Source organism: Neovison vison, chromosome 7 (assembly GCF_020171115.1).
Source record: "Neovison vison isolate M4711 chromosome 7, ASM_NN_V1, whole genome shotgun sequence".
In the NCBI taxonomy this organism is placed as follows: domain Eukaryota; kingdom Metazoa; phylum Chordata; class Mammalia; order Carnivora; family Mustelidae; genus Neogale; species Neogale vison.
In genome coordinates this window covers 18,863,512-18,932,500 of record NC_058097.1, presented here as the reverse complement: position 1 = coordinate 18,932,500, position 68,989 = coordinate 18,863,512, and the positions used below count along the sequence as shown (strand labels likewise).

General features: G+C 52.9%; 2 protein-coding genes and 1 pseudogene across 7 annotated transcripts in view; 1 reads left to right on the top strand and 2 right to left on the bottom strand.

The window, feature by feature from the left end:
* BEAN1 (brain expressed associated with NEDD4 1) overlaps positions 1-21,190 on the top strand; it is a 24,605-nt gene extending 3,415 nt beyond the window's left edge. For both annotated transcript variants that reach the window (XM_044260405.1, XM_044260404.1), the window contains 3 exons: positions 11,868-12,128; positions 18,904-19,054; positions 20,047-21,190. In XM_044260405.1, the coding sequence (XP_044116340.1) occupies positions 11,868-12,128; positions 18,904-19,054; positions 20,047-20,386 (752 nt within the window). In that variant the 3' untranslated portion in view covers positions 20,387-21,190. The remainder of the gene's footprint in view (positions 1-11,867; positions 12,129-18,903; positions 19,055-20,046) is intronic.
* Positions 4,763-11,745, bottom strand: LOC122914616 (annotated as a pseudogene).
* A 16,735-nt stretch (positions 21,191-37,925) lies between the features above and the next one.
* Positions 37,926-68,349, bottom strand: TK2 (thymidine kinase 2). Of its 5 annotated transcripts, none has more exons than XR_006385457.1 (11): positions 68,220-68,349; positions 67,342-67,379; positions 64,434-64,508; positions 60,603-60,656; positions 58,089-58,178; positions 56,074-56,147; positions 46,827-46,915; positions 46,157-46,236; positions 43,865-43,945; positions 39,160-42,719; positions 37,926-38,606 (listed from the first exon to the last, which is right to left on the bottom strand). XR_006385457.1 is itself a non-coding variant. In XM_044256011.1 (11 exons), exons 1-10 carry the CDS (start codon positions 68,332-68,334, stop codon positions 42,621-42,623), a joined length of 795 nt encoding a protein of 264 aa, XP_044111946.1. In that variant the 3' UTR covers positions 37,926-38,606; positions 42,580-42,620. The 5 variants fall into 5 exon arrangements, 3 of the variants coding, with proteins under 3 accessions (XP_044111946.1, XP_044111947.1, XP_044111948.1); XR_006385456.1 differs by having other exon boundaries at positions 39,600-42,719; positions 68,220-68,334; XM_044256011.1 differs by having other exon boundaries at positions 42,580-42,719; positions 68,220-68,334.
* Between the last annotated feature and the right edge of the window lie 640 nt (positions 68,350-68,989).

Here is a 68,989-nt window from a genome sequence, read left to right as displayed (position 1 = left end):
GAAGCAGGACTGTCCACTGGCTTCTTGAGAATCACGCAGGCTTTAACCAGAGCAGGCGGGGCCAACTCCTCCCAGGCACAGCCCATGCTAGCCCACACAACAGCAGCCCCCCCCTCACCCACTCCCACCTTTCAGGCACTGCAGCTCATCCCTGCCCCCCAGCGACAGCCCCTCCCCCAAGTTCTACAGGTGAGAAGACTGAAGGCAGAGGACGGAGGCAAGAATAGGCAAGGGGGAGACCAGAGGACTTTAGCCACTGCAAGTGGGAAGTCAGGTCGTCTGCCTGCAAGTGCCAGGCCGGTGAGCCATTTTCCAGCCTTAAGCCACTGAGGGAGGTGGAGGAGGACCAGCCTGGCTCCTCAGGAAAGCCGGAGGCGTGGGAGCCTTCTCCATCTGGCCCCAGCTGGGCAGAGTAGCCCAGGATTCCCCCAGAACCCAGGCTCCAAGAACAGATGCTTCATAACCTCTTCTTAGCCACTGGCAGATGGCCGTTCCATGGAACTCCCTGGGACACGGGGGTGCCCGCCTTCCGCTGGCTGCTGGGGACAGATCTGGGGGAGGAGGGACTTTGGGGGACCCAAGAGAGACGGAGGCTCTATCAGAGCAAGGAGGAGGCAGGGAAGGTAGCATGCACTGATGCAGGAGAAGTCAGCTGGGGTTCGTCTCTGCTGAGCTCTCAGGCTGCCCACAGCCTGCCAGGAAATACAGCCTGGCAGAGCCCATGGAGGGGCTTGGGTCTCCCTGAGAATCAGTGTTATGCAGTAGACAATGCCTGGGTTTGTATACAACCCAGTGCCGACACTTACCAGCTGTGCTATCTGAAGCAAGCTACATAACATCTAGAAGTTCCAATTCGCTCCTCTGGAAAATGGCAATGTCATACCAGATGTGATGTTCAGATTTAACATGCTCCATGAGGAGAGTCTCAGCTGGTGCCAGGCACTGAGATGATCCTCAAGAAGCTTGAAAGTCCCATCCTTTTGACCCCTCCTCACTACACACAGGGTAGTGTTACCTACACCTTTAGTGACAGAGCAGGGGAATGGTGACACGTGGAAACTCCAGAGGGAAATTTGGGGTTTGGACCAGATACTACTGTTTTCTGCTCAGCTCATTGTAACAGTGATCTCTGCAGAGACTTAACTATCAACAGAAGGAAGAACTTAAGGGCAAGGCACGCAAATGATGGGACACACTCAACATTTGCCTCTCCTGTGCCCAGAGCAGACACGGTTAATCAGCAGCAGCGCTCTCCTACTAGGCCCCCATGCAATCCCAGGCTCTCCAAAACTCAAGCATATACCACCCGATGATCACTGGCCTGTTCAGTGAAGCCCTCATTCATTCCTAGCTGTGGTCTCACTTCTTTGGAATAGAAGTAGGGACTTCAGCTAGACATTACTCTCTGAGTCTCAGTTTTCTCATCTGTAAAATGGGAATTAATAAAAGGCTATACCTCAGAGGGCTGCTGTAAGGATCCAAGGCGGTATCACAGGTCAAGGGCTTATATGGCCATCTCTTCCCATGGTTTCCTTGCAGCAGCTCTGCAAGAGAAGGGTGAGTGTGCCCATTCCACACATGAAAAAGCTGAGCATCAAGGACATAGAGAAACTAGTCTAGGTGACAGGTCGGGCTATACCCCAGGTGAGTCTTTCCAGGGCTCAATCTTAGGTAAGGTGCAGATGGCCAGCAGGACAAGGACAGAATCAAGTCCACCCCTTGGAGGGAGGGTCCACTCTGCAGCATTTCATGCCCCACGAAGGTCCTAGCTGCCCGTCCTCAGAGTTCTCTGGTCTACCAGAGTCTGACTAGGGTAGGTGATCAGCATCGGATCGCTGATCTTACTTGTAAATACACGTGTTCTATTAGAGTCCCTGGCAAAAAGGTGCCCACCGCAGCCCGAACACCTAACGTGGTAATACTCTAGGTATTCTCTCCTTTTTGAAAGTTTGAGTTACACCACTTCGCTTTTACAAAAGACCTACATTAGTACCTCTTTTCGCGAACCAAAAGAAATCAGAAGACAGTTCTGCTTTCACGAAAACTGAAGACGGTCCGGCATTTTGTTCCAAAGCAAGCCAGTGTAACAGAGGCAGCTGCACACCCCAGGCAGCAAGAGCGGTTCCACCGAGCGCCTTCCCCAAAACCACACCCGGCAGCATCCCCACCTCCAGCCACCAGAGCTTGGAACTGCGTCTGGGAGCATCTCCTTATCCCAGTTAATTCTGCACATCCGTTAGCAAGATGTAGCCCGAGGTATCAGAAAAGCCTAAGTGAGGTTATTTTTTGGGCCTCGAAACGCTAGAACTTTTTTTCAAATGAATTACTGATTACCGCTTCTTCACTTTACACCATTTTGGCTTATGCAAGGTTTCGTGGGAACGCTCTACTTTCAGATAGTGGGGGAAACCTATCATGGCAGCAGTACCCGCCCCCCCCCACTTTCACAGAGCGCTCCCAGCCTGCAGGGCTCTTGCATTCCACTGCCCACCCCCCACACCCAGCAGTGAGCGTCCCAGGTGATGTCATCCAGCCTCTCGGCATCAAGGAACACGGATACGCTGAGAGCCCCCAAATTTCCCTCCCCAGCTCAGACTCTCCCTGAGCTCCAGACTCCTATATCCAACCGTCTGCCCCCCTCAGATGTATTGGCCCCTCAGATGTCCACTCAGGGTCTCTAGAGCATCTCAGATGTAACATGTCAAGACCTGAAATCTTGACTCACAGTCCTGCATCAAAGCTGCCCATCATCTTCCCCATCTCTCTAAATGACAGCTCAGTCCTTCCTTGGGCTCAGGCCCCGAACTTTGTCAGTTGTCACTGCTCTCCAGTTCATCCACTGGCAACTCCATTTAATGGATTCATCTTCAAATCGGGCTCTATCTTGCCCCCCCTGGACCAAGACACCATCCTCATCTCTTGGACCACTGTCCAACCTCTTCTGCCACAACCAGGAAAGCTCTAGAAACTGAGCCTTGGGATGGTGGAGGGGACAGTGGTTTCTGTATCTAGACATCTTGCCGATTGTCAGAGTTGTCACCTATGGCATCCCAAAGCCAAGTACACTGGGAGGAGAGGGTGGATTTTCCTGCGAACAGGAATGTGCAAGGACATAGCAATTTCTCTGCTAAGGGCTACCCTAGACTAGCGACCCCTAAACTCAGCTCTGCCTGCAACTGAAACTGTGCCTAGGGTGACTGGGAAAAACTGGTTGTCCTCTGTGACGTCACTGCAGACGTGTGCAGGCCTGCTTGCTTTCCAGAGAGGAGAGAGAGGCTCCAAGAGAGACAAGTCACATAGCCAGGGACCTGCCAGAGGAGGAGACAGGATTCAAAGGCAGGGCTCCTGGATCTAAGTTCAGGGCACTGGCCACACGGACCCCTCTGGGAGCACAGGTAGATTTCAACTCCCAGAGCCCTCTCTATTTTCTTCTCTCCATGTCTTCTATCAGCTCCCTAAGCCTCAGCTCTAGGGGCTGCTCCCTCAGCCCACCAGACCACACTTGGACTCCATGTGATCATGTAGGTGATTGTTAGGCCTTGCTAGAGACCGTCATTCCAGAGCTCTCCTCTGCCCATACCCCAGGCTCTTTAGCCCCTGGATAACACTTGTCTCCCCCAGAAATGGGGGTAAGGGTGAGGATTAGGGGTGATGCAATAAAAACGAGAATATAATTTTAAAATCCAAAAAGCCAGGGCGGACCCCTCTTAAGTTGGACGGCAGCCTTATCAGAGAGTTTCCATCTATTTTTGAAATTTTAGGTTTTTGGTTCAATGAAATGAAATAGTTTAAACTTTTTCAAAAATGTCCCCTTTTTTTTTTTTTCCGAGATAAGTTACCGCCAACATTTTAAAATATTGACAGTGGTTCCAACAGTTTCAGGACTGTGGTTATAGCACACGTGGCTGTGGTCTGTGCACTCTGTGTCCCCACCACTCCCTAAGCGGTGGGAACCGCAGCCCTGGGCACACACCCCCACCCTAACCCCATGCCACCCTCGGGAGGGAGCAAGATGATCAATGACAGCCATGCGATCCAGCACACGGACGCATCTACGGAGCATAAAATCCAATTATCTAAAACAACATGACTATCAAATTCACAGACACTTTGTAATTTATAACAGGATCTGTATATTCAGAAACCTGTGGAGTATTCTTGGAATGCTTTTAAAATATAAATTATATTGAGTATTAAGTAAAAACACTGAACCGAGCAGTGTCCCCTCGATCGGGGCAGAAGTTCAGGGTAGGGTTTAATGAACGTTTACCCACCATTTCAATCTCCATTCCTGCTCGGTCTGAGCTCATCCAGCATTTCTCTCTCAGTAGGATTTATTTTGAAGTGCACAAGAACGAGAGGCTCAGCTCCACGCCATTGTCTTGTTACAAGAGGCAGGGGGATGGCAGGGTGACGGACACACGTAAGAGGAGAAAAGTGCACACAGTGTTCTCCCTTTGTTCGGCACTAGCTTTGACAGAGAACAGAAAACAAAAACATGCCATAAACACAGAACGAGGGTCTGTCCGTAGGTTTGATTCAGCACCCAAGGACCATGGTTGGGCTGTAGAAACCATTGCAGGATGGAAGTTTTCAATATTGCACGAATATTGAAACATAGGTAATCAGAGGCACCAAAGGCACCGGTCATGTGAGTCATCATCAAAAGACAGGCCGGGTAAATATCGCACATTTCCTGTCAGCTGCTGCTAAGACTTGCATTTTTCTAAACGAAAAGAAATCCTGCGGGGCTTTTTACTTATCACTTGTTTGAAGAAAGGCTGTTTGAGGTTCCAGCATTGAACACGAGCCTAGGTTGCAAAATTAGTTTTCCCGTAGCATCATGAGATGTATTATACTCTATTAATACTGTTTGACATTGAACTGTCTATCATAACCGATGGTGCCGCTAGTCTGTGGGGTATCCCGCAAAAAAAACAAACCCATTAGAGGTAAATAACTAATTGTGAAAAAGAGGATGTGCCACAGAGATGTGAAGAAGGACCCTTTAGTGTCTTGGGATCTTTTAACTACTTCCAGGCACCTGTACAGACAGGAACCTCCATGGGCAGCATTCTCCAATGTCCTGGGGCAGGTTGCAAGTGATGAATATATTAAGAAAGTCTTTCAAAACTTTCTGCTTGCTCTAGCCCTGGCCTCGACCCTGTTCACATCTGAGTCCTGTGTTGTTCCTTGGCCCCCTGCCCACCTCAAAGCCCAAATTCCTACCAAAGATCTTTATTTTAATATAGTCAAACTTACCAATTTTTTCATGGAATTTTTCTATCTGCTTAAGAAACCCACGGTCATGAAGACATTCTCCAGTGCTTTCTTCTGGAAGCTTTACTGATTTGTCTTTCACATGTAGATCAATGTCTAGGGTATATCTTTAAGATTTTAAGGTTTCGTTGTCCTATATTGAGCACACACAGTGTGACAAGCATCCTGCTAGGCACTGTGCTTTAATTAGTTCATAGCCGAGACTGCTGTTTCCATTTTACAGATGAAGTAAGTGATAGAGGTTCAGAGGGGTAAAGAGATCAGAGGGCAAGAAACAGACTTTGAACCCAGGACCATCTGTGTCTTACACAGCCTAGGACAAGCCACACTTATGTAGGAGTGCTAGCCTTTCCCCCAAGGAAGGCAGGTGAGGACTGACCCTTCTCAGAATATTGGTGAATAAAGGGACTGGTAATGTGCCTATTTGGCTCCAAAGACCACTAAGGGCTGCAAAGCAACCTTGGGAGTTCAGAGGATAAAAGGCTGTTTCCAAACATCCCATAACATTTTTAGAAATCCATGTTCCATGAACCACATGCTAAGAAGCAATTCCAGAGCTCCATGGTTCAGTGTGATGCTAACAACCACTTAATATCACCAAGACCATGGCCAAGAGTGCCTGGCTTTGCCCCATCTAGTTTTTCGCATCCTATCTACGGAAATGACATATTAATAGATTTCCTGGTCTTAAACCATTCTTGCATTTCCATAAGAAGCCCTGTCTACTTCTGGGACATTATTTTTAATACACTGTTGCCCTGGTTGTTTTCCAGATGGCCTCATAAATTCTAGGAGCTGAGAGAACCTCTGTAGAGCAGGGGACAAAATCCCATCACCTCTAACATTTTCCAGAATCAGAACCCATGAAAGCAAAAAGGCCAAAGCAAAACTCAAGGAAGAGAATACTGTAGCCCAAGTACATAGCTCAAGCCTGGACCAGTTGTGGTGGAATAGCTGAGGATAATTTGCAGCTTTCATAAATTTAACATGTTATGTATCAATTATTCATGAACTTCCTGGAAAGTCCATGTTGTAGTAAATGGTCATTTTCCAAGCCATGATTTTGAGTCTCATAATGCAAGCTGGGATGTGGGAGCTAATCCCCCCAGCTGATGGGTGGGCCAAGCCAGCCCCCCAGCATCTTCTTCCCAACAGAGTTACATGACTTCCTACCCATTGAGCATTGACCATGACTCAGCCAGTGTTATGAAAACCTATGTTCTTTGTGGAAAACAGCATAAGAGCCAACTTTAGGTGTTGACAAAAGAGGAGAGAAAATGAGGAAGTCGGGACCAGTGATGATTCTAGCAAGAAAACGAGAGTTTGGTGTGGGTTCAAGTGGAAAGCCTAATTCTGTCATAGCTTTCCTTCTGGGATGTCGCCCAGTTCACCATTTTCTCCATAGAAATAGTCCATAGAAATAGGGAAAAGTGGTTTTGTGACACTGTTACAGTGAATTTCCCCAACTAATGAATAAATCATCCACCCAACCAGAGATAAAACTTTAGTGAATGATAACAAGACAGTAAGCTCGTTCGATATGTAGAAGCGATCGTCCATGTGAGTTCATTTTGGTGAGTTTATTTAAGTGGCATCTTAATAGTGGAATAAACCACTTTCATCTTGTATTTATAGAGTTATGAAAGGCCTGTGGGTAGTCACTTAGATTTTCCAGTTATATTTTAATGTAGTAGTTGAGAAGCTTCTAGTAGGCAGTGGAGCACTCCCCTGTTAAGCCTGATGTGTGAAACAGATGGAAACAGAGCTACTCTGTGTGAAGGGAGAGCAGGGAGCTCCATCATGTCCCAAGCTTCTCTTCTTGGCCCTGGGGCACCTATGTAGGACCTCTTGCTTCCCACAGTTTGAGGTTCATTGTGATCTGATGTGTACCGTGTTCCCAGCGTCTAGCACATGTCCAGACATGGAAAATGCACTTAGTATTGGTGAGTGGATGGATGGGCGGATGGATGGATAGATGGATGATCAAGAGAATGCTGTGTAGATGCCCAGGTAAATAAATACGCGGAGGGTGGAGGGTTGGTTGGCTGAGTAAATTTATAGAGGATTGAGGGTAGATGACTTCACATTCCAGTCCTCCTCTCCACTATAATCTACCCTGTTTATGATGCCACAAATGGCCAAGTAAAACGTTTCAAGACCTTGACATGACATTAGCTGTCTTCTTGTAGAGACGCATCCCCATTGTAAGAAGAATCTTGAACACCAAGTCGCCTTTTCCTCACTTCCATGATCCCAATGTCTAGCTGCCATCTAGGTGACCTCCTACAGCCTCACCCCAGAAGCACCTCCTCCTTTCTGGAGCTCTGCTGGGACCTCACCTCTCTGTGTTCCTTCCTCTCTCCTCTGTTTGTCCTCCAAGAGCCAGCCCCACCAGGTGGATGTCCCTGAACCCCGCCCAGCACTCTTATATCTCTCCATACAGACACCTGGCAGCAAGAGGACAGGTTTCAGCAAATGGGCTGAGAGGCTACCCTAAAAAGCAAAGGAGGAGACCCAGAAATGCCCATGCAAGTGAGCCCACCCTGCCATGTCCCCTGCCCCAGCCCCTCTGCATATTCCTGCCAGGAGGCTGGGACCTGCCAACATCCAGCAGAGAGAAGATGGCGTCTGAATCTTCTTTCCCATATTCCCTCCAGTGACCTCACTGGCCTCCTCCCGGCGGCCTCAGCAGTGTAGGAAGAACCGCACAGCTGAGGCCAGACTTGCCAGGGAAGTGGATCCATGACAAATGTCCTCAGACTTTCCTGTGACAGGAGCCATCAGTCAGATTTGAGTTGATGGCCTTCCTTTTCCTTTTAGCCATCCTCTCTGAGGGAGTGGGCCGGACAACAGGCTTAAAGATATTGGCTCAACACCTCCAGTCTTGGTGCCCTTCCCTTGTCCGCGCTCCTCAGGGAGCTTCAGGCTGCAACGACCGCTTCCCTGTACACAGACAGAGGGACTGTAGAGCTGCCTGCACACTACACTCAACAAGGACTTGGTAGTGATCTTCTGCCTCGGTTTCCCCACCTTGCCTGTTCCCCAGACTGGAGACAGCCCTGACCCAATCCTCCTGACACAGGACTGAATCTTCTCGCCTCCCCTCACACCCACTGTGCTCACCCAGCTGCCACCCCCTCCCGACCCCTCTCAGACCCATTCACCCACCCTGGAGGGATGAACATTCGAGAATAGGTATCTCTTTGGACAGAGTGCCAGCAGGTCCAGAGAGGGCAGAGTGTGCCGAAGGTCACGCAGCAAATGAGCAATAGAACCAGACAGAGTCCAGCTCCCCTGCCTCTACCCCCACCACATCCCACTCTCTTCCCCTGCTTGGTGCCACTATTTGATGAGTTGTCAGACACCCGGGGTTCAAATTCCAGATCTACCACAAAACCAGGGCAAATCTTCAGCTCACCAAGACCCAGCATCCTTATCTATAAATGAGGGTAACAAAGGTATCTGCATAGAAGAGAAGCCGGTCCCAGACCCTGCCCCACATGTAGGCCTGGGTCACATAGAGCCCTCTGACTCAGTTGTGGCTCCCAGTTGGACCAGTAATGTGGAGGCAGAGATTTCTGCCCGGCACAGCAGTGGCCTATGGCCCGGGGTACTGCCCCAGCCTCAAAGGGGCCCGTGGGACCCTACCTGCTGAGTAGGGAAGCATCAGGCCTCTCCTTGAGGCCTGCTCAGAGCACATCAAATCAGAGAGGCAAAGGAACTCTGCAGTGGCCTTCTGCCTACCAAGGGTGTCCACCGGAGCCTGGCTCTGTACTCGGCTCTGCACAGCATAGGGCCATGGGCCTCAGCCCCATGCTCACGTGGACCCTGGCAGCAGCCTCCTCCCTGGCCCCCAGTCCCCACTTTGCCCCCCCCCACAGTCTGCACTCAGAGGGCTCTCCTAAGACACTGTGACAACACTCCTTCACCCAAGTCTCCTCTCTACCCTAGAGATAGAGGACGGTCTCTTGATTTGACATTCAAAACCCTTCATGGTCTGGCCACTGCCAGCCCCTCCAGCCTCAGCCTCCACCTCTCTCATGACTCCTCAGAAGCACAAGGTTCTCCTGTGGTGGGATTTGCCAGACTGATTCACCATCGATCTGGAGCCCACCCCAGACCTGGACTCCTCCGTTAAGACCTAATCCGCTCCCCTAGACAGTAACGCCCCTTCCATCCCCACAATCTGCCAGGGCTTGTGAACGAGCGCGGATCCCGCATTTGGGCTGGATGGTTGGGTGAGTGATGAGCAGAAGGACGTGCCAGCGGGTGAGTGAGAATGACGGAGTAGCTCACAGAGCCCGTCCCCATGCCCCCAAGAACACAAGCAACCCATCCCTGACCTCCCTCCTTGAGACTCAAATGGCCCCCGAGTTCCCTTTGTGGGCTGGCCTCGCCCAAGACGCTGGAAAAACCCAGTGACAAGACCGAGGGGACACAGATCCTGCCCTCCAGGGGCTGTCAGCCCCATGTGGAACCAGAGGGAGTATGAGTGCAGGCTCGGGAACAGCACAGAACAAGCTGGATCTAAGTTCTGGTTCCACCCCTTTTACTACCTCTGTGCCTCAGCTTCCCCATCTGTAAAATGGGTGAGAAAGATATCTGCCTCTCAGGTTGCTGTGATGATTAAATGAGATTATGGTGCTTATAAAGGGTGTAGAGCCTGACCATTGCTGGTAAGTGCCGGGTGAGAGCTACCTTAGTATTCCCATTGTTCCTCTGTGGAGAAATTGCCCCAGGGCCCCTCCCCATAGTCCCAACCACATCTCTGGAACAGATGCAGATATGGAAGATACACAGAAGAGGGGTCCCCTCCCCCAGCCCCTTAGCCCTGAATACCTACTTGTCCCAATCAGTCTCTTCCTGACACACACGGGCTCCCTTCTCTGGAATCCTGGTGTCTTATCAGCAACGTTCAGCTGTCAGTACGCCTTCACCCTGCATAAGCTGTAGATCACGGCCTGCTCTGACCGCAATAAAGGGATCCAGAAGCAGCCAAACATCATTTTAGAGACAGGAACTTTTTAGTTTATCAAGATCCAAGAAAACATGAGCTCCCAGAGCCCAGTGCCTGGTAGTCACAGGCTCTAGCCCTTGGCTCAGAGTGTAGGCCTGAGGTTGCCCCCCAACCCAGCTCCCTCTCTGTGGGCCACGTGACCTTGGGCAAGTTGTTTCATCTGTCTAGGGCTCAGTTTCTCCACCTGTAAATTGGGGATCCTATCCCAGGCCATCATGAGAATTAAGTGTGTGAGGAGTACCAAGCACAGTGTGGGACCCACAGTAGATGTTCCAGAAAGGGGAGCTACTCAGGCTGGTCTGTGGAGGGAGGGCAGCCTCTCAGGGAAGAGCTGGAACTTTGAGGCACAACTTCCTCTTGACCACGGGCACCTTTGTAGAAGCAGCTTGGGAAGAAAGTCCAGGAGAGAGGCAAAACCTGCCTTATCCTCTGTGCTTGCCACAGCTGGTGTAGGGGGATGGGGAGGCAGAGGGGTGGGAAGGACGGCTGTCACCCTGTTATTTCTCTGCAGTCATACATATCTTGTTGATATAATGGGCCCTGCGTTTAGAAATTGGAAGAGTTTCCCTCATAATTTAAAGTAGCACCTACCTCTGCCGGTCCCGGTGACTGGGAGATTAATTCCTCAACCAGCCAGGCAGGTGGGCGCCGGCACCAACTGGCTCTGTCTGTGGGCACGGGTGAGGCCATCATTGCCCCCAACTGGGGATGAGACTGGCACTGCTGGGGGACAAGGCTCTCCCTTCAGTGCTTCAGCCTTTGCTCCCTATATATCGTAGGGCTATGTTCTTCGGTGCATATAGGTTTATAATTGTTACGACTTCCTGACAGACTGCCCTTTCATCATTATAAAATGCCCCTTTTATCGCTAATGACAGTTTTTGTTTTGAAGTCTGTCTTTTTTAATATTAGCATAGCCACTCTGGGAAGCCTTCTCTGCTCTGATCCAACCCCTTGACGTGTCTGGGTCAGTTACCATTTGATTTCCCTGGAACCCCCTGGGGAGGTTTCACCCCAAAGCAGGAGGTCAGTGTTAGAGGCCAGCAGAGTTAGTCCTCATACTTTGACCAACATCCCCATCCATCACCCACCCCTTTCCAAGGTAAAGTTGACCTTCCAACCTCAAATCTTGGTGGAGTAGAGTCCCTATCTAGCCCTGAGTCTTGACTTCAGGCCTCAGTTCTGCCACTGATTTGCTCTGTGACCTTGGACAAGTCTATTGCCTTCTCCTACCTGTGAGTTAGTTGACAAGTCTATTGCCTTCTCCTACCTGTGAGTTAGTTGACAAGTCTATTGCCTTCTCCTACCTGTGAGTTAGTTGAGCTCTCCGGCCAGAGCTGGAGAAAAGAGGAGGGGAGGTCAAGCCGCAGCCTCAGAGGCTCCTTCAGGGAGTAGAGCAAAGCACTGTTCCCTTCCTCCCTCTCACAGGCGGCTGGGACACCGTCCATGGGGCTGAAGCCTGACTGTCCTCCATTTACTAGGGACACATCATTCACGGGCAGCCGGGTTGGAAGAGGAAACACGGCAGGATCTGTGCCCCAACTCAGTGTCCTCTCCTTGTTCCCAATAGCTCGGTACAACCGAACCAGCTATTTCTACCCCACGTACTCAGAGAGCTCGGAGCACAGCCACCTGCTGGTGTCTCCTGTATTGGTGGCAAGTGCAGTCATAGGGGTGGTCATCATCCTCTCCTGCATCACTATCATCGTGGGCAGTATCCGCAGGGACCGGCAGGCCCGGCTCCAGCGTCACCGCCACCGCCACCGCCGCCACCATCACCACCACCACCGCCACCGCCGCCGTTACCACCGAGAGTACGAGCAAGGATACGGTGAGTTGCCGTCCACCCCGGGGGCCTGGCCTCCTGTCTGATTGTGACGGCCACCCAGGAGACACAGGGGAGGGGGGCAGCCCTGCCAGGGGTGGGACGGGGTGGTCAGGAAGAGATCAGAGGCTCTCAGGGGCCTGAGAGGTCCAGGAGTCTGCCAAGGTGACCCTGAAGGTCAAAGGAAGGGTGCGGTGCTACTCCCCAGCCTTGGCCGGTGTGGGCCCCGCTGTACTGACAGCTGGTCCAGCTAGGACCTGCGTGGAAGGACGGAGGGAGGGAGGGATGGGGGGGTGGGTGGAGGGACAGATGGGGAGGGGGATGAGGAGATGGAGAGGTGAGGGAATGGGGGTGGGGCGAGCGAGTGGACAGACCAGTGGCTGAAGGGAAAGATGGGTGAGTGGGTGGGGTGGGAGATGGATGGCGACATGGGTGGACAGAAGGACACATGAAGAGAGGATGAATGGCTAGAGTGGGTGGATACAGGCCTGGACTGGGTGGGCTGTGTGAGCGCATGGATAGATGGGGGGTGGGTGGATGGATGGAAAGATGGACAGATAGGAAGGTGGTGGGATGGACAGATGGGGGGTCAGTTGGGCACATGAATAAGTGGATGGGTGAATGATGGCACGAGTGATGAGTGAGTGACTCTACCCCCGGGGGAGCCTGCAAAGTGCAGAGAGAACGGATTGGAGATTTTCCCAATGAGGGGAATCTCCCTTACACAGAGGTGGTGGTTAATTCCTGGGGCAACCCGTCCCCAAAGTGTCCATCCGGCCAGAAGGCCTGAACAGTTTACAGAAGGCAGCCACCTGACTTTCTCTGACACTTGGAAGGGGACCGTTATCTAACAGCAGCAAGAAGGAGCTCAATTCATTCAATTCCCAGAATGGTTGTCAAAAGCAGGAAAAAGCCTGCCCTGAGGCCTGACCGAGCCTCTGCCTGGACTCTGGGAGCCATATGGGCCCAGAGGCCACCATCACACCACAGGTGAAGCCACCTGGAGGCTCCAGAGCCATGGCAGGGCCTGGGAATCTTTCCTCCTCCTCTGGGACAGGCAGAGCTTGGGAGAAAGAAAGAAAATAAAAATCTAAAAATTGGTTGGGTGGGTTCTCATCCACATGGACCAGAGGCCTGAAATCCACAGCCCCCTCCCAACATGCCCTGATCACCCAGCAGCTTTGTGCCACTTCCTCCCCCTTCCACACAGAGTTAACTGGGTGAGGAAGGGGCCACCTTTCAGCAACTACAACTCGCCTCCCGCACCCGGCCGCCGGGGGCTGAAGCAGGGAGGACCTGATCGGCAGGACACTCACTGATTGCCCCGCACTTTTCACGCACGATCTCATTTCACCCTTACTGTGGTCCTGGAGGTCAGACTACTTTTTATTGCCTTCCCAATTTACAGATAAGGAAGTTGAGATTGAGGGGCGCCTGGGTGACTCAGTGGGTTAAAGCCTCTGCCTTCGGCTCAGGTCACGATCCCAGGGTCCTGGGATGGAGCCCTGCATCGGGCTCTCTGCTCAGCAGGGAGCCTGCTTCTTCCTCTCTTTCTCTGCCTGCCTCCCTGCCTACTTGTGATCTCTGTCAAATAAATAAATAAATCTTTTTTTTTTTTTTTTTAAAGGAAGTTGAGGTTGGGGCATTCAGGTGGCTATAACAAACATACCAGAAACGGTGGCTTATAAACAAAAGCAATTTTTTTCTCCATTCTGGGGGCTCGGGACTCCCAAGATCAAGGCCCCTGCAGATCTGGTGTCTGGTGAGGGCCCACGTCCTTCTCGCTGTGTCCCCATACAGTAGAAGGGATGAGCTAGCTCTCTGGGGTTTCTTTTGTGAGGGCGCTGGTCCCTATTGTGAGGGCTTCACCCTCGTGACCTAATCATCTCCCAAAGTCCCCAACTCATACTAGCAGCACCTTGGGGTTCAGATTTCAATATAAGAATTAGGGGCTGGAGGGTTTAGCAAACATTCAGACCATAGTCAGGTGCTGAAGTAACCTACCTAGGGTCAGCCAGCCAGGTGGACCCCAGATTTTAGCCCAGGTAGCCCGGCCTGAGCTCCTGCAGGCTCCCCACCACGTGCCACGGGTCGCACCACTGAGGGAGGCTGAAGATGTGGGGGAAACAGCACAGAGGCACTCCATGGGCCCAGGGCCCCATCTGGCAAATGCACCCAAGACCTAGGGGCCCTGCGGACCTGGATGTTGCTCCGCTGGCAATGCTCGTAGGAGAAGTAGAAGAGCAGGAAGCTGCCCCACTCAACAAGACACAGAAGGACATCACCTGGCAGGGGACATGTGGCCACGACGGAGGAAGGGGACAACAGGTCAACAGGTCAGTGGTTTGCCCTCACTGCCCAACAGGGGAAGCTAAAGAGAAGAGTCAGCATGAATCAAGCAGGTACTGGAAGCTCAGCCAACCCAGTCCCCTCTAGGGTCCCCAGAAGCTGAGGACTCCCCAAGAAAACAAGCCAGGAGCACTGCCCAGCACTGGCCTGGCTTATTCCTATGCCTATAGTACCAGCCAGTCCCTGGAGGAGTGTGAGGCTCTTGCCCAGGCATGCCCACTCCCAATAAGGAGCTAGGGTGAGGGTTAGGGGAACCTCCACACCTTTGCATATGCTCTTCCTAGGTCCACAAGTGCCATTCCCCATACTCCCCGCCCCACAACTGGCAAAAGCCTACTTGTCCTTCAGGCCCACCTCAAATGCCACCACATCCTGCCCAGGTAGGGTGGAATCACCCTTCCCTGTACTTGCTTGGCATTTGCCCACACTTCTGCCAATGCCCCTGTCATGAGATGGTGGGGTTGCACCAGGGAAAACAGGACCTGGGGTAGTTCTTGACCAGTGGGGTCCATAGCCCAGCACAGGATCTCACCCAGAGAAGATGTTCCACCAGGGAAGGAACCACCCCATTTCCTCCTCACTGCAAGAGCTGTGTTTGACCATTTCCTTTTATTTAGTGTTTTATTTTTTTAAAATCGTCTCTACACTTGACATGGGCCCCGAACTCACAACCCTATGATCAAGAGCCAGCCAGGTGCCCCTCGCCCATTTTAAAGACCAGGATACCAAAGCACCTTGTTGAACAGCCTGGAAGTTCCCAGGCCTGAGGAGCCTGGTACTTAGAGCATGGGAGAGGGGCCCAGAGTAAATCCCAAGCTGAGGTTTGAGGTCGACCTTAAGGAGAGAGATGGGCCTGGAGGCCCAGGGCCGGTGCCCCTTGAGCAAGGCCCTGGCCCTGATCTCTGTGAGTTAGTGGTGTGACAGCAGGTCACAGCCAGGCCACACTCGGCATCAGGTCTTTGCTGCCCAGTGCTGACGGGTGCAGCCCTGCCTCCCTGTCCCCATGGGTACCCATGTGTAGGGTTCCCGCCTCCTTGCCCCGCTTAGGTTCTCAGCTCTTGCTTTGGCACCTCCATGAGGCCTCAGCGGGGAGAGGCACTGACGTCCCCCATAGCTTCCCGCAGCTTCTTGGAGGGTGCACAGGGGTGCCAGGAGCCTCGGAAGGAGGCTGGCGAGAAAGGAAGCATCTCGTGCCTCACTGTGGGGAGGGCAAAGCAGCAGAGCAAGCACCCGCCCGGCAGCCCTGGGGACGCTTCTGTCCTCCAGACACCCCCTTCCCCTGGCTGCCCTGACTCGGGCTCTCCTGCTCTCTCTCCTAGCGCTCTGCCTGCGCCTCCTCAGACTTCTCTGTGGATTCCTAGTCTCTGAGGAGAGGAATAGCAAGGTCTCGCTGAGCCAAACCCTTGGCCCCAGGTCCTCTCTCTACACGCACTCCCGGCTCCATCTCAGCCACCTGCCTGTTTCAGGCACTACCGGTCACCCTCGGCCAGGTCTCCCCCAGGCGTCTCTCCTCAAGGTCTCACAGGCCCCTCAGAACCAGGGATCCAAAATGGCCTTCATCTTCCTCGTCTTACTGTTCAACCCGGGGAAAGTGGTCTAACCACTGTGTAGCTGAGGCGAGTCACCTACATGATGGGTACACGGGGACCCACGCCTACAGGGTACTGTGAGGACTAAGTCGCACAGAACCTGGCTTCCGGGTCTGTGCTCAATACATGTTAACTCTTTTCATTCTTTCTCTCCCGAGAAAACCTGAGCCAGGGCCACACTGGTGACACTGGCCACTGCCCCTTGCCAGCCACCTGACCGGCAGCTGCTAAGGCATTCTCTGCAAGGCAGCCTAACTGACTGACCTGGGAACACTGCCATCCTCTGCTCAACACCCCTCAGTGGCTCCCCATTGCCCTCAGGACACAATTGGCCCTCCTCTGCCTGCGCACAGAGTCCTTCTGCCGTCCAGCCGGGCCCAGAGAGAGGAGCCAATAAATGTTTGAAAATGAATGAATGAATGAATGAATGAACCAGTGAGTGAATGAAAGAAATTCTATTTCTGTAAGATGGAAAGATCTTCAGTTTTAGGAGGCAGATCGGGTCTCTCACTTGCCGGGGCTTTAGAGTGAGCGCCCCCACCTCTCAGTTTCCCCATCTGAGAGCAGGAGGCGGCCACAGCGCCTCTCACAGGTGTGGGGTGAACACATCAGGTGCTCGTGGGTGCAAATTCCTGTTCTCTACTCCTGGGCTCGTGGAGGGGCGTTTACCTCAGATTGGGGTTAAATCATGAGCTGAAGGGTTTCTTGACTTTGGCGAACAAAGGGGTAGGGAGATCTCACTCCCCATGAGGTGGCTAGGGGGACTTCCAGAGGCCTAGACCACTGGGGTCTGTGCTGACGTGGAAGGAGAGAGAGAAGATGAGAAAAGAGTTTGGGGAGTTGAAATGAGGGGCCGGGGGAGTCTTTCCAGCTGTTCCTCAGGAACTCTGTATGCGCTGAGTTGGGTCAACTCAGGATCGGGGTCTGAGCTAGGTGAGCGCCTCAGAGCAGCCTCAGCTTCCCTAAGCTGTTCGGCCTCTGGGAAGCCCCAGGAAAGCTGCCCGAGCAGAGAGGGGCACGGCAGTGTGCTCGGCTCCATTAGCTGTCAGGCGTGCCCATCACAGCTCTCCCACCATGGTCTAGGACACAGCCTTAGCTTTCCCGAGGTTGAGACAAGCCATAACCTCCTGCGTGGTTTGGTGGGCCCCTCCTCACCCCAGAGCCCAGAGGCCCACATCCCAACTCTGTCCTCACCCTATTTTATGTTTCTTCTTTCCTGAGTTTCTTCCTCAAGTTCTTCCAGAAATTCTCACCCTTCAGCTGGTGCCCTAAAGGGAAACAAATCTCATTTCAGCTCCTTTTTATAGCATGCGTTATTGGGGACCTTTTTCCTAGTAGAAAAGTAATAGGTGTTCACCGTGGGAAAACCTTTAAAATACAGAAAATATAAAGAAGAAAATAAGGGTCATGATCCTGTCATCAAGACAGAGCCACTGTTAACGTGTCTGGAATATTTTCTTCCGAGAGCTTTCTCAAGGTCCATAGATAACCCCGGGATCATACCTGCAGATAGAGTTTCACGTCCAGATTTTTCTACTCACTGTTGTATCAGGAGTGGGCAAAAAGAGATGAGGGGAGTGGAAAGAACAGTCTTTAGGGTCATAGCGACTGTGCATGAATTCCAGCTCTGTGGCCCTGAGCCTCAGCTTGTAGAATGGAGAATGGGGACGGATATCCTCAGTGTATAAGATGGGGATAGATGGTGCTGCTGACCTCAAAGCGGGGTCACTAACCCCACCCCAGACAGATAAGCCCCACCCCCTGATGTCGCCTCCTGATCTCTGAAGGGAGGAGCCTGCTGAGACCCCCGTGTGGGTTGGGAGACCTCATGCCTCAGCCATCTTTGCAGCTCCACTGTCCCCTAGCCTCTACTAGAACTGCCAGAAACAGGGAGGTGGAGAGCTTTATAGAGTGAGGAGCCAGGCTATCGAGCTGCCCTCTGGTCCTACCAGTAATTTGTTGTGTGACCTCTGGCAGGTCGCTGAGCCTCTCTGAACCACACTTGTTGAATGCATGTGCTCTATCAGCACCTCCTAAGCAGTGTTACTAGATCCAAGAAAAGAAGAGTCTGTGATCAAATGCTGCCCAAGTACTGTCAAATGCAATTCTCAGCTGCAGGACTTTTCAGAGCCTTTAATGTACTACTATATGGTAAACATACAAACAAAACAGAAGAGAAGACAGTATATGGAGTGGCCAGAATTCATTACAGAAGTGTCTATTCTCCTGGGATAAATAAGGGAATAATGTATGGTTGGGCGCAGGGAGAAGGGAGGCCTGACCCCAGAGACCTCTGTGGCCCTCATTCCCTGACTCCCCAATTTTCATGTCCCAGTCCTTCTCCGCAGTTTCAGAGCTTCCTTTTCACACCACACTCTTATTTCTAACCTCCTTCCTTAGCTCAACTGTTCTTTCCTTCTGCCCAGTCTGTCCCTCTTCTCTTGGCTAATTCCTAGATAAGACCCAGCTTCAGGAGCCCCTCCTCCAGGAAGGCCTCCCTGACTTCCAGGCTGAGTCAGCTCATCCCTGTTCCCATAGAGCCAGTGCTGCATCTATCAGATCTCATGACTCAGTACCAGGCTGTTTCCAGGACAGGCTGCTCACCACCCTGGGAGTCCCACCAGGGCAGAACCCACTCTACTTCCTCTCAGAGACCCCATGCCCAGCCCAGCAGTGGTGCTTACATTCTGGGGCTATAGCTCTGAGTGAATGACAGGCCGCTGGGGTTGGTGAGGGACCAGATGGTGAGCTGGAGAGCACAGGGTCTCAGTGACCTCAGCTACACATGTAGGGCCTTCCCTGCTCCCGGTCTAAAGCCCAGGCTGAATGTCTGTCCCCTGCAGTGTCTGATGGGCACACGTACAGTCGCTCGAGCCACCGGATACGCTACAGCTGTAGCCCTGTCGAAGACTGGTCCCCTCCCTTGGACCTGAGTTCTGATGGGGACGTGGATGCCACAGTGCTTCGAGATATATACCCGGATTCCCCACCAGGGTAAGGAGACTGTCTGGGGGAGGAGGGCAGGAGCCAGAAGGGCACTGGGTATGAATCTCTACCACCCCCTCCCCCGTCCAGGGGAAATAGCAACATCTCCCCCAAACGGTGTAAATGCAGAAAATGTCTGGATGTGGCCATCTCCTGACCAAGCAGGTCCCAATGACACAGGGCATGATTCAACAGATATCACTGGAGAAGGAGAAGCTCAGCTCCTTCTGACTCATGTCAGGGGATGGGGTGGAGGGTCCAGGCCCCAGCTCCTTAGTATGCACCCCCAAAACCCAAAACCCCATGCACTGGGTCAGGCCTCACTGTGTCCGAACTGCACTCATGACCATCAGGTAGCCCAGTCCCACTGGGGAATTCTTCTCTGGGGGACCTGTGGGTTCTCCCTGGCACCCTCAGGCAGATGACCCACAGGTTAGTAGTTGGAAAAAGAAGAGAGATCAGGGCCTCCATTGCTTTCTTACCAGGAGACCCCTCTGGCCCCACAAACAGCCACAGCCCCATCACCCTGTACCCCTTTCCCCCTGGGGGGCTGTAAGTGCTCTTTTGCCCTACACCTCTGGGTTTCTGAGGAGCCCCAGGGTCTCCTTCTAAGCCTGGAAGGGCCGCTTCCATGACTTGAGGCCCAGGAGAGTCAGACAGGCTGAGGTGGCTGCCCCGGAGCATGCACTCTCAGTGCCGGCTGGGAAGCCGCTCCATCGGCCGTGGCCACTGTTCTGAGCTATCCAAGACCCGGAGTTCAGTGACTTGCCCAAGCACGTCCACACGGAGCCCGGGCTGAGTCGGGACTAGAATCCAGTCTCAGTGGTTCAGCGGTGCCTTTCCTGGGGGGGGGGGGGGGTTGGAGGGTTTCATTACAGCCAGCATGACCAACCTCCAGGGCAACCGTCCCTGTCGCCAGGCTCCCAGCCCTCGGGAAAGCCCCCACACTGGTCCCTGAAGCCAGGTTCCACTGAGCCCTGAGGGAGCCTCTTCTCTTGCAGTTATGAGGAGTGTGTGGGACCAGGAGCCACTCAGCTGTACATCCCCACGGACGCACCACCTCCCTACTCGCTGACCGACTCCTACCCCGTGCTGGATGGCATCCTGTATGGGGGCATCATCCGCAGCCCGGGCCGATACGAGCAGGCGCAGAGGATCCTGGGCCAGGTTGGCCTCCACACCATCTCCATGGATACCCTGCCCCCTTACGAGGCCGTGTGCGGGCTTGGCCCCCCATCAGGTCTGCTGCCGCTGCCGGGCCCAGAACCGGGGCCCAGGAGCTCCCCAGGCTCACCCACCCCGACCCGGGCCCCGGCCTCTCGTCCAGAAAGGATTCTGTGAGTGACCCAGCCAGCCAGGTCCTGCGGTCCCTCGGGCTGAGCCACAAGGGCGTGCACACACACAGACACACACACACAGGCTTACAAGGGCATGCGTACACGCACACACACACAGATACACACACAGCACTCCCACGTGCACACATAACATACACAGTTTGTACACCTACACACACACACAGATGCACACACAGCACTCCCATGTGCACATACAGATAGTTTGTACAAGTACACACACACACACACAGAGAGCTGTGCACACACTTCTACGTGCACACACAGATAAACGGTTTGTACATACACATACACGCTGACACACATGCACACACACATCCAGATACGCACCACACATGTACAGACATGTGAATACACACAGCCCCCCTCCCACATCCACACAAACCCATCAGCTAAGGTTTCATTAAAAATGAAGCTCTCTTGACCTCCCGTCTCCTCCCCAGCCTGTTGATTATGCCTTTGCAGGCAATGCTGGGAGAAGACAGTTGGAGAGGGACAGGGCCTTGCTCCCCCCTCTCCCTGGCCTGTTTGCCTCTGCCCTCGCCTGGCAGGCTGTGCCCAAACTCTGATTCTGCCTCCAGAAACTGCCCGACCCTCCCAGGTCGGCCGCCTGCCCCCACCCCCACTCCAGGGCAACACGCCCTCCTGGGCAGTGGGACAGGCCTCAGTGAGGTTCAGCCACACACTGGACCCCTCCCTCAATTCCAGGGCAGCCACACTATCACCACCCTGACACTTACGGGGTGAGGGACACGGGCCTGGGGGCCCAGGCACAACCTGGAAGCCCTCACCGCCCTCCCCCCGCCCCCTCCCGAACCCAGTGCCCCCGGCCTCATGGCGCTGGCGGCGTTATTTTGGAGGGCCCCCACCCCAAGCGACTGGTGATGAGCAGGGTCCTTGGCCAGCGTGCGACAGTGGTGGTGGTGGGTTACAGCTGTCCCCGTGTCAGTCCAACCATGGCCCAGGGCTGAGGGTCTTCAAAGAAGAGAAGGGTGGCCTGGGCACAGCTCTGAGACAGAGACGTGGCCCCTCGCTAAGTGCGTGCCCAGCTGACCACCATGGCCCGAGTGTGAGCTGTCTACCCTTTCCCCGGGCAGCAGCTCCTAGTTGGGAATCGTGAGCTGATGCATTCTGCCCCTGCCCTCCAGGGCACTTGCAGAGATGAAATACTGGGGAAGCGGGCCCCCGAAATACTAGCATGCCACCATGAGAGATCAGATCTGGGCCTCACCGCCAGAGGCACCCGGAAGGGATATATGGGTGTGCCTGCTTACAGAGTGGCCCACAACTCCCAGCAATCTCCATCCGAGAAGATGGATGAAGACCCAGCCTGCCAGAGGGAGGCAGCCGAACAGCTTTGCAGAGTGTCCCGCCAGCATTGCCAGCGGCAGGAAGTGGAAGACTTGAGTCCACCCTGCCTCCCCCCTGCCCCCACCCACCCCCGCCCCCCATTTCCATTCTTCTAATGAAGGGCTAAGACATTTCAGTAATCCCTTTCTTGAGAAGTAGGGTGACAAGGATGGCAATCGTGAATTTTGCTTTCTGTAGAAATAGGGTTTCTTCGGTGCAGAACCGAAAGGAATCCGTGCAGAGGTTCTGCGGCATCCTGAAGCACCCGACTCCGCCAGGAAAGGGACCTTGTTTACAAGCAGTTCTGTCCGCCTCTGTGGTGTACTGTTTTCTAGGCAAAAAATATCTGTCTGTTGTACTGTATAGCCTTTAAATGCACTCCAGGGATGGGACTCTTTTAAGAAATGCATCCTGCTTCTGCAACCCTAGAGAGTACTGTGGGGAAAAAAGATAAAAAATCCCTAAGTACTCACCAATGTTTGAGGGATGGAGCTAAACAGCTTTTCTCGTTCCTGGTTTAAGCGCTAAATAAGCAACAATGTATCTTTTCTGTGTTCAAAATAAATATATCGTATCAATAAAAATATTGCAAAAATAATATTCTCGAGGAGTGCGTGTGGTAAGGGGCTCGGGCCATCGTTCACATGTAAGGAAAGTTAAGTAAATAACAGCAAATCGGAAGTACCTTCCTTCTCTCAAGAGGAGAAGCCCTGAAATCTTGTCACTTCCCTGTTGACACGGCTGTTGGGGTAGTCAGGGACTTCCACGCTGACTCGCTTCTTTTCTTAACCTTCCTGAAACACAGCTTCATCTCTCTGAGCCGTGGTCAGTGTGTCACCAACACGGGCCATCAAGTTTTGGACTTGACTTCAGGATCCCCGGACACTGAGCTGTCTCCTAGCCCAGCAGTTAATTCTCAGCACCCTGATGGTTTCCACTACCAGGAAGGGGGTAGGAGGATTGGTAATTAGACGGAGATGAGTTGCTTTCTTCCCCTTGCAGAAATTCTTTCCTGTGCTCTCCGTAAGACCTCAGCTTTGTTCATTAACCCCTTCTCTGGCAGAGGCTGGTTGCCTTCCTCTGCCACCCTTCCCACTCGAACTCGAGTGGCATCCACTAGCAGAGTCCTAGACCTGGGAGTACCCTGAAAGAGGGACTCAGTCCCGAAGAAAGGTACAGCATCAGTTCCAGGTCCCAGCCATCCTGCACCCACTCCAAGCCCACACTGCCACCTGCTGGCCGCCTGCTGCCACTGTTCAAAGCCAACAGGTCTGCCTTGGGAAAATAGCACGCACTTCCCTTCTCTCACTTGCAAACCTACCGCGCACCGACATTAGCCGTTGTAGACAGAACCTCTTTGGGTTCTGAACTGGTCTTCCACCCTGGTGATATTTCGTGAGGCTTAGCCAGTCAAGCATTCTACTCTCAGGAATCCCGCCTGCCCCCCAGCCTCTGTCTCTGGGCACAGCCTGATGCCTAAGCACCCCTCCCTGTATGCAAACTAATCACGCCTCTGACCTCAACACCAGTGTGTGTGGCTCAGGGGCCACACACACTGTACTCTGGGGCCCTCTTGTCCAGAATGAATGTGGCAGCCCTCACGGCGATGGTATCCAGCCACTCCAGCCCGAACTACACCAACACCCAGTTCCAACGACACACAGGTTCCCCTCCCAGGAGACTGCGGGGCTTGGCGTTTCCTGCCACCCCCACCCATGACACAGCCTGTGTCTACACATAGCGCCACATGCAAGGTCCAAGCACACTCCTATAAGGAGACTGGCCTCTCCCTGCCACGGCCTGAGGGGTGGGGCCGAGGAGCACACCCCAGGCAGTGGGGCTCATCAGGGGCCCAGTGAGAGGGGGAGGTGACAATTCTCAGGATGGTAGGAACAGGACGGGGCAGGACCAGATCCTGGGACAGGAGGAGGGCACCAGCGGTTGATGAGGGAGGTGACCCAGGAGCACCCAGATGGAGAGGGCAGCGAAACAAGGAAGGAAAGGAAGCAGTTCAGGGCGTTGTGGTCACACAGTCCCCCTCCAAGGAGGCAGTGGAGAGCACACCTCAAAGTTAGCCACCAGACAGGAAAGGCAACAGCACTCACAGTAGCTCACAGACTCTCAAGGGCCATCGTTTCTCCTTGTCCCTGGTGCAGCCAAGAGGGCTTCTGTGGCCAAAGAAAATCTTCTGATGGGGGAATGCCACGGCTGGCAGGTAAAGTTATCCCCAGGGTCAGCAGGCTCTGCCACCGGGCCGGTATGCACAGGCACGGCGCACCCCAAGGTCTCGGACAGGACACCACCAACGTTGGCCATGCATGAGCAGCCCGAATCACCCGAGAGAGGAAGGAGGGTTGATACAAAGTCTGGCCACCCACAGCCGCCCCTCAAACACCACCTGGCTCGACATAACGAAGCCTGCCCCCTCACACGCACACAGAGGGGGGCTCTCACACCAAGTTCCTCACAACACTCTCAGACAAACGCTTATGTGTGCTTCACTCCGCTCACACCGCCCGTGGCTACACACACGCCAGCGCCCCACACTAGGCGTCCACACGCTCAGGGGTCCCCCATGCACACTCCAAGGCCACCCACTTCTACTCAGGTGCCACCGCTGGTGTCCCCCTGATGACTGACCAGGTCACGGGCGTGAGCGGTAGAACGACAAGCAGCTGCGGCGTCTGAGAGAGCGAATCTTTGGTCGTCGGCTCTGCTCTGCTTGACCTCACACTGAACCTCCCCAGTCAGGTGAACTCTCTCAATCAGAGCTAATTACCTGGTCAGGCCTGGTATGTCGGGGCTGGGGGCTGGACATGCCCTTGCCCCCCAGGGTCGCAGTCCCCCTGTGCCTGCTGCTAGGCATCTCTCCCGGGAATCCCAAGGCTCCAGGTCCCCAGCCCCTGTTGTCACAGCCCCAGCCTTACCACACTAACTCCTCCCCCGCCTGACGCCTGAGGTCCCGGGGCTGGCCAGCATTCTGCTCCACAGCTGGGAGCTGCCTGCTCCATGACCCACCACAAAACCACACCACCTGGATTACAGGGAGAGGAGAGGCAACTTTTGAAAGGGGACCCCTCTATCCTCTGGCAGGTTCTGAGACCCATTACCTATCTCCATGACTCGACTGCAAGAGACAGAAACCCAGCTTGAACCCTCTTAAGGATATTTATTGACTCACGTAACTGAATTGTCCAAGTGATAATTCTGACTTTAGGCTTGGCTGCATCCAGGAGGTCCAAGAATATGGGCAGGTGTGTTGCCTCTCTTGGCTCTGTTGTCCACCATGTCACCCTCATTCTCCCATAGGAGCAATGGCTGTGGATGTCCCAGTGAGCCTATCTCACTGCTGGGCTCTGACATCTCGTCCTCTTGCCTGCCCTTCCCTTCCCTTCCTGGCCTGTCCCTATGTATTTGAGCCATCCCTGCCGACTCGGATGATGCTTCTCTGAGTGGTGAATTACAATGGAAACAAAGTCCTCTGTGTGTGTAACGGCCTGGAGGAGGGTAAGTGCAGACTTGCAGACTTGGGAGCCTCTGACCAGGCAGCACCCACCCCTGTAGTCCCTGTGGGTCCTGAGTGTCCCTGAGCTCCTAGACTTTGCAGGGGACTTGGGAGCCTTTGGGCAGCAGGGATAGCTGTGAGGGAAGGCTAGGTGCTGGGACCCAGACGCTTGGCTGTCCCTACTTCTGTCATCAGTTCACTGTGACTTTGAGCCAGGTCCTTTCCTTCTCTAGACCTCGGGACCCCCAACCTCCCCGACCCCACCACGGCTCCCCATATCTCCTGTGCCCCCCTCACTCCCCGTCTCCTGCATTGTCACCAAAGTTAGTCAGCCCGGCAGGCAGAGAAAGGTTCTCACTAAGCCAGTCACTCACCAGAGGGCCCAGACAACAACACCAAATCCGACAGCTGACGGGGCCGCAGAGGTCTGGTGGGGGAGGAAGCTGGTCCTGGAGAAGCTGAGCTGACCCAGGCACCAGAGGACAGAGTGGAAATTCCAGGCCCCCGGCCCGGCCTTCCCCACCACGCTCTTGGCCCACCTTAGAGACACAATTCACAGGCACGATGGGCTTCCCCAGAGCTGGGGAACAAGATGTCCAGAATGAGTGAAGTGGTTATATCAATATATAAGTAACTAAAAGCAACAGAAGAATTACACGGGATGGGGGGGTGGCAGTGGAGATTAAATTGTGTGTACCAAATTGTAAAACTTTGGCTATTAATGGGGGAAAAAGGGGGTGCCGGGGTGGCTCAGTCCATTAAGCATCTGCCTTCCACTCAGGTCATGATCTCAGGTCCTGAATCAAGCCCAAATTAGGTTCTTTGCTCAGCAGGGAGCCTGCTTCTCTCCTTCCCTCTGCCTGCCGCTCCCCCGCTTGTGTGCTCTCTCTTTCCGTGTGTGTCTCTCTCTCTGTCAAATAAATACATAAAGTATTTTTTTTTTAATAGGAAAAAAAATACAAGCCACTCCAGCCCGCTCCTTAGGGAGCAAATCCGCCTGGGACCAAGGAGAGAAACAGAGACGAAGAGACGATGCGAATGAAGGCCCTTCTGTGTTAGACACACACACACACACACACACACACACACAACACCACCACCACCACCACCTTTCCTTGGCCTGGCGATGGCCTTTTCCATAGAGCTCAGTGGCCTGGAACTCGACCTATCCCCCTCGCCCAAATCCACCATTCCCCCTTCTCTGCCCTTATAAATCTTTGGCATCAAGGGAAAAGCATGGCTTTGGGTCTCATACCTCTGGCATGGTGAGCTGCGTAACGGCCTCCGAAGATGTGCAGGCCCAAATTCCCACAAGCCGAGACTGTGTTAGCTTCCGTGGCGAAGGCACTCAGAGGAGGCAACGAACCTGGGTTATCCAGATAGACCCAATAGGACCCAGGGGTCATCCCCAGGGGAAGGCCTCGGGGTCAGCGTAAGAGAAGACACGCCACATTGAAGGGGCGGAAGAGGAGAATGAGAGACTGACACCTGCTACCCTCCAGGACTGGCTCGGGAGGAGAGGTGCTGCTCCCTGGCAACCCACTATCAAGGAGTCCTCCAATGAGAAAGTGACTTCCCAAGCACGGGGATAGAATTCCCCTTGGGCCACGGGGCTCAAGAGAGGTTGCAAGAGGCAGGGGAGCTAGAGGCAGGGATCCGAGAGCCCCCAGATGTGGCGAGGCCAGGTCTGAGGCAGCTATAAGGCCAAGCACCAGGCAGATGCCCTTCCTGGTGACTGGACGGCCCGGAGGCCAGCCTGGTGTCACAGAAAGCTGATGAGAAAGAATCCTGGGCTGAGTTACTACAGGTCACACCACCCTCTCCTTGGGGCTCTCCAAACTGTGAGCCACCCCAGAGCTGGGGCTTTGTCTTGTTGGCTTCTGAGGCCCCCAAGACAGCATGGACAGGGACACAGGCTGGCTTCCCAGGGACAGTTCTTCCCCAAACATCACGGGAGGACATGAAAGGGGACCCAGCGTCTGAGAAGTCAGGATGGAGTACACGTGCTGCCTCCTCCCAGAAACACACCCCGACACCTGCTCCAGGAGAAGTCCTAGAGCCAAGGAGCGAGGGGACCCTTCAGTAGCCCAGCAGAATTTATTTGGCCACAGGAAACTCTTACTCACATAAGACTGATTATGAACCCCCAGTAAGGGCTCCCTGTGGAGCACCCTTTGAGAAATGCTGACCCACAAGGAAGGAGTGAGTCACTGAGTGGCTGAATAAGTGAATCATGACTTAATTAAGTATTGGGTGATTGAATGGAAGGAAGGAAGGAAGGGAGAAAGGAAGGAAGAAAGGGAGGAAGCCCAACTCTGAAAACTGTCCCTCACCCATATCTCCCCAAATTTACCTTGCCCCATCATGTGGGAAGGGGCTCAGGCAGTGGGGTGAATCCAGATCCTAACTGTGCTGCCCTAATTTATACCTGGGTCTATATTAAAAGAGAAAATCTCCTCTATTGTCATTTTTTTAAAAAAGATTTATTTATTTATTTGACAGACAGAGATCACAAGAAGGCAGAGAGAGAGAGAGAGAAAGCAGGCTCCCAGCTCAGCAGAAAGCCCGATGCGGGGCTCGATCCCAGGACCCTGAGATCATGACCTGAGCCAAAGACAGAGGCTTAACCCACTGAGCCACCCAGGTGCCCCATCTCTGTTGTCATTTTAATCTACTTCCTCCTGAGGGAACACTGGGATCTGGTGAGATTATAGCATGATCCCCACCCCTCCGGCGCCATAGGGCAGAATTCGAACCTCGAGTCTGAGTATAAACCAGTGAGTTATAAAATAAAAATGAAAACGATGGCAGAAGGCTGGGAGGGAGAGAGATGGTCAAGGGTCAAGAGTACACGGATAACTGTTGGTCTCTGTTACCCCAAAAGCAGTCTTTGGGCAGCGACGGCAGGAAGCACAGGAGGAGTAGGGGAGTAGGGAACGAAGACAAGGGAGGGACGTGAACCCACAAAGCGTGCCTTCGTGAGCAGGTTACTGCTGTGGGCCACTGCTGGGGAGCAAGGGTGAACACACCTCGGAACTGTCCCACCGAATGCAAGAAGCTAGGGCGTCTGTGCGCCCACCCTGCTTGGCTGGCCGAGGGCTGGGCCTGGGTGTTAACACCCTGGCCCTTGCCGTTTGTTCCCCACACCAGCAGAGCACACTCCTGTAGCCAGAGAACATTCTCAAGCAGGAGCGTAAGGACCTTGGCCAGGCACATCCGAAGTGGGCTGAAGGCTACAGGCTGGCACGGATGTGAGCGCTGCTGTATCTGCCTTCCCATTTGGGGACGGGCGAGGACAGAGCCTGAGCTTGGCACTGCTCCAGGGTGGCGGTGGGGGGGCGGGTGGGAGGGGGGAGATGGCCCAGCCCAGCCACTCTCAGGTCGGAGCCCCCCAGAGTGACAAGCAGTGGTGGGCCGGGCCGTGTGCAGCTTTCTCTTTTGCTAGCACACTTCCTCCTCCGCTTCCTGTCTGAGCGGTGGGGCGGGCCAAAGGCGGACCAGCCTGGGCCTGGCCTGGGGAGGCCCACGGCTTTTCTCGGCACCCAGGCCCTTGGAGCCACCATGAGCCAGCCTCGACCCCCGGGCCTAGAGGAGGCTGCCCAGGAGTCCCTCCTGGGTGACCTCGTCAGCTACTACCAAGAGGAGGCAGAGGCAGGCCGGCTGCGGGTCTGCAGGGACGCAGCCCTCACCAACAGGGCCCAGCGGCTCTTGGCCACGGGAGCCCCCTCTCGGTTCTATCTGCCTGAGCTTCGGGTCCCTGGTCCGGGGACCACTCACTCCCAGGGGGCGCCCAGCCCTGCCCAGCATGTCTGCCATGACCTGGTACAGGCACTAGAGTTTCTGGAGCTCATATCTGTCAACCTACTTCTGTTTCCCTGGATGAAGGAAATCAGGTCCTTGAAGGTAGGCACCACCATGCCTCTGAGCAAAGGGGTCTCGGGTAGGGGCCAGAGCTCTGCATCTGAGGGGGGACAGCATATCCATCCTGTCCACTGACTCTGGTCCCATTTTACAGGTGGAGAAACTGAGAGCAGAAGAGGCTAATGCAACTTATCTGTAGTCACCAGCTAATAAGTAGCCCAGATAGGCCTCAAACTCAAGCAGCACAAGCCTCCAGCTGCTAGACCATAGGCCTCTCCAAAGAGGAGGAACCGAGGAAAATCAACAAGGGGAGGAATCTGGCTCTGGAAACTGTAATCTCTTCAAGCTCCAGGCCAGGACTGCTGGGATGGGAGCCAGGATATCGGAGCCTCACCCCAGTTCAGTTACTTTCTTGCTATGTTTAACTTGAGCCCAGGTCCTGTTCAGTCTCTAGGCCTCAGTGTGCCCTTCTGTAAAATGGGACAGAGGGTAACATGATCATGGACCAGATTTCCATTCTGGCCAAATGCTCCAGACCCCTGCTTCTCAGGAGCCTCCAGTGTCCCCGGGCATCAGCCCTCAGTCCTGCCTGGCCACTCACGGCCACTCACAGCCACTCTGCTGCATTGTGTCCCATCTCTAATGAATACCCCTGTTGGTTCCAGACATACACTGGGAACTTCGCCTACCGGGTGCAGCCTGTGCTTTCCAAACACACGCTGCACACCCTTCTGGGCAGGCTGGGCTACGCGGCCACCTCCGAGGCAGAGTTTTCGCTAGTCCGGGCCACCGGCAAGGAGGACGCCAAGCAGATGGTGTTTGAGATCTTCCTGGCGCGAGCTGCATGTGAGGCCATTCTGGAAACCTCGAGCAGGCAGGTCCTGGGACTGGGAAGAGAGGAATCAGCCAGGCCCTACTCCAGGCGCAGCTCTGGGAGAAGGCTAGTGGAGGCCCACAACTGCCCCGAAGGGACCCGGCTAGGCCTGGGGCCCCCCAAAGGGCTGGGGTCTGAGAGGGCTCTGGCTGAGGGCTCTGACCATAGGAGCACTGTGCCGGAGGCCCTGAGTCTGTCTGAGGTCTCGACGTTGCCCCGCAACCCCCTTGCTGGCCCCCTGCTCCCCTTAGACTCCCAACGGGGCGCCAGCACATGCTCAGACAGTGAGGAGTTCTTGACCTGCTACAGTGACCTTGTTCTGCACCAGACGCCCTTGTTCCCCAAGGACGTTCTCCCGAGCAACCTGAAGGGCCCAAGCCTGGGCCCAGGCCTGGCTCCCAGTCCACCTTTAGATGAGGCAGTCACCTCCTTAACTAGCGACAATGAGTGGTCCCTGATCCCTGATGCAGCTCCTGAGAACACGGTGGTCACCGTACCCAGCCAGCTCTGCCTGACACCAGGTCCCCAACTGTCCGGGAAGTCCTTGGACCCAAAGCCAGAAGTAGAGCCAGAGCTGGCCACCCCTGGCATGGACACTGTTCCTCCAAACACTTCCTCCGAGATGGATGAGCTCTGTGAACGCCTCTCCCAACTCCTTGGACCCCCAACTCTAGTGCGCCATCCGAGGGGCTTCCCGGGTCCTGGACTTGAAGAGAGTGAACTAGAGCTTCTCGGGGGGCCAGAGCCAGCCAGCAAGGGTGGCAGCCCAGACAACAGGGTCACTCGGCCCTGGAGGGCGACTCAGACGCCCTCTCATGTACGAGAGCCCCCCAACACTCACTACCTCCTTCCTGTGGGAGCTGGGAGTTCCCATCCAAGACCACCACTCAGGCAACAGCTGAAAATGTCACCCCTGGATGGTACCGGGACAGACACCCTGACTGAGGACACGGCTCTTCCACCAGGGAAGTGACTACTCAAGCAGCGGAGCTGGGACCCACAGCTTCACAGGCACAGGGAGAAGTCTGCTCCTCTGTCCCTCAGGTCCCCGCCCTGCCACCTACTGACTGTGGAACTCTGGGCCACTCACTCTCTTGGAGTCTTGTTTCCTCATGGGTAAAGCGAGTGTGGGGAGACCCACTCACAGAAAGCTGGGAAGAGCGAGAGAGATGAGGGGTGCACAGCGCCCCTCTGGCCTTCCTCTGGGCACTTCCTGTCCCTCCACATCCTTTGGGCACCTCCGAGGGGCAGTTTCCTTAAGCATCCTTAAGGCACCTTCACAGGGCAGATGAAAAGACAGCTGTGTAGATAAACAGACTCAGAGTATACTCTGAACCCGCTTAGACTCCTCTGTCAGCCTCCCCTGTCTCGCTGCTAATTTCTGGTTAACAGAGAACAAACCTGGGGCCCCTGGGTGGCTTAATCAGTTAAGCACCTACCTTCGGCTCAGCTCATGGTCTCAGGGTCCTGGGATCGAGGCCCACACTGGGATTTGGCTCAGTGGGAAGACTGCCTCTCCCTATCACGCTTTCACTCTCTCTCTTCCCCTCCCCTCTCTCCACTGCTCATTCTCTCTCTCCCTCCCTCAATAAAATCTTAGGAAAAAAAAAAAAAAGAGAACAAAACCACACTTTGGAACTCAGGATCATATGCTGGCTCCCCATCCAGCGGTGGGGTTTCCCCTCATCTAGGCTGAGTCCCCCTCCACCAGTCACCTCTTGCTCCCACATGTGCACGCACACGCACACACACACACACACACACACTTGCACACAATGGGTACATCCAGAGGTGCTGCTCTCCCCACAAGACTCCCCATGCAAGCAAATGACCCCATCTATCCACGAGCTAAAGCCAAAGGCCCCTGTCTAAACCAAGTTCCAGGATTCTCTTGCTCAATTTTCTCCAGGGGCTCCCAAGGCCACAAGCCCCAGGGGCTCACTATCCTGTGGACCTCATCTCGAGCCCTTTCCCCACCCCCCACCCACTTCAGACAAGACACACTGGTGTCTTCTAGGCTCCCCAACAAGCTAAGGCAACTCCTACCTCCCAGCCTCTGTGCAAACTGTTCGTTTCCCCACTCTGCACCCCATCCCCATCTTTCTTGTTATTCACAAGTCACCTTCTTGGAGAGACCCCGGCCACCCATCTATCACATCAGCTTGGTTTATTTCCTACACAAAAACATTTCATTGATTCATTTTTCCATTTCCCACACTAGAACATAAGCTCTCTGAGAAACTTCCCCTTGACTCATTCACCATGGTTTCCAAGGATCCATCAAATGAAACCAACGAGTAGAAAACTTAGAAAATACAGATGAGGGGCACCTGGGTGGCTCAATAGGTCAAATGTACAACTTTTGATTTCGGCTGAGGTCATGATCTCAGGGTTGTGGGATCGAGCCCCAAGTCAGGCTCCATGCTCAGCTCAGAGTCTGCTTGTCCCTCTCCCTCTGTTCCTCCCCCACTTGCACTCCCCTCTCTAATAAATTGATAAAATCTTCAAAAAAAAAAAAAGGAAAATATAGATGAATATGAAAACAAAAGCAGAAGTTACCATAATATCCACCATTGGGAGGTACTCAACGTTACGGTGTTAGCCTAATTCCTTTTGGTAGGAAGCCCAGAGCAGGGCTCAAACTCACAATTCTAAGATCAAGACCCAAGCTCATATCAAGAGTCAGACACCCAACCAACTGAGCCATCCAGGCACCCCTTGGTCTTTTCTTGTAAATGTGGGATTGTATATTTGTAGTATTGTGTTCCACTTTTATTTCCCAGGAAGAGAATTATTTTAACTAATTTTAAATTTAGAGAAAAGTTATGAAACAACACAACAAATTCCCTTATACTCCTCCCCCTGCTTCCCCTGAAACTGACATATTACATAACCACAGCATGACTGTCAAGAACAGGAAACTAATACTGATACGGCATTAACAAAACCACGTACCTTTTAAAATTTCATCCGTTTTCCCATTACTACACTTTTTCTCCATTCCAGGATCCTATTCAGGATCCGACATTGCATTTGTTACTTTTCTTTCCTCTCCTCCAGTCTGTAACACTGTCTCAGTCTCTTCTTTGTCTTTCATGATGTTGATGCTTTGGATCAAAACTTAATACTGACCAGTTTTACTTCATTGAATGTCCCACAATTTGGGTTTGTCTAGTATGGTGGGTTTTTTTTTTTTTTAATGGCTGAATTATGTATTTCTGGCAAAATATCATGAAAAAACTGGGGTACCTGGGTGACTCAGTGGGTTAAGCCTCTGCCTTTGGCTGGGTTCGTGGTCTCAGGGTCCTGGGATCGAGCCCCACGTCAGGCTCTCTGCTCAGCGGGGAGCCTGCTTCCCCTCTCTCTCTGCCTGACTCTCTGCCTGCTTGTGATCTCTGTCAAATAAATAAACAAAATCTTTTTTAAAAATCATGAAAAAACTGTGCTGTGTCCTTGGTGCATCTTATCGAAGGGTTCATGACATTAATACATCTTATTACTGATGATATTTACCTGCTGCATCCCTGGAATAAATCCCTTGTCCTAGGAGTCCTGGTTCCTTTTATTGGAGAATGATGTTTAGACACCAAGACCCAGGCGCCAGTGTTCTGTTACCAGGTGCCACTGCTTCCAAGCCTATTCAGGGGATGGTCAGGAAACACAGGGATGTGTCCTAACCCACGCATATACACATGTGGCTCTACTTCCGTAACTACATAGAACTTTAAAACCATGAGTTTATACTGATACCTCTGCTTCTAATCCAACATCACTGGGTTTATTCTACCTGTCCCCTTTTATTTAAAACTTCCTTCTCTAGAACAGAATGAACCCAGCTCTCTTAATTTACAGTCTGCTTGGGGCACCTGGGTGGCTCAGTGGGTTGAGTCTCTGCCTTCAGCTCAGGTCCCTGGTATCAGGGTCCTGGGATGGAGCCCGGCATCCAGCTCTCTGCTAAGCAGGGAGCCTGCTTCCCCCGCCCCCCTGCCTGCTTCTCTGCCTACTTGTGATCTCTCTCTCTTTCAGATTAATAAATCTTTTTTTTAAAAATGTACTGTCTACTTATTTGTTTGAGTCCATGACTTTAATTCCAGAATCGCTGACCCTACCTCCATGAGAAACACTTGTAAAACTATAGGACAGCATCTAGGAAGAGTGATTTTTGCTTTTACTCTTTCCGCATCCAGTCGAAATACTGTTTTCCAGTTACTCAGGCTATTTCTTTATTCCCATTCCCCTGCCCTCCAGTGTGGCCATTCTTTCACTTGCCACGCTGTCAGGATCAGCTATGTTTATATTCTGTGTTCCATTCCCCCTACATTCTACTTGATCTTGTTTATTGAGGGGGTAAAGTGACACATTCTTACTATTCTAAGAGTCAGTTACACAAAAAGTCACATTCACACAAGAATCATTCCCTTCTCCTCCCTGCAACCCCATCCTTCCCTCTCTCCAGCCTTTGCTCACCAGGCTGTGCAGTTTCTGGATTATCCTTCCTGCATTTCCTCTGCATCTGTGTATGCTCTTAGGTCTCTTCTTCCTTTTTATAGGAAGTAACGTACCAAAGATACTCCTTTGGATATTGGTTTGCTTGTTTTCACTCAACATTTCTTTACATCCTGGAAATCACACCTGTTCAGAGAGAGCTTCCTCATTCTTTTTTCTACTCCACTGTGTGGCTGTACCGTAGTTCATTTAGCGGTTACATACGATCTTTCGGTTGTTTCCAATTATTTTGCAGTTAAAACCAACGCTGCAATAAATAACTGGGTGCATAGATATTTGCATATTGTAGGAAGTGTATATTGGAACCCGGAAGTGGGATTGCTGGGTCACAACGTAAGTACAGGTGTAGTTTGTTAGCTGTTGTCAAACTTCTCTCCAGAAGGGCTGTACAAACGTGTACTCCTACCAGTAACGTATGTGAGTACTTGTTTCCCCACAGCCTCACCAGCAGAATGTGTTTGTTGTTCTGGATTGGTTTGGTTTGTTTTGCCAGTCTGGTAGGCGAGAAATAGTATGCCACTGTTCTTTTCATTTGCTTAGTCCATTTGGGCTTTTATAACAAAATGCCACACACTGCTGACTTACATACAACAGAAATTTATTTTTCACAGTTCTGGAGGCTGGAAGTACAATGTAGTGCCACTATGGCTGGGTTCTGGCAAAGGTTCTTGGCCAGTTTGCAGACTGCTGACTTCTTGCTGTGTCTTCACATAGTAGAAGAGGCATGGGAGCTCTGTGGGGTCCCTTTTGTTAACAGCACTGAGTCCATTCATGAGGGCTCTGCTCTCATGGCCTAATCACTTCCAGAGGGTTCTCCTAAATACCATCACCTTCAGCATTATGTTTACAAGATGTGCATTTGGTGGTGGGGTGGGGTGGGGTAGGGCTGGAGGGGACACAAATATTCAGACCATAGCATTTGTATTTCTGAATTTGAGTGTTTTTCACATGTTTACAGGCCATTTTAAGATCTCTTTTGTAAATGTCTTTCACATCTTTTTCTCATTCTTCTATTTGATTTTTGGTCCTTTGCCCTTCATTTTTAAAGAATTCTTCATGGGTAGTTAGGAATATTCACCCTTTGTCTGTTTTGTAAATTGCATTTTCTCCCGGTTTCTGGTCTTTTGACTTGGTTCATGATGGGTTTTTATCACACAATTTTTTAAAATTTTTACTTAGTCAAATTGATTAACCTTTACTGCTCTTGGATTTTGAATCACAGTTAGGAAGCTTTCCCTAAATCAAGGTACTTGCCTGGTTTCAATTTTTTACATTTAGATCCCTAACCACTTGGAGTTTATTCTTGGGTATGGTGTGAGATATGGATCTATCTTTATCTCTCCCCAAAGGGTCACCTTGGCACCATTTGTTTAAAAGTCCATCTTTACCCCAGCGACCGGAAATGACATCTTGATCATGTAGTAAATTTCCACATGTGCTCAGGTCTATTTCTGAGTTAGCTGATTCACTGCTTTGACTATTCACACAGCAGTACCACACTGTTCTAATACTAGAGGTTTTAGATACCTTTGAATGTCTGGTAAGGCTAGTCCTCCATTATCGTTTTTCTTTTTGAGTGGTTTCCTGGTTATTCCTGAATGTTCACTTTTCTATATGAACTGTAAAATGATGTGTAGAATTCCATAAAATAGACTATGGTGTCTCTACTGAGATTGTATTAAATTTGTAACTTAAGCTAGGCAGAACTGACATCTTTATGTTGATGAGCCCTCCTTTCCAAGAATGGGATGTCTTTACATATGTTCAAGTCTTATTTGCTATCTTTAAGGAGAGTTTTTAGCATTTTTCTTCTATGTTTTTGTACATATATTGTTAAATTTATTCCAAAGCATTTAACCATCTTAGTTACCATTGTAAATGGGATTTTCACTACGATTATGACCGCTGTTTCTTGTTTCATATGCTAATTTTGTATCCTGCTACTTCACTAAAGGTTATTGTTTGCATTACTTTTGTCACTGATTTTTTGGAATACATTATGGTGTTAATTCTTTTCCCCAGCGGAAAGGAGTGCTGAGGCTGCTGGTGCCCTCCTGCTCCAGTGTGGATTTTCTCAGGGATATTTCAGGTTGGGGCATCTATGAGGCGCTAAACTACCTGCCTTCATTAGTGAGGGGCCACATCTGTCCTGTTCACCAGTGTGTACTTCTCACCCAGCACAGGGCCTGGCAGAGGACTGATACATGGGAAGTGCTGTCAAAAGACAGGGAGAGAACAGAAGCCTGCTTACAGGTGGCCTGAGGACTCTGGGCTGAGAAAATGGCTGGCAAAGATGGTGAATTACTAACTCCCCCATAGCCCTGATGAAGAACCAGGTCCTAAAAATGAAAATGCCAGATGTCCACAATAGCCAAACTATGGAAAGAGCCTAGATGTCCATGGATGGATGAATAAAGCCACAGATGAATGGATAAAGAAGATGTGGTATATACATACAATGAAATATTATGCAGCCATCAAAAAAGGAAATCTTACCATCTGCATTGACGTGAATGGAACAAGATGGTATTATACTAAGCGAAAAAAGTGAATCAGAGAAAAGATAATTATCATATAATCTCACTGATATGAGGAATTTGAGAAACAAGACAGAAGATCATAGGGGAAGGGATGGAAAAATGAAACAAGATGAAACCAGAGAGGGAGACAAACCATAAGAGACTCTTAATCTCAGGAAACAAACTGAGGATTGCTGGAGGGGAGGGGGGTGAGAGGGACAGGATGGCTGGATGATGGTAGGTGCTATGGTGAGTGCTGTGAATTGTGTAAGACTGATGAATCACAGACCTGTACCCCTGAAACAAATAATACATTATATGTTAAATAAATAAATAAATGAAATGAAAATGCAAAATCTCCACCACCCTGGCTTGGAGCAGCCCACCAACAGCTTCCCACTCCACGAAGGTGCAAGAAAGTCCGGTCTCTTCTCCAGCCAACTACAGAGTTGGAAGGGGTTTGAAGGAGCAGGGAATAACCTGGCACCGCTCCAGATTCTCTGTGTCCATCCCTCATTCAACTTACCCCTTCACAGTCTGTGCAGCCTCTCTCCTCATGAAGGAGAAAACAGAACCCCAGTGTCCAGAGAAGGAAGAAACAGGACCAGAGAAGTGAGGTGATCTGTCCAAGATTTTGCACCCAACCACCAAGGAAACTGGGATCCCAGCCCATATTCTGACCGTAAAGCCCAAGTCCTACCCACAAAGCCAAGTGGATCCCAAAAGGTTAAGATTCACTTAAAACTTAACGACTGGCCTTTGCCCATTTTGTCTGGGCATTTCCCAAGATGACCCCAGAGCGGCCAACATCTACCCATCCCTGGCTACAAATAAATCTGCTCTGTGCATTAGGGAAAGGACGAGTCAGTGGTGACCTGAGCCCAGTGAGAAGGAGATCTCCAAGAAGACAGAACAGAACAGAAAACCACCAGTTTATTGTGTAAGGAATCCAGGACCTTGTTGGTACAGGAAATGTCCACCCCAGGGCCTGAGAAGCAGCGATGTCTCTCCAGGCCTCCCTCTCATGCCACAGGATGCCAGGTACAGATCGAGACCCCATGAGAAGGAGGAACATTTTTAAAACGAAGAGAAGGGCCAATTGCCTGCCCCATGCTCTGTTATTCCAGAAAGGCCATGAGGCACTTTTCGGAGGTACGGTCCCAAAGGTCAGCCTCCACCAGGCCTGTGGCCCGTGCCCACTGAACAGGTCAGTCACGGTGGCCCCTGATGAGCCGGTGAGAGCACACGTCAACACCACTCCGACGGGCAGTGCCAGTCAGTGCAGCTGCTGCCATTCCTCCACCAAGTAACTGCATCACGGCCCCATTTTCTGGGCCACATCGGACGAACGAACACTTACAGGGACACTTGCGGCATACCGGGCCCTGGTCCAGGCCCCTTCCATGTGCCAAGTCCTGAGAGGTGAGCAGTTCTCTCGTTTGACAGACAGGATAACCAACAATCACAAGATGTTCAACAACCAAAAAGGTGCCAAGGTTTCTTGGAAATCTGGGATGGCCAATTCTAGAAAATGTCAGTCTAGAGAGGTGGCTCTCCAAGGGTGGTCCCTGGACCACAGCCTCCTGGTCACCTGGAATGGTGTGAGAGAACAGATTCTCAGTACAGCCCAGACCTGCTCGACTAGAAACTCGGGGTGGACCTCGTCATCCCTGGTTTAACATGCCCTCCAGGTGACCCGGGTGCACTGAAGTCGGAGGACCAGGAGCTAGAGACTCCCAAAAGGCACAAGAGCCCAGAGTCAGCAGCAGCTGCAGGTCCCCTCAAAAAATGCTTTTCCCAATGTGTGTTCCGAGGAGCCCAGGCACACTTGCAGACGGTCAATGGCTATTCCCCAGTGAGGGATTCCACCGTCAATGAACTGGAGAGTCCCTTGGCTTTAATAAAGTTGAAGAGGTCTTTTCATCACAGGACTGCTCAAGTTTAACTAAACCAATGCACCTTGTGCATCTCAGAGAAAGTACCCAGGTGGCGCTTCCCGGATCTCCTAGACTAAGGAACCCCCCCCCTTTCTGACAACACCTGTTATTATCTCCCAGGACACCTGTGTTCCACAGACCCCAGCCTTGAAGAAAGGAAAGCCGAGAAATGCAGAAATTCAGGAAGACAGCAGTAAATGCCGATACCCATTCTGGATTCCACAAGACCGGCTCTCGCTTGGCTTCTGTTTAATGACCGCCTTTGGCAAGCTCACTGTCTTATGTAAACCAGAGGAACACGGAGTTCACTCAGCCTTAGGGGAGCGGCGGGGCTGGGGTTCTGAGGAAAAGAAAGGCCCGTGCCAGTGACCCTGAGTGAGTAATCCACCGCCAGAGCCCAGAAGCACCAGGCGGGCTATTATTGTTATTAGATTTTCAACAGGGAGGGTTGACATTTCCAGGAGCTCGTCAATTACTTTAATAACTGTAATTTTTCAGGGTGGAGAGGCCAAGGGAGTGAATGTTACTCATTCCACAGACAGGGGAACACTTGAAGTGAGCGCCCCCATCTGGCTCCAGGGTTCTAGGAAAACAACATGTCACAGATTCAACAGCGGCCGGGGTAGGCAGGTTCTGGAAACATCTACCTGCTCTCAGAGTTGTAAATGCTTCAGTCCTTCCCTGGGTCTGGTGGTGGGAGTCTGCGGGAGGTCCCGGAAGGGTCTCTGACTGAAGTGTTCCACAGGCAGGGAGGGGTGCACATCGCATCTAGGTGAGGGGCTCAGATAGAAGTGAAAGGGGGTAGGAAGAGGAACGGAGAGGTGACATCATTTCTCAGGGCCGACAGTCAGGGAGGTGTCATTTACACCTCCCGAGAGCCACGCTGTGGGAGTGCGTCAGACCGGTGGTCGTGCCCTCACTTGGCTCCGCCCAACGCAGGAGGCAGGTTGAGCTGAGGACACCACAGCACCAGGCGGTGAGGGAGACATGATGTGAGGGCAGGAGGGAGGGACAGGACGGGCCAGAGGGCACCATGGCCCTGACGCCAGACCTGTGGTCCAGCTGGTGAATCCAGACTTCCCTCCTGTCATTGTCAGGGCACAGGGTGCCCTGATGCCAACAGTAGGCGGAGTAGGAGCTCTGGCACCACCAAGGACAGGGACGTCCCTGGAGGAAGGAAGGCATGAACCAGGAAGTTGAACTGGGAACACAAAGCCAGAAAGAGCCCAGAACCCTGACGGCCTTGGAGCCACCACACCAGCCTTGAATCACCCACCTCCACACTCTCATGCGACACAGAAATACACTTCCACCTCATTGTTGTTGTTGTTTTTTAATCACCAGGTACAGGAAATATTTCTGATTGATTCTGATCGTGTCTTTTGCATGTAAAATTAAAAAGCTGTAGTGTAAATAGAATTATTTCACTGAAAATACGGACTAAAAGCAAATGTATAGGCTATTCAAAAAAATTTTTTTTAATTATCAAGGGTCAAAGCAGCTGGGGTCGCTCTGGGGCACCCTCCCACTATGCTCTCTGGAACCCTGCATCAGGGTAAGAATGGGGGGACACCAGCAAATCAGGGATGTCATTGCCCTGACTCGCTCTATTGGCGATTCAGAGACACCAGCCATTCCTGGGAGTCCTGGAGCGTGCCTCCTTCTGCTCTAAAAACCAGGCCCTGTGCCCACCACAGGCCATCTGCCCTCCTTCTGCCCTCGCTTCTGTAACTGCTCCACGGCCCCTATGCCACTGGCCCCACCTGCCACACCGGGAAAGCAGACGCACGGCACCTGCAGTCCTGGAGCAAGAGGATGGGGTGCTCTCCCAGACCCGCACATCTCACATTAGGAAAGATGAGTCTTAAACAAATGAAAACATTATCCTGCTGCTGCTCAGAGCTCAAATCCCTGGCCGGGGCAGCACGCTAAGACTCACGGCAGGTTTTAGGTGAAGGATTTACTGGCTACCACAGGGCAAGACTTTACTTTTGTTTAAATCACATTTCCCCCCCCCCAAAGAGATGCTCAAATTCATCTGTGGGGCAAATCCTGGACTGTTCACTTAAAAATTCCCAAAGACGGCCGGGGCTTGTCACGACACCTGGCAGCACAGGCTCCTGCTTCCTGACCCCAGACTTCTGGTCAATCCCTGACATTTGGGCGGAGAGACACGTCCCTGCTGGGCTGCTGCCCCTCGTCCTGCCTACAGAGCCCAAGAACTGGTCCAGGAGTCACAGTGCTTGCCTCCCTCTGGGACCGGACCACCAGGGCTCCAGTCACCCACACCGAGTCAGAGAACTGCACGCACAGGGTCCACACTCACGCAGAGGGCAGAATGAGGCTTCCAACCTTCGTTGATGCCAACCACTGTGAGGAGAGGCTGAGGCCTGTTTCCCCAAAGTCACGACTGACCCTTCCCCATGTCTACAACCAGTCTTCTCAAAGCTCTCTCGGCCCACCTCCAAAATATCAGGAGCACCCGTGCTCTAAGAGCCTCTGCTTGCAAGCCCTGATCTTCCAGTCCAGACTGCCCTCTTAAAAGAATGTTCTTTCTTTCTCTTTCCACTTGACTCAAGAGATAGCTGCGGCTTTGATGCATTGTTGCAGCTGAGTGAAGCTAAGATATTTTCTGAACCAATAAAGATGATTTCATGCTCTATGGTCCAAAGTGTCTCTTGGATAGAAAAACATTTTAAAAATACTTAAGGCCACGTGTGTCTCTCTCCCGGGCCACAGACTCTCAGTAATTCCAAGGGCAAAGCTCTTCACACGAGGCCTGTAGAGTAAGGAGGCCTCAGAAACCAGGGCCGGTGCCCCTCGCCCCAGCTTGGCCCTGGGCAAACCACCTAGGCACCAAAGCCATTTCCCTGACTGCGAACTGGCAGCAGCTCTGGCAAGGCCGTCATCACCAAGGAGACCAAGCACCAGTCAGGACCCGCTGCGAGATTCTCCTAAGGCCATGGAAGGCCAGATGCCGCAGTGGTGAATGCCACGGCAGCCTCCTGCTGGGAAACCACTGAACGCTGGGCTCAAGCCAAACACGGCACAATTTTGTGGAAGTCTAAGAACATCGACTGCCCTTGTGAACTGCTCGGATAATGAGAAAATGATGACACTGGCTCCACGCACTGCTGGCTCTCCCCATACACATGTGAGATCTCTAGCAAGGGAAGACAGGCTCTCAGGATGAGGGAGAGAATGTTCTAGAGTCACCAAAAGTCTCACTTGTGCCAACACCACTGTCACTGGCTGTGGGACCCTGGGGAAGTCCCTTAGCCTCTCTAAGCTTCAACTTTCTCTCTGGGATGTGAGGCCACTACCTCGCCCTCCTGGGTAGTCGGAAGGGTTAGAGACCCAAAGCCCAGCATAACTTCGGGTGGCTCTTTCCTTAATCACAGGGACCCAGCAGTGGGAAGCCACCAGGACAGGTGCAGGGGGAATGCAAGGCTGCAAACACCAAAGGGCATGACAAACCCATTGGTCCCATTTGTCATTTACCCGCAAGGGCCAGAGACCAAGGAGGAAGACGGTGACAAAGAGGAAAAGACCATCAGGAAAACAAACGTGGCCAGATATCAAGCCCTCCCAAGAGTGGGCATTTCCAAATGGCTCCTAATAGCTAACCTCGCAGCAGCAGGCATTTTTCTGGCATGATCTTTCCCATCCTATGAACCATGTTTCTGGGTCTCTGGAGTTAATATTCGGTCCCGGTTTTGTTCAAAGAGTTTTAACATTTTCTGCATGTCGTGGTCAGCCTCAATCACCTGGAAATTAAACACATGGGTCACAGGGCTGCACTTGACCTCCACGTCACCTTCCCTTCCCAGATGAAGAGGGACAGAGATGGAGGCAGGCAGGAGGAGGCAAGGAGAGGCAGAGAAGTCCAAGGTCACAGGCAGATAAAAAGGAGGGTTAGAGCAGAACAGCACCAGGTTCTAGGCTAATTCACATTCTCAACTATGTTTCCACTTAAGAATCTGCTACAGTTGTCCCTGCACCTAGCCCGTGAATGATTTTTCCCCCCATCATTTTATGTTACCCAATTATGATGGGGAAAAACAGATTTTATTTCCTTAAAAATCCAGTACAGTAACATCTCACTTTCCAGCAACCTTATAGCCTGGAAGCACCGTGAAGAGTAGACGTGTCCGAGCAGCCCACACAGATGTCCCTCAGGCCACGCACAGAAGTCTGTACGCGGCCCTCCCTCGGATCCCACACTGGGTGCACGTTCCCGACCATCTCGGGATCCATCTGCTGCCTGAAAAACTGAGCAGCAGCGTATCCGGGGACGACGGACAGGACAGGGAAGCAGGGAAAGGCAGGGCAGAAATGGCACGCAGTTAGAAGTGGCAAGTGTGGGCAGGAGAAGCTGCTACATGAAGCCAACACAGGAACTCCAAGACAAGGCTGGTCTAGGGCAAACCGTCCTACACACCTCAGCACCTCCTAAGGGCACCACTGTGTAACAGACCAGGACAGCGACCGGTGTTTCTTCAGATGCCCTGGGTCACCGAGGAATGGGGCAACGAGGCTCCGGGGTTGCCATCCACTGGAGAAGGGATGGGTGCATCAGAGAGACCACCATCCCCAGGGGCTCAAGCCAAAACCCAGGTCTAGAGGCTTTAGCCTCCTTTACCAATGACACTGGATAAGTGAGATGCTACCATGGCCACCGGTGTAATGACACAGGGACAGGCCACCTTCTCCTGGGTCCGTCGAACGGACCCGGAGACTCAGTCTAGAATGGGAACCAGGAGAGAGAAAGGGCCCCATCTACCCTCCCTGCTTCCTTCCTTTCAATCCACCAGCTCTGAAGGACCTGGCCCTTCCCCGGACTGCAGAATGGCTGACGTTCCCTGGGTCACTCCTCCTTGGAAAAGTCTTCAGCCCTGCCAGGGGTACTTACCAGAACAGGGGCTGCCACAGGGAAAAGACCCCCTTTGATGAGCCACTCCTCATAGAGGTGGTGAATAGCATTCAGGTATTCCTGCAGGAAACACATAACACAGAGACACACGTATGCACACAGGCCATTGGGAACAGGGAGGGGAGCAAACCTCTCCAGCAAGGATCTCAGGCGGGGGCATGAGTGTTCATGGCCACGGGGCACTGGCTTGGACAAAGGGGTCCAACCACCAACCTGCACAGGAGGAGAGCCCTAAATGCAGCCACTCCCTCCACCAGCCAGCCGGGGCATGGCGACAGTTAGAGGCACCCCTCCAGCCACCTACTCCTTTCCTCCAGCGCCACCCTGTGCCGCTGGTGCCTCGCACACACCATCCACCTGGCCTCTCTTCTGACACCCACTTCTCCATCAGCAGGTCACCAGTTCCTTTGTCGTGGGGTCCACAGCTGCTCCACGGCCGAGTGTCCCAGCCCTAGGCAGCCTCTCAATCGCCCTATCCACTCTGTCCTTTCCAAGAAGACTGTGACCTTCACTGGCCTAGGAGGCCCACTCCTGCTGCTTCCACCCAGCAGACAACTTGTGCCCTGTGGGCCTTCTAGATCGTGAAGACCAGTATCAGAAAGCCCCATAAGGTGGAACCCGGGGGAAAGGCCCGGACACATCCCTAAGCCGTCGGAGCCTCTGCATTGGGCAGAACCGGACAGACACCTCCTCATGTGCAGGCCACAGTGCTCTGGCCACCCACGGCCACCTTTCCAAGCAGCAATTTACTGCCAGCTCAGAAGCTCCCAGGGAAACCGCAATGCCACCTTTTCATCCACCCCCGAGTTATCCTTGGACAACGACAGATGTGTCCTATAAGCTTTGTCAGAAACACTGAGATAATGGCCCGGCTAATAATGGTTAGGAGGGACTCCAGACATGCCGTTTCTTCAGAACATCTGGGTCCCCAGACAGAGTGCCCAAGCCCTACCACAGCCTGGCCCAGCCCTGCCCCACTGCACCCTTCCTCCCATCACTCACGTTTCTAGACTTCAAAGGAGCTACCTAGAAGAAGGGCATAGGCCTCCTACGCCCTCATGGCTGGTATTAACCTTACTGGTGTTTGGATAAGACAAGGCTGGGTGGGCCTCGGGAGCCGGACAGGTCATCCAGGGCCTGCAGACCAGCCCAGCCTGATTTCAGACTCCCATGATGTCCCAGGAAATGCCTGCCCAGCCTCTGTCCCAATGGCATTCACATGAGGCATTCAGTTCAGTATTAAATGAGCAACTCCTAGGTGCCAAGCTCTGGAAAACTTGCTGGGGATGCAGGGAATAAGACTTAATCTTAAAAAGCTCAGTTTGCTAAGGGATGGGGAACAAATATTTAACAAACAGTTTCAGTATGCTTGTCCTTAGTGCCGTGATCATCGTAAGCCCAGAGGTTAGGGGAGCACAATGGAAGGAAGGTCAGGGAAGGCTTCCTGGAGAAGGTGACATCTGAGCTGAACTTGGAAGGCAACAGAAACCACTGCACAAAGGCACATTTGTGTAACTGCAGGGCGAGTGTGAGTGTGTGTGTAGCCACGCCTGGTATTTACGGCCAGAGCATGAAAGGCAGGGAGTGGAGGGAGACAAGGCCGATCTGGCAGAATGTGGGGTGACATGCTACATCGGGGCCTTTGTTCTAGACAGCAGCAAGACACCGAAGGGTTGGGGGCTGGGAAACTGCAGGAATGGTGTTCTGTCCTGGAAACATTGCCCCAGCAGCAACTCGAAGCCCAGTTTCGGAGGGAACGTGGGGAGTGAAGGAGCAGGAAGAGGAGAGCAGTCCCACAGTTACGATGGTCCTGACAGGAGGCCCCATGGCCCTGAGCCAGACCCCAGAAGGGCAAGGCACTGGGCGAGGACCTGAGAGGACCGCCTCCGAGCCCAGCACGGCACTCAGCGCTGGGGGTATAGCTGCAAGCAGGAGGGAGTGTCCTAGTGAGGCTCCAGAGCTGGGCACAGAGGCAAGCAATCCTCAAGAGGTGGACAGGACACGCCCTGTGGGGGCCCAGCAGGGGGCAGGAGAAGGGACACCATCAGGCAGAGAGGGGGGCAACCACAGCATCCAGGGCCCCAGGAAATCAGGCGACTCTGGACTTCACACAGGATCTCGGGCCACAGCGGAAGTCAGAGTTTGCCAGGCAGTGGGCTAAACTCCCATTTCTCTCTCCACGGCGACAGCACAAGGATCTCATGGAGAGAGGGGCCAGGCTGGGACGGAAGAGGCTTCCCAGTCTTTGAGTGGGTTCCAGGGGGCCCTTACCAGGGGAATGACTGTCTCCTCTTCCCTGCATCTCAGCTGCAGCCTCTGGTAACAGGTCTCGGGAGTGGTCCGCAGGTACACTGAGATTTAAAGATCCAGAATGTGGCTCCAATTACTCTGTTTGTGGCTTGCAAGTGGAGGCCAGGGTGAGGGGGAAGGAAGGCCTGGGCATCAGGCATGGAGAGAATCATCTGCAAGTGCTCGGAGCAGGAGACATGGACCACAGCCGACTCCCAGTCGGACCACTGACCGCCGGTGTGGCCTTCAGTCACCTGGACCCTCATCCCCACTTTTATTTTCTTGCCATGTCACCAGTCCCACGGGGTTGTTGGGAGGCTGAACGAGGTTCCACATGGGCACAAAGTTTCGCCCGGGATTCTGGCGCAGGGGGCCTCGGGAAATGTCCTGGTTCTGTCCCTCCTCCCTCCCTTACACACTGAAAGAACCCATCAAATCACAATGGACCCAGGGAGAGCAGCTTGCAGAATAAAGACAAGGAGGCACTTAAAGCCCCCAGATCCTGCCTGCCCTTGGAGAGGAGGCAGGGGGAAAGGATTAACGTGGGGGAAAGGATCACCAGTGGTGGGGCCCTGCCCGCTGTCCCTGCAGGCTGGCAGTCCCACCAAGCACATCTTTCCTGGGGCCCTGGGCAGGGAGAGGGGCCTCTCACCTATCAAATCGACAGACACGTCGATGTTCCTCACGATCCAGTCAAACCATTCGGATAGAACCACGTAGTCCACTTCAGGCATCTTCCCGCTGTAATGAGAGGCATTAGGGTTTTATGCTTCAAAAGGATCTGTGGGCGTTGGTGGTATAGTGGTGAGCATAGCTGCCTTCCAAAAAGATCTGTGGCTTCTGTATAAAGAGCACGGCCCAGGACACCAGGGCACAGCACGACCCTCTGCCGCCAGGGGACGGTTTCCGCTCAGAGGCAGCAAGTGCCACGGAAGTAGTCGATGGGAACGCTCCGCTGGGACTTGAACTCCAAGCACAGAAAGGGGCTTTGAGGCCCATCCCTGGAGAACAGGGACAGCGCTCAGGTTGGAAGGTGGAGCAGAAAACCAATTTACCTCTAGAAAGTTATTTTGTGCAAATAATCATGGGATGCCCATGGCAGCACCGCCAAAAATAATGAAAACTGAAATCCTGGCATGCCGAGAGAACAGCAAACCATGCAGGAACTGAACGATGCCGCCGTGAAATAGTACTTAATGACACAGAAAACACTCACAATTGAGCGTTCAGTGAGAATAGCGAGACATAAAATCGTGCGTACTGTGACCCAACTCAATTTTCGTGAGAAACCATTCACACATCTTGAAAAAAGACTGGAAAAGAAAGACAACAAAATGCATCCAGTGCTTTTCTCTGAGCTGCAGGTCTATAGGAGACTTGAATATTTTCTTTCTACTTTCCTGTAGGTTCCAAAATCAGCAACATAGTAATTCCCAGATCAAGGGTTGGGAAGAAGGGAAGTAACTACATGTTTAATTAAAATGTTAACTGAAAAAGGAAGGAAGAAATCAAGACAAGAAACCAAGAGTGTAAGAGGCCAGGCGTCTGTCCCCAGGTCCTGTGCATCTCCCCGTCTCAGAAGGAAACTCACAGGGAAAAGCCAGAGGACAGGCAACCGGAGGACACACACCTGCCAAAGGCTAGGTGACCCTCTGCCACCCAGGAGGGGAATTCTCTCTCTCTCTCTTTTTTTTTTTTTAAAGATTTTATTTATTTATTTGACAGAGAGAGATCACAAGTAGACAGAGAGGCAGGCAGAGAGAGAGAGAGAGAGAGAGAGAGAGAGAGAAGCAGGCCCCCTGCTGAGCAGAGAGCCCGATGCGGGACTCAATCCCAGGATCCTGAGATCATGACCTGAGCCGAAGGCAGCGGCTTAACCCACTGAGCCACCCAGGCGCCCGGGAATTCTCTCTTTTAACACCCCACCCACCTTGGATACCATCTTGGATCCACTCAGAACAGGGTTTGGCAGACCTGGCTACAGGACAGGAGCTGTGCCTGGGCCCAGAGTACATGGTGGAGGGGGGGTGGTCTGGTTGCTGATGAATGCTGGGGGTAGGAGAAGAGCCCACTGGAAGGGTGGTCTGGAGCCGGCCCCCTGCGGGGCGCTGTGAACAGACTTCCAATTGCAGGGAGGAGGGGTGCAGGGAGGGGCACAGAGGAAGGCAAGAAGCTCAGACTTTTGGAGAGGGGATTCTCTGGGAGACTAAGGCCACAGCACCCCTGTCGGGGGGCCCGAATGACAACATGGCACAGACTGAAGAGGGACACCAGCCCCTAGTCCTTGAGACTGCCATGGTGCCCACAGGGGAGACCGGCTGTGCTCGGCCTGCACAGCAGAAAGGTAGACAGTGCCCAAGAGAGAAGAGCAGGGGCAGAGGGGCAGCTGTTGGCACCTGGGAGCCCTTCAGGCACTGGACCTCAATCAGGAAACCAGAGCAGACTAACACATGAGGGCTCCCTGAAAAAGTGGGGGAAGGCAGTGGGAGGAAGGGCCACAACACTGCAGAGGGGACGAGAGCCAGTGAATTCCAGGAACTAGAGGTAAGGGCTTTAAGACCACAGGCTAATACGGTGTGAGGACAGGTGGCTACCCAGACCCTAGTTTTTTCCTCTTATTTCCTTAAGAGCAGCCCATTATTTATTCAGGGTCTAGCCACAGGCCTGAGTGTTCCAGGGAAACTTGACCCCACCCCAAGCCCAGGCCTCCCTACCCAGAGGAGGCCCAGTTGGTTGAGGGGAAATACTCACTTCTCACCAAGCTAAGCCAATCAGGACAAGGCATCCCTTGCCCACAGGGGCCCAGCCTGGACCAGTGAGACATGAGGGAGGTCTGCAGGGGCTGATGGAAACCATGCTTCCTCATACTTAGAGAAAAGTCACTGGCAAGACACCTACCTTCTGGCCAGCAGGTGAGAAGCCTGTTTCTACTACAGCCATTTTGTCTCCATGAGGAAATCATACTGAGGACACAAACAAGACTAGAATAGGAAAACAGGGCCAGAGCCACCGAATGAAACCAACTCTAAAGCCTGCCATTAAGACACCCAGTGACAACCTCGTTGCTCAGGCTACTCTGAGTTGGGTTATGGTTAGCTGCAGCTGAGAGTATCTGATGTCAAGAAACCAAACCATTCTCTCTTTACAGGCTTCCCTTCTCTGGAAAACGAAGTTTTGTTCTCCAGAACAAAAGTGACTGGGAGGGAGTGAGGATTTCCGAAATGGAAGCTGCTCATCAGCCCCTCCTCCTCCAGCACCAAACACACAGACAGAGCAGACTAGCAACACAGGGCTGTGGGCCTGTCGGCAGCGCACAGAGCTGTCCAGGGCGGCAATCTCACAAGTCCAGGACGCCAGACAGTCAGGCATCAGACTTTGCCCTGGAGAACCCCACTCGTGTCCACAAGGGTCAAGGCAGATGCTGCCGGATCCTGGAGCAGCCACTGCTGAGTCACACACAGAACACTGGAGCGTTCTATCAGAACCTAAACCAACACTCCAGAAAAGAGTGGCACATGTACACAGAAGGGCACGAAGATGTAGGGATGGGGCTCACACGTGTGGGGGTCTCTGCAGCCTGAGCGCTGCTGCTCCCCGGACAATCAGCTCCAGGTGCTCTGAGGACACGTCCTGGGTGGCTCAGGGGCCGCCCCAGCCCAGCCCAGCCCAACCCAGGCCAAACTGGAGGCTTCCCCAATGGGGCTGAAAGCAGACAGAGGAAGTGGGACTTCCCTTTCCAAGGCTCTCCTGGAGAGGTTCTCTATGGGAGTAGTGCTCTGGGGCAGCCTCCCTGAGGGCAAGGTCAGCAGGCAAAGCTCCAGGAAACCCTCTGGAGGCTGCTGGGAGCACCATGGGTGGGGCGGGGGGGGGGGGCGGGTATCAACGACAGACCGTCATTGACTGAGTGAGGAACCCTAGGCCTGGTGTGCGGGACAGAGACAGCAGGCAGCGGTGCCGTTTCATCCACGGCTGCGGTTTTCCTCCTGGAAACCCTGCCTGGCTCCTCTTGCGTCAGCCTCCAGCATGGGGCACCCAGCACAAGCAAGCCCCTGCCGAGGGCAACGCCGTTCTACGGAAAATCCAACCACGTGACCCACCAACAGCAGCCTAGGTGCCCTGAGAAGGTTTCACGGTGCCCTCCCCTTCCTTAGGGTGGCAAAACTGAGGTCCTGGGCCCACACGAATCCTGCTGGCTGTTTTGCTTGGCACGGTCTGCTGTGACCTCCCCCCTGCAGCCCACAGAATCCCCAGTTTGCACAGCACAGGTCAGAACAGAAACCTCACACTCTAATGCCAGCCCCCCTGTTTACATTATTTTGTTTTATTTTCATAAGACCTTGTGGGGACACTTTTAGTCCTGATTTACAGAAGTGGAAAACTGAGGCCCAGGGCAGTGAAGCCCAACTCAGTCTGAGCAGGAATGCAGGAATTTAAGCCTGGCTCTCCGTGGCCCCCAAACCCATATGATCTCCATGATGTCACTCGCCCTCCCTGGTCTGTCCATGGAGTGGGGGCTGTTCTGGATTTTCTAGTGCCTCTTTGGCCTCAGCTGGAAGAAAGGCAGAGCTTTTGTCAAGGTCATGACCCAGGCCCAAGTCACCGGTCTGGACCAGAGCAGGGGAGGAGACCGAGCCCCTAGGCCAGCTAGGGAGGTAGGACAACCTGCCTATTGTTCCAAATGCAGGGTCTTAATCAATGTTCACCATCCCCAGGTGAGTCAGCTGTCTCTCCCAGCTGGGTCCCACTCAGTTCCCCCACTTCTGTTCTTAGAACAAGGCGACCAGCAATCTTGGAAAACCTGCGCATTCAATCACTCAGCCCCCAAGGGCTTGGGCCACATAATTGCCTGCAAGGCTTTCTGGCCACCTTCAGCTTTTCCTTTCAGCACAGCGCCCACACCCACGCCTCACAAGTGCCGGTTGTTAAGGAGACAATGTAACTGGAATCTTCCTCTTCAGCAATTACCACTCTGCTCTCACCCCTGGCCAGCCAAAGTGCACTTACATTCCGTTCGCCCAGAACTCGCTGCAGTGGGGGGTCCAGAAGAGGTAGGTCTCTCCCTAGGCGGCCCAAAAGGCAAGAAATTTTGCTTCAAGGGATGCAGAACACCAGGATGTGGCCTGCTGGAACCTTCCACCATGCCCCCAGATTCCAAGGCAAGGTTGGAATGTTTCTGAACGGTTTTTGAGAAAGAGAAAAGGAACAACCCCAACACGGAAGGGGAGCAGCAACAGGTTCCCCACCCTGGGAAAAGGCTGTCCCCATCACAGCATGGTAGGAAGCTTTCTCCTTGAGCACGTGAGGGTGGGGGGAGACAGGCCTGACAGGAGCTGACGTGCCACACATGCCATCCTGGGGTTCCCAGTGCCCAGCTGAGCTCCCCACAGGTGGGAACCAAAACATCTTCCTTTAGGTGTGGGCCAAGGATCCAGCCAAACTCAGTCCTAGCCTACATTTGGTTTAGGCTCAAAAGGACAGTCATCTGTATTTGGGGGGAGCAGAAACCTCTCAAAACACCTACCTTGTCAACAACACTTTGTGGGGGCTGACCCACAGCACTGAGGAAAGCTGGTGTTGTAAGAACACTGACGGCGAGGAAAGCCCACATTCCACGCTACCCTGCACTCATCCCTACCTGTAGTTCTGGCTACAGACACGGTACTTGCCTCCACACAGAAAACCTCTGGCCTACGGCTGCACCTCTCCTGGCGCAGGAGTAAACCTGCAGACCCTTAAAGCAAACACAACAAAACCCCCAACAACTGGAATGCCTGGGTGGCTCAGTTGGTTAAGCAGCTGCCTTCGGCTCAGGTCATGATCCCAGCGTCCTGGGATCGAGTCCCGCATCGGGCTCCTTGCTTGGCGGGGAGCCTGCTTCTCCCTCTGCCTCTGCCTGCCTCTCTGTCTGCCTGTGCTCGCTCTCTCTCCCTATCTCTCTGATAAATAAATAAAATCTAAAAAAAAAAAAAAAAAAAAAAAAAAAACAAAACCCAACAACTAAAACCCGAAGAAACAAATGAGAAGGGAACAAACAGTGGGCAGAGCAGGAAACAGGAAGCCCCGCACTGCAGAACTTTCACCGCGATGGGCCACGGGCCGCCCGCCCCCAAGAAAGCCCGCAGGACTGGGCTCTTTCTCTCCTGACCCCAAGGAAGCCACAGGAACAAAACTCTCAGGGAAAAGGGCCCGGCCTCAGCAGAGAGCTCCTTGTAGCTGGTGGCTGGCTTATTCTGAGGCCTTATTCTGCCAAGGGTGCTCCCCAACCAGCAAGATTCTCCCAGGGCTCTTAAGTTAGAAATGCGGGCTCTCAGACCCCGCCCTGGACACCCAGGGCAGCATGTGTGTGTTAACAAGATGAACGGTGATCTGTGGGAGAAGCCCACAGCGTGCCTGGGTAGAAAGAGACAGAGGCCTAGCTCCCCCAGGTCGGCGCCCTGGGAGTCCCAACCAGTCTGAAGCCTCTGGCCTTAAGGAGAGAAACCCAGAGGTCTCTCACTACTCCCTCATTCCTGCTGCCCCACACGGCAAGGCACAGGGCAGCTCCCCCTGCCCAGCCGCCCGCCAGGTCAGGAAGGAGCACTGACCTTCTGATCCCATCTCAGTGTCTGCTCCGCCAAAAGGGTCAACAGAACCTATAAATCAGGGTCGCCTTGAGGGTTCAAAGGAGAGGAGTGTGAAGAACCAGCAATAAATGTGGCTCCTGGCCTGGCCCTCAACCACCTGAGCAAATGCCCTCATTTCCAGGGAGCACAGACAACCTGGTGTAGGCCACAAGAGGATCATCTGTACTAGGTAGGGTCTTCTCAGGGTCCCTCCCCCGGGAGTCCTCTCGGCCTCCCAAATTTGGGAACTCTGGGACATGTGGCCGAAGAAGGGGGTACTCCAACCCACATTGTAAGCATGGTGTTTCCTACAGAAACAAACAGAAGAACACATTACAGAACAGAATACAAAGCCCATGTGAATTCCGTTTGCTAGCAGGCTTCTTTGGGCTCCGTAGGCTCGGAGGGCCGTGGAGAAGCAGCCACCTGTGTGAGCGGTCCTCGGTTTCTGGAGGACTTCAGTGAAAGGGCTGGAGGAGCACCGCCTTCTCCCATCTCCCTGAAACCGAAGTGGCAGATGGCCTCACCCCCACCTGCTACCACTGCCCCAGGCTGCCTCGATGCTCCCAGCAGCACCTGGAGTGCCCAAGGTCACACACCTACCAACAGCCTCTGGGCTGCTTCAAGTGATATCAGCCACCCATCTTTAGGCTCCAAAGAGGTCTTTAGGGGAATCCATGCTCTCCCAAGGCTGTAGGAACTTGAACCAATCAGATGCCAAGAAAAGGAAGAGGGACACAGGACAAATTTCTCATGTGGTTCACTATTCTGCTGAAATCCTAACCACAGATGCCAGGCATTCTGGAGGGCCAGGGTGAGGCATAAATATGAAGTTAACAGGGAAGGAAAAGAGCTCAAAAAAATTACAAGCTATAGTCTTTTCCTACACTACTCCAGGGCAAGAGCCATGTTTTCTGGACCTATGACCTCAACCACAGCCACAGAGATCAGGAAATCAGAACCGGCGATCAGAAGTGCTGGAATGAAGGGCTCCGGGCATGAGGACCCAAAGCCCACAGACATCAGCTAAAACTGCCTCCTGGGAAAACAGGGACTAATGACTCCTGGGGAAATCCACCAGGTATGGGGCAGCCTACAGGCAGGGGAGGGGATGTTGGGTGGGGGTTTTACTGGTTAATGTTATTAAGAGCAGGGTAGGCAAGGACCTGCATAAGGGGCATAAAACTTACACTAGGCAACTGCCCCATAGGCTCTCCAAAGACAGACGACAGGAATTAGAGATCGGAAGGGCTGGGGGAGCTTTAGGAATTTGGCCATGCTCACAAAGACAGCAAATTCCAGAGCCAGGAGGGGACCCAGGTTCCTCGAACCCTGCACCTCACTCTCTCCCCTGGGCCTCTGGTCATGGCGTTCCGGGTTACCCTCTTCAAAAGGAGCCACTGGCTGCCACAGAGAACTGGCCAAGGTGTTGGCAGTTAGAGGAGAGCCAGCCTAGCTAGCGGAAGGGCACAGGAAGTCCCACCCTGCTGCCCAGGGTCCCCGTGTTGGGCTACATTTTCATCAGAGCAATAAACAAACACTGCTGGGGCTCCTTTGTTCTTTCTCGCCCCTCCTCTGCCTGTCCCTTCCTCCTGTCCCTCCCTCCAGGGGAGGCACTGATGAGCAGGGAGCATAGGAGAGTGAAGGGCTGGGTAAGCCTGCAGTGGGCACCTTGGCCCCACTGAAATCCCAGACAGTGCGGGGAGGACAGGGCTCTAGCACCAGGCCCACCCCTGCTGGAAGGTCGGAGGACAAAGCTACAGTCAGGACTTGCCCCGGCTGCTGTCCTGACCCCATGGCATCAGTCTAATGCTCAGAACAGATGGGAGCAGAGGCTCTCATTTTGGGGCCACACAGGCCTATGGGCATGACCCATGGCAGCTCAGGACCAATGGGAGAAGCCTTTTCAGTAGGAAGGGGTGTGACGAAGCTGGGGCCAGAGCCTGAGGATCATGTCCGGCTGGAGACCCAAGAGCAGCCCTGAGTCGAGTCGGCCAGGAACAGCTAACAGTACGTCCCGGGTGCCAGCCCTGGGCTGGGTCCGTGCTAGGCAAGTATAGCTGCCATGGCCAGTCCTCCTATCCCCAAGGAGCTTATGAACCAGCCAGGGGGCAGGGGATGGGGACAACACACAATAGACAACTGAACAAATAAACATGGATGAAGTTAGACCACGGCTACTGCCATTTGTGTAGGTCAAAACTGGTCAAATATTCATAATTCCATATGATACAACCTACTTAAACAACCTACTTAAAAGTTGTTTTAAATACTATGAAGAGAGGCAACAGGAAGAAGTAATTAAAAGTGAGAAAGTGGCCGACAACCTGGACAGGGTGGCTGGGGGCCGGGAGAGGTGACACTGAGGACAGCGGCAGAAGAGGGAGCGGGGAGCCAGCATGTGGAGAGCGGCAGGCAGATGTCAGGACAAATCTGACATCAGGACCTCTTGGTCAGCGAGCTCAGGGCGGGAAGACGCAACAAGGTGGGGGTTGGCAAGGCGAGGGTGACCAGGCACACAGCTACTGAGGAGGGAGGGGCGTGGAAGGAGCCCTCGCTTCAGACAGCAGCCAGTAGCCCGCCTCCGCACAGAAATCGGGAGGTTCCCAAGCCTCTGAGGCCTAGGCACAGTGGGATACCAGAAGGCCCCTAACTACGTCTACATGACAGAGTTCACTCCCATGAAGGTAGAAGACAGTCTGGAGTGAAACTGTAACAAACACTGAGCAAAATGTTCTCGACTGAATGCCCTGTGGCTCTGGGTCTTCAGCCAGCCCCACACCCTCCCACTTCGCCATGTGACCCACGTGGGCCCTCCCAGCCTCTTGGCCTGGGGACAGCTGGGGGGTGGCGGTGGGGGTGGGGGCGGGCCTGCTTTGGCCGATGGATGTTAGCAAATGTGAAACACAGCCTCAATAGCACTGGTGCGTTCCTGCTGGTGCCCCTGCTCTCTGCCGTCACCAGGATGATTGTCCGGGCTAGCTTGCTGGTCCCAGAGGAGGATTAGAGGCAAGAAGAGAGAGATGAGTCACCCCAGTCACCCTTGCCAGAACCATCTGAGACACAGCACAGAGCCCAGCCATCAAGGTCGACCACCCTCTCCGCCTAAGCAATCACTGCAAGCAAACTGTCCGTCCCAAGGGTCTGTGGCTGATTGTGAGCGTGCATTACTGTGGCAGGGGCTAAGCGATACCACACTGTAGGCATTCAAGCACTGTCATGTGAATAAACAGTTTCCAATTTCATTTCTACAAAATAAATGGTTTCACAAATTATCAATTGTGCAAACTACGGTACCTTCTATATAGGTTTTCTACAAAAACATATCTTGCGCTGTGAATCGACCGCTCCATCAACCGTACAGGTGATGTCTAAAAGAAAACAAAGTGATTCACTAACTCAGGTCAGGAAGGCTTGAACAACGCCTGCTGCTCCCCCTGCCTACGGTCTACACCAAACAAGAACAGAGAAGCTGTGGGAGAGGGAGGCAGTGACCAGAGCAACAGTGTGGGTCTGACATGGGGCTCAGCGGCGCTCCACGCCCCGTCAGGGACCCTCCCCACACCCCGAAGCTCCGTGGCCAGTGCAGCAAGGCAGGGACTGACGGCTTGTCAGCAGCAGCCTCTTCCACAGGAGAGGCAAGGCTCCCCTGGATTATCGATTGGGGGAAGTGCTAGAAAAACTGCCAAGTGCTGTCCAGCGGAGGGTTGTCAAGTGAAAAGTGTGGTGACTATGGAGCTCAGTAATGTGCACTTGCTCGAGCAGAGGGCTCTGTATGCCGGAGGCAGAGCCCCGAGACGGCTGGGGTGCGGCTGCACCCCCAGCTGACATTCGGGGACTCTGCCCTCAGCGACGAGAGCCTGGCTTTCTGGAATCCTGCAGAGATGAGAGACCTTGGTGCCTCCTCACAGGGCTGGCTGGGGATCGCTGCAGCCCTTTGGAAACTGGGAAGGACTGTGCCCAAATGGGCACACCCTGCTCTCTCTCAGCCTGGCCCATAGCATGCATGGCACCTGGGACCAGCAAATCACAGACACCTTTGAGGCCATAACCCAGGAATCTCCTGACTCTCCTTCCCTGCGTTTATCTGTCCGTCCATCTTCCTTCCTATTTTTTTCATCCTCTCCTTACTTAGGACTCTCTGCTGCCCATCTGCTGCTAGCCCCCCACTCATCCTCTCTTCTTCCACTCCTCTTTCCTTGTCTCTCTTCCTCTGTTTCCTCTTCCTCTCTTCCTCTCTCTGCATCTTTCATGGTAGATCTCCTTAAACAGAGAAACACACGCATATCCCCTTATATTCAGATCTATGAGATACCATTTAGATTTGCAATCCAGTCCTGCTCGGGGGAAGTGGGCAAAGGGGAAAAGTGCCAACCTCAGATGCTCTGATCTGTATCATTTAGACAGATACTTGGGGAGACAGAAATTCATAAGGTTCTGCTTCCATCTTTCCATTTTTAAAAGACATAGGTTTGTAGAATGATAGTTACAGTGACAACAGCCCAGTCCTGGATTGCACCATCCAGCAGACGGCTGTGGCCACATCGATGGCTGTAGGGGTCTCCCGCCTCCCTCATGGAGAGCTCCCAAAGCTCGCCTTTCAAGTGGTGCTTTCAATTTTGAACCACAGGTGCCAATCAGGCTCTCCTCAGCAGCCTGGTTTCTAAGAGACTCCACCCCTATTCAGAGGCCCGAGGGAAGAGGTCTAAGCAGCATGTGTGTGCCCTGTGCTCTCTCTCAACACCCAGCTGGCCCAGGGCTAGACACAGGATCCAAGCTGAGCCAGTCAGATTCTTTCTCCCAACAATCGGAACCAAGAGCCAGATCTTGTGAAGGTTAGATCAGTGGTTCTCAAACGTGCAAACAAAGCATGCACTGAAGTCACCTGGAGAGCTTGATAAAACAGATGGCTGGGCCCCAGCTCCAGAATGTCTGGTTCAGCAGGTCTGGAATGGGGCCTGAAAAATATGCCTTTCTAACAAGTTCCCAGTGCTTCTGCTGCTCCAGCTCCAGGCACACTCAAAGAACTGAGGTAAATAATGTTGAGCCCAGAAGCGGTCAGGTCGTGAAGACTAGGGCTCCCGTGGCCTCCCTAGCAACTCCGTGGCTACCTGAGGTTGCTGGGTAGGGGCGCCAGAGGCTGGACCTGGGAGAGCTGCAGGGACGGGAAAACTTGGCCCCAGACACAGAGACGGCTGAGCAGCGCTCCAGGTCCCGAGCAGCTTCCTTGTGGGGTTTCCCTTCCTGGCAACCCTACACCCCCCACATGAAGAACACTTTGAGAAGGCTGAAGCCGAGCATCGGAAATGCACCTGAGGACGAGTGTGGTGGTCCAGCATGGTGAGCTGCACGTACGTCTGCAGCGTGAGGCCCCATCGACAGGCATCGCGGTACATCAGCCCCTGCAGGAGGGAGAAGGCAGCGTTTTACCTCAAAGAGCTCTAGCTGTAGCACTATGGTCTCTTCCGTCACGGAGGGGTTCTCGTGAAACCCACATGGGACTGCGGTGGGGCCAGGAATGAACCCAACATGGTGTCGGGGCCCTGAGGACAGAGTGGACAGAGTGGAGAGGCACTGGAGCAGGGACAGGACAACCAAGTAACAGCTGTGACAGAAGCCTATAAAAAGTCCCCAGGGAACACTCACTCAGTCACTTAACAAGTGTTTGTGGAGCCCCCTGCCTTCCCTTCTCCACCCAGCGGTCAACGTGCACCTGCTAAACCTCAGCTCTTGTCACTCCTTGTCAGCTCTTGTCACTCCTCTACTCAGAACCTTCCAGTGCTTCCTACTGCATCCAGAATGAAATCCAAAGCCGTTATCAAGGCCCACAGGGCCCTAGGAAATCACGTCCATTTTCTCTTGTCCTATACCATCCTCCCTCTGACTCAATGTGCTTCCAACCACAGGAGCCTCCTGAGTGTTCCTCCAAACACCCAAACACAATCCCACCTCAGGGCCTTTGCATTTGCTGTGCCTAATGGAACACTCCTGCTCCAGATATCTGCACTGCTCCTTCCCTCCGTATGTTTAAGTCTGTGCTCCAGTGTCACCTGAGCAGAAATGCTTTCCCCAACTATCCTAGCCAAAAGAGAAGCCCCATGCCCAGCATTCTCTCTTGCCCGTACATATACAACAGTCCATGTTCCACATTCCTCTTGCTAATAATCTGAAATTCTGCTCTTTTCCACATTTTCGCTTTTGTTTTTTACTCTTGGTGCTAACAAATGAAATTCCAGTGCTCGCCTAAGAAACTGCAGATTCCTACCTACAGGTGAAAGAAAATCTGAGACAAGTTAGGAGAAACCCTCCCTGTCTGAAGGCTACGCAAACAGACACCTTCCGGCATCGGAGAGCCGATTCAGACAAAGTGATAAAATGAGACTTTTCACAAAACTATCAATCTCGCCCTTCTGTCCAGAGTGGAAACGTGTTTCAAAATATCTAATTCTATCACATATTTCATGTTATAAGACTGTCATTGGAAATGCTCCTTGTACCACAGAGACACAGACTCCTGAGACTGGGACGGCGTCCTGTAAAACGTCAGCTCTGAGCCCTAACACACATCTATGACCTGTCTAACCTCATAATCCAGCCCTGGTTCCTAGAGAATATGAGTGTTTCTGAGGCTTCTTTGTTAATGCCCAAATGAGAACGACTGGCATTCCCTCCTCTCCCACATGCACAGAGATGAAACTGTTCACGTCTCTGGGATTCTTTATTCAAAGACTCTAACAGTCTTTTTGCCCTATGAAATAAAATCCTTTTGCCTGCTTTAGATGTTTTCATAGCTCCTATCACCACCCACCAAATCATACACCAAATTGCCTTCTGCCTCCCCACACGGGACTATGAAGGCCAAGGGAACAGGAGCTTTGAGTTGCTCTCTGCCAAGTGCCTAGGACAGAGTCTGGCACGTGGCAGGCATGCAGTAAGTTCTGGGAGAAGGAATGAATAAGAACCCACCAAGTGCAGAACACTATGTCCTAGCCAACAACAGTCAGCCAAATTAGACACAGTCCTTGCCACTGGTGGAACTCACAGGCTACAGAACCACACAAGATGTCAGTAGCATTGCTGGAAACAAAGAGACAGCACCAGCTCCCCTATTCCTCTAGTCAGACCGAGGTCTGTCATTCGCCGGCAGTAAGACCTTGGACAGCTTATTTGAGCTGCAATTCCCCTGCATGAAAACTAAAACTAAGCATCTGTCCATCACGGGGCAAGAGCCCAGAAGCAATATCCCTTTCTTCATCTCCCTCTTACCAGACTCAAACCCCACCCATCTCTTAGAAGCAGCCAGAGCAGAGCCTTCCGCCTGGCGCAGACAGGGGAAGGGACACAAGCATACCACAGCCCCTGCTGCTAGGTCCATACCTGGGAAAGCAGACAGGTAGCCTTGGGGTGAGCCAGATTCAGTCCTTGGACATTGCCAAGTGCAAACCCAAATCAGAGGCTTACCAAGGAACCTGGTTACTTACAGACAGAGGTCCTAGGAGTTAGGCCTGGGGAGACCTCACACCTAATGAGTTTCTTCTAGGAAAGGGTAGGGGAAGAATGAGCAGCAAGAAACAGCCAAGACAGACCACTTGGGATAGTTTGGGACAGCTGACAGAGGACCCCCATGACCTGCGAACGCCCAGCCAGGCCTCAGAGACTGTTGATGTCAGGACACACTCATACTCATGGCCGTTTTCCATTTTCTCCTCCCTCTTCTCCTCCAGCCCAGGGAAGAGCCTGGAAAAGGCCTATGCAGGGAGGGGGCAGGCTCAGGCCCGAGCACTGAGGCGGAAGCTGGCAGCTCATAGAGGAGACAGCACACTCACCAGAGGATTATGACCACGGACATTTCTCCACTTGGGCACCGGTTCCGGTAACACCTGCAAAAAAAGGAAATATCAGCGGTCTGCCGTTTCTTGGGATACAGGCCCCCGGGGTGACTGAAAGCTGGGCAACCCTCTCCGGGAACCCACGACTCCACCCGGACATGGCTTTCTCACATGCTTTCCCAAAATGACCTTGGAACGGTGTCTGTCCCTGCATGCAAGTCTGCACACAGGCCACCTTTCCAGCTCCCTCGGGAGCTCCCTGAGGACAAGGCGCTTCTCTCAACTTCTCCTCCATGTGTTCCACCGCAGCCCTGACTGTCCCCACGTCCAGCTGGGCAGAGAGGGGAGAGAAGGCAAGAGGGAAGCTTCGGGCCAGCTTCCCCACTTGGCGCCTCTCCTGCGACCTCAGTCAATTTGCTCCCCCTCCACTTTTCCCTCTGTTCTCTGCATTGGGCATGCTGACAGCTAAGAGTCACACTGCATTAGTTCACTTCCTAAACCGTGCCAGACCCTCTCTGGGGTACAGGTATGTGCTGGAAAGGATTTAAATGGGGCTATTGGGGCCAAAATTTTGAAAGTACCTGGATCCATCTGGGGACCTGAGAGTACATGTGAGCAGGGTCTATAGGTCACAGAAGACCAGAGGAAACCAGTGCGTGGGAGCCATGATGAGTAACCTCCCCCCACCTCCCACACCTCTGTGCCTTTGCTCATGCTGTTCCTTCTGCCCAGTATGCCCATGTGACCTGATTTCACATCAACTTCCATGACACGGAAAACTCCTACACATCCTTCAAACTCCAGCTCCAGTATTCCTTCCTCTGTGACTCATGCCCCGACCCTCCCAAATGCCCTCTCTTTCTGGGTCTTCCACACTCTATTCCTGTCCTGAGTGGCATGTGTTGCTCTACTCAGACCGCCACCGGAGACTGGTCACAGGCGGCCCTGAGCTGTGCCCCAGCCAAGGCATGATCAGGCCACACTTACTGACATCGCTGTACCAGGTACCATGCTAGCCAAGAGCAACACCACCTCGGTCTCTGCTTTTACAGAACTTTGAACTTGGGGCACGTGGGCAGCTCAATCCGATGAGCATCTGACTCTTGGTTTAGGCTCAGATCATGATCTCAGGGTCCTGGGATCGAGCCCCCCATGGGGCTGTGTGCTCAGCAGTGAGTCTACTCAAGCCCTGCTCACTCTCTCGCTCTCTCTCCCCCTGCCCCTCCCACTACTCACGTGCCTGCCCACGCTCTCTCCAACTCTCTCCCTAAAACAAATAAGGAAATCTTAAAAAGAAAAAAAAACAAAAAACCTTACCGGGAGAAGCAGACCCTAATCAGATCATCACAGAAATCACATAGGTTCAAACCCCGAGAAGTAGTACAAAACAAGGATACAGAGAGATCAGAAGACTCTCCACCAACAAGGATAACCTCGCTGGGGAGGAGGTCCGAGGGCACTGAGCTAACATCCAAAGGCCAAGTAAGGCCTTCCCACAGCCAACAAAGGCCTCGGAATTACAGAACCAAACAAGGGTGTGGTCGTCCAGGCCTGACAGGGGCTGGGATCAGGCACCACCACACACCAGCCTCGCGGCCCCACCCAGAGCCATTCCATAACCTCACAGAGCCCGCTTCCTGCTCTGCAGCCCAGGCAGTAATCGTACCTACTCAAAGAGAGGACCCTTAGAAGGACAAAATCAGTGAGACAAAGAATGAAGCCTCAACACCGTGCCTGGCGTACAGTGGGAGCCTCCCCAGGTGCTTACTCTCAACAGTTACTATTTCCGTCGCTCTTCCCCGGGTCCGAGGTCTTACCAGAGAACTTCAGTGCTCCCTAAGTGCCGTGCAGAGTGCCACCGCTCAGGACAGGCATGTCAGGAGCCCTGAGCCTCCTCCCAGTGTGATGACTCACCAGGAGGACGCCCAGGACACAGCCTACAGTGATATCCGCAGCTACGACTTGTTACAGGGAGAGGATACAAAGCAAAATTGACAAAGAAAAGGGGGCACGTGGGGCACCTGGGTGGCTCAGTGGGTTAAAGCCTCTGCCAGGTCATGATCCCAAGGTCCTGGGATAGAGTCCCACATTGGGCTCTCTGCTCAGCAGGGAGCCTGCTTCCTCCTCTCTCTGCCTGCTTCTCTGCCTACTTGTGATCTCTGTCTGTCCAATGAATAAATAAAATATTAAAAAAAAAAAAGAAAGAAAGAAAGAAAAGGGGCACAAAGCAAAGTCTGCGGGAGACCAGGCACCAGGCACAAGGTTCCAAGGGGCCTCTTCTGGGGGAGTCACACCAGAAGCACTGAATTCCCCCGGCAGCAAGCCGGAACAACACGTGTGAGGTGGCGTCTACCAGGGAAGCTGGCCTGAGCCCCGCAGTTCAGGCTTTTTATCAGAGTTTGGGCATGTAGGCCGTCTCTGGCCTGCACACAGAAAAACTCCAGCCTCCAGAAAGAAAGCAGATATCCAGAATAAACCGTATTGTTTGCACAAACAGTTCAGACACAGAGAGCCATTTCTCTGAGTTAGGAAATGGTAAAACTCTCCCAAAATCTAAGTTTTCACATGCTAAACAAGGGCCAATCTGGCACACGGGCTGCTCTGAGGACAGCAGTCTTGGGTCTGCGAACCCTTTTCTGTACAAGCAAGACTATGGCTACAGAAAATTTATTCTTTTTTTCTTTTTTAAAGATTTTATTTATTTATTTGACAGAGAGAGCTCACAAGTAGGCAGAGAGGCAGGCAGACAGAGAGGAAGAAGCGGGCTCTCTGCTCAGCAGAGATGCGGGGCTCCATCCCAGGACCCTGGGATCATGACCCAAGCTGAAGGCAGAGGCTTTAACCCACCTAGCCACCCAGGTGCCCCAGAAAATTTATTCTTTTTATCAAACCATATATATTTTTTTTAAGATTTTATTTATTTATTTGAGAGAGAGAGAAAGGAGAAGCAGAGAGACAGGGACAAGCAGACTCTGAGCTGAGCAAGGAGCCAACTTGGGGCTCAATCCCATAACCCTGAGATCAGGACCTGAGCTGAAATTGACAGTCGGATGCTTAACAGACAGTGTCACCCAGGCACACCTCAAGCCATACATATTTTTAGTAGAAGTAAAAAGCAGGAAGGGAAAGAATGAAAGAAAAAACCTCTAAACGCATGAAAACTGTAGAAACTAGAGTTAACAAAAAAGAGACAGAAACAGAAAAAATTACACCGCTGAACTCTTTCAGGAAGAAGAGTCAGGGTCTTAGTGTAAAGGCCTTCCTCAAGTATCTGTGGGGTTATTCTGAGAGACTGGTGAAAATAAATGAGAGATTATGTTAATGGGCTACCCCCAGTAATGTCTCCCTGTGTGGACACGGGTATCTCAGACGTAACACTATCATATTCCAGCCACTCTTAACAGTCCGTGGACCCCTCTTAACCAGACCACAGGGGAGTCTATACATGCACTGCCCAACACGGTGGCCATGAGCCACATGTGGCTCTTACAAACTTCAAATGTGACTGTTCCAAATTGAGATATACCATATGTATGAACTACGCTCCAGATTTCGAAGACTCAGTGTGGAAAAACAGAATGCAAAATAGCTCATTGATGGTATTTATATGGATTAGATGTTGACATGATAGCATTTAGACTATATTACGTCAAATTAAATATTCTTTTCAGGGTTTCTTTTGCTTTTTGTTTTGTTTTGTTTTAGCAAAACTGTTAGAAATATCACATTACACATGTGGCTCGCATTTTATTTCTATGGGAAATAAACCCCATAGCTTTTATGGGATTTATTTTATGGGTTCTCTCGCACCCAGTACGGAGGCCATACCTCCATGTCCGTTGTGTTGGAGAAGAACTCCAGGCATGTCGTCTTCCCGCTTGCAATGTTGCCCTCAACGCAGATCTAACAAAAGACAAATGCACACTGGAACCAAAAATCGTGCACCCAGGGGAGTATCAGGGAAGAATTTTTAGGGAAAGGCTCAGGTGAACAGCATAAATGATTCAGTCCAAGACTTCAATGTGCACACATTTCCAGGGTCCCGCCATGAGCAGTAACAAACTGACCCTCAGCTCCAGGCCCACCACTAATGGCCACCGGCCCACCAACCTCCAGGACAGACCCTCCCTTATGTTGGCTCCTGGACTCACTGCCCACCCAGCTCTCCCCTTCCCTAGCTCCACCCCTCACACTATTAGATTTTAGGCCCAAGTGTTCTGCCTCCTTAACCAGAGCCCAACGGATTTGAGGCTGGGAAACATGTGTATGTTCTGTAGTACCCCACTCACTGCTTTACAGAGGAAAACATGGACTAGAAAGTATCCGGCAGGAGAGGACTTGCTTGAGTACCTTGCTAAGGGCCAGGCCATGAGATGGGTAACGTGTACCAGTACCATATTCAACCTTGCCAGCTAAGCAGGGGGTCACAACACTTTCACAGAAGAGAAAAATGAGGCTTATAGGAAGGAATAAAGGAAAGAAGACAGTTTGAACCCACACTCTGGGGCCATCTCACTTTGCTCCCCCCACTAGAAACTCTGCCCATCAGCTGTGAAGGTTTCCTCCTGTCTTGATCCTAACAGGTATCCAGGAGACCCGACAATCACACTTCCAACAGATGCCAGGCCCCCCTCCAATTCCGGGTCCCCGCCAGTTCACTCCCTTAGGACGCAAAACCACAAAATGAGCCTAACAGAGTGCACAAAAGGCAGATTCTATCAGGGCCCTAAAGGATTTGATGTTTTGTTGCTGCTCTTTAAAGGAAACAACTTTTTGTCTTCCTAGAAAATCAAGAAGAGCTCAAGCTAACACTGTTCTGCATAGACTTTGTCTCCTTCCTGTTCACTGTAGGAAAATGTTGTTTAGATAAGACCTTCTTCTAGAAGTTCCTGTTCCTATTCCATGGTGGTGACTGACTTCCCTCCGCACAGATATTCCCTAACCATCCTGTCTCGTGTGTCATTCCCTGGGTACCTCAATTTGTTACCTCCCAACCCCCATATATGGCTCCTCTTCCTGTTCCAGTCCTCAGGGAAGGTTGCACCATCCACCCCTCAACACCCCGGGTGTCTCCGGCCCTCACCCAGCAACTCAGCAACTGCTCCAGGCCCTGCTTCCCACTCATCTGCAGAACCTGGCTTGTCCCCCTGGCCCCCAGTTAAGGCCTCTACCGCCACGTGGCTGCAGCAGCCTCCCCAGTGGCCTCTGTGCCTTCCAGTCTGGCCCACCAGTGCCCCTCAACCCCACCCACAGTCCACCACCATCTCTTCCTGAGAGGCAAACCAGATCACATCCAGTCACGTCTTTCAGTGGCTCTAGGATTTGGGACCTATCTCCAGCCCCTCCTCACCCGCTCTCTGGGGACCGGCCCAATCCTCGGGCCTGCAGGTTCTCCTCCTTCTGACTCACATTTGCGCTCCCTCTGCTCCAACACTCCTGCCTCCCCTTTTCCTTCATCTCCCAGAAGGCTTCAAAGCTCCCCAAGGCTCCCCTCAGTCACTGTCCTCTGGAGGCCCTGTCCTCTACTCAACAGCCCCCAGATTCACTGCTGTTCTGGGTCCACCACGGTCCTATTTATTGCCCTCTCTCCCATTAGAATAGGGACTCACTAATAACAGGGGCTATTTGGTCCCCAAGAACTCATTAGATTTGAATGCTTAAGAGTAGCCTTGGGCCTAAGTGCACACTCCATACCACTTCTGATGGACCTACTATGTGTCTGAAAGCACCCAGGACAGGCCTGGCTCACATAAGTGCTAGCTTGATAATTAGCACAGCAATGCATCAATTCCCCGCCAGTGCAACATAATACCCCTTCTTCTGTGGTACCCACCTTTAGAACCCACTCCACCTCTCATTTCAACACACTTCCATAAAGCCCAAGTGTTTCAATCACCAATGCTCTCTGTGTGACTTGACTCCTTCCCAGGCCCTCTCCATCTCCTCCAAATACCCCAAGGGCTTGCCCACCCTTTCTGCCCTCTGCAGATCTCAGCCAAGGTATTCCTGTCGCCAGCCAACAAAGCACTCCCTTCCGAGCCACAGAAGCTACCAACTTCTAGCTTCCTCAAGGAACTGAGCCTCTGGACTGACGGTGACCAAAATGTTGTTCCCCAACCCAGCCAGCTAAAGCCTCCAGCATCCCCATGAACATGTCTAGTTTGGCCCTCTTTAACCTTCGACCTCACACCAGCCCCAGGCCCACTCCACAGCTGGCATCTCAAAGTCACTACAGTGGCTGAAGTCCTGTCTGTGGACTCCCATGGATTCTCTCCGATACCCCCACCCACCCACTAGTCTCAACACTGGACGGCAGGGGGCGGCAGCGAGCACACCTTGTCTCAAAGCCAGGCAGCCACCCATTAACCCAGGGTAAAACCAACCTTCCCCACACAGAGGAGCATTTTTTAAATCCTTTTGTAATAATTCATCAAGCTGGCAGTCCAAACCCACCTAAAGGCTTTGAATACATGTACGCTCCCAACTGTGCAGACTTTTGATAAGGACATACCAGCAACTGCGGACAGGTGGCCTCTGGGCAGGGGGTCTGAGGTCCAGGGGTGGAGACAGACTTCCTCATCCCTGAAGATCCTCATATTTTTGTCTTTTACTATGTGCACACATTCCTTCACTGCCCTCAGCTCTCCCCTTCTCTCTCAGAATATATAATCCTCCCACTTTATTATACACACATACACACATACACTACACTGGGGAGTGCACATAAAAGACTTACCACTGATTTTTTCTCTTTTTTGTTTTCTCTATCTTTATCTACAAAAGAAACAAAATCAAGTTTTAAGTGATTCACTCTTTCTCTTAATTTTGGAAACCACCACAAAAACAGTAATGTTTACACTTACTCCCTGGCCTAAAAATGTCTTCCAATGACAATGGAGACCCTGGGCGGGTGGGTGGAGGCAGACCCGCCACTGCTGTCTACCTCCACATGACACTGTGCAGCTGCTGCCTGGGTCCAGCTGGCACCTCTGGGCCCCACCTGTGCTCGGCTTTTTTTCACTTGGTGTATTACACTTTCCATTTTCCACACATTTCATATTATGATCCTCACAGATGAGGGCAGCAAGGGGGCCCTCCACTGGGGGCAGCGGGCATGGGTTTTGGCCCAGCCACCACACAGGTGGTTCTGAGGTGCCACCCAACAGCCCGAGGCCAAAGGACGCTGTAACGTAACTATTCCGCTGGCGGTTCCCGTTTCTGAACTGGGAAGTCTCCACTCCCAGTGGGAGCAGGAAGGCTTCGAGGACTAAAGCACCCACCCCGCGCTGGGGACTGGTTAGCTGCATCTCCGGGCCTCTGTCTCCCCCAAAGCCACGAGAATCGGACCTGGAACGGGACCGGGACAGGGGCAGCCCCAGCGAACAGGGGTGGGAGGGTCTTACTCCTCTCTAGAGGGATCTCCACGGCCCCACCCGCTCGCAGCCCGCTGGCGATGACCGCCCTTGCCCCTCCACCGCCCGGCAGCCGCCGGGACAAAATCCCGGCGCCTAGGAGTAGCTTCGGGTTCAGGCGGAATGGAGGTCGGGGAGTGAGACCGGCGGCCACGGAGCGCCAGGCGCGGGCCGCCAAAGATGGAACAGAGAGACGCGTTACCGCGAAGCGAGGCCCGGTGCTGCGCCCCGCGCGTCCCCTGGCCCGGGGCGAGGCTCCCAGGCCCCTCGCGCCGCAGCGCCCGGGCTGCCCAGTTCCGCAGCGGCCGCAGCAGCATATCCCGGCGGCCGGACCCGACGGCGCGGCTTCCTCCCAGCGCGAGTCTGCGCCAGCGCAGCGCGCCGCCTCCATCGCCACGCTGGTCGCCGGGGCGCCTGCTGGGACCGGGCTCTTAAAGAGACCCGGTCGCTTTTCACCCGCTCTCCGTGAGGGACAACATTTCAGGGCGGGACCTGAGCAGGTTGCAGCCAAGAAATCTTCCGTCTAACGGGACGCTGGCGGAATGAACCCCGACTTGGCAAGGCTTGGGGGATGGGTGGCCAACAATACCCTCAACTGGTTGGTGAATTAATTACTGGAGATTACTTAATTGAGCACGTGTTGTATCCAGACACCTGACACGCACTTAGGGTGTCATTTATTCTTCCCAACAGTCCTGCAAGTGGATATTGTCACTCCCATAATCCTCACTGAGCTGATCCTCGGAAATTTAGGTGACTTTTTTAGCATTCATTAAGGGGTGAAGCTGGAATTCAAGCCATCTATCTTGTCTCACAGCCTGCACTCTTTCCTCTGCACTTGAACATAACCAGGGTCTAGACTATAAATGTACTAGATGCCTCAAGAAAGTGTTACAACAGCAACAATGAAACAAAACAAAACCACGGAAAAAACCACAAGGGCCCAAAATGGAATTGCTTATGCTAAACCCC

Coding starts and splice junctions, on each gene's coding strand:
- TK2 (XM_044256011.1), bottom strand. CDS start 68,334: ATGCTGCTGCGGCCGCTGCGGAACTGGGCAGCCCGGGCGCTGCGGCGC. Junction 64,509..67,341: donor AAAAAGAGAAAAAATCAGTG/GTAAGTCTTTTA, acceptor GTCTTTTGTTAG/ATCTGCGTTGAGGGCAACAT. Junction 42,720..43,864: donor CTGTGGCAGCCCCTGTTCTG/GTAAGTACCCCT, acceptor TTTAATTTCCAG/GTGATTGAGGCTGACCACGA.